Source organism: Pseudophryne corroboree, chromosome 2 (assembly GCF_028390025.1).
Source record: "Pseudophryne corroboree isolate aPseCor3 chromosome 2, aPseCor3.hap2, whole genome shotgun sequence".
Taxonomy (NCBI): domain Eukaryota; kingdom Metazoa; phylum Chordata; class Amphibia; order Anura; family Myobatrachidae; genus Pseudophryne; species Pseudophryne corroboree.
Window position 1 is genome coordinate 32,171,330 of NC_086445.1, and position 72,089 is coordinate 32,243,418.

The following is a 72,089-nucleotide window of genomic DNA, read 5'->3' on the forward strand; positions in this document are numbered from 1 at the left end:
CTCTGGATATCAAGGATTTGTACCTTCATATTCCAATCTGGCTGCTTCATCAGGCTTATCTAAGGCCATTTGGCCTCTCCATGGCACCGAGGGTGTTCACCAAGGTAATGGCAGAGATGATGTTTCTCCTCCGCAAACAAGGAGTGAACATAATACTGTACCTGGACGATATTCTGATAAAAGCACCATCAAGGGAGAGCAGTGGCGGATCCAGGGGGGGGGCACTCGGGCCCGTGCCCCCCCTGTCATTTGTGGCCTCCGTCCCCCGTTCTCCCCCGGCGCCAGCGCCGCACAGGGAGATGACGGGCACCCGCTGAGATTGTGTTACCAGCGGGCGCCCGTCTCCCTGCACAGCGGCAGCCGGAGGCAGGAGCTCAGTACTGAGCTCCGGCTTCCGGCGCTGTCACTGTGACGTCTCTCTCATAGTGCTGACTGAGGAGAGGACGCCAGGAGGAAGTCTGGAAGCGGGAATGGGGTTCGGTAAGTATGAAGTTTTTTATCTTCCTTAATGCAGCGGGGGCAAACGACAGGGGGACATTACTACTGGGGGGGGCATCATCAAGGGGCATTACTACTGGGGGGGCATTACTACTGGGGCATTATTAATGGGGGCATCTACAGGGGGCATTACTACTGGGTGGTCATCTATTGGGGGCATTACTACTGGGGGCAGCTACTGGGGGAATTATTACTGGGGGGCATCTACTGGGGGCAAACTACTGGGAGACATTATTACTGGGGGGCATCTACTGGGGGCAAACTACTGGGGGACATTATTACTGGGGGTCAACTACAAAGGGGCTAACTACTGGGGGAATACTACAGGAGGGCATTACTACTGGCGGCATAACTACAGGGACATTACTACTTGGGGGCTAAACTGCAGGGGGGGGCAAACTACTGGGGGCATAATTACAGGGGCCAAAGTACTGGGGGATAACTACAGGGACCAAACTACTGGTGGCATTACTATTGGGGGCTAAACTACAAGGGTGGCATAACTACAGGGGCTAAACTACAATGGGGCAAACTACAGGGGGCATTACCACTGGGAGGATAAATTAAAGGGGTGGGTGTAAACTACTGGGGTCATAACTGCAGGGGCATTACCACTGGGGTCATAACTACTAGGGCGCTAAATGACTGGGGGCATTACTACAGGCAACATTACTACTGGGGGCAATACGAGCATTGCATAAGGGGCACCACTACTATGGGGTCTATATAAGGGGCACTACCAGTACAGTGGACATTGCATAATGAGCGCTACAACTGTGGGCATTGTATAAGAAGCGCCACCTCACATGCACCGAAGCCGCACGCAAATGTACTTGCCCTTCTATGGTGCCCCCCCTATTATTTTCTTCTGGATCCGCCCCTGAGGGAGAGGTTGTTGGACAACATTGCCCTCTCAACCTGACTAATCTAGGATCACGGGTGGATTCTGAACCTACCAAAATCTCACCTGGAACCAACATGGAGGCTTCCGTTCCTGGGGATGATACTGGATATGGAGTCCCAGAAGGTATTCCTTCCATTAGAAAAGGCATTGGTAATCCTGTCAATGGTGCGGGATGTTCTAAAACCAACCCAGATATCGGTGCATCTATGCATTCGCCTTCTGGGGAAGATGGTAGCCTCTTATGAGGCACTGCAGTATGGAAGGTTTCACGCAAGGCCCTTCCAGCTGGATTTGTTGGACAAATGGTCCAGATCGCATCTTCACATGCACCAGAGGATACATCTGTCGCCAACAGCCAGGATTTCTCTTCTGTGGTGGCTTCAGACTTCTCACCAGACTGAGGACCGAAGGTTCAGTATTCAAAATTGGATTCTGCTAACCACAGATTCAAGCCTCAGAGTTTGGGGAGCAGTCACCCAAAGGGAACAGTTCCAAGGAAAATGGTCAAGTCAGGAAACCATTCTTCCAATCAACATTCTGGAACTAAGGGCCATATACAACGCCCTTCTACAGGCATCACATCTTCTTCAAGATCACGCCATTTAGATTCAGTCAGACAATGTGACGGCGGTAACGTACATAAACCGACAGGGCGGAACGAAGAGCAGAGCAGCAATGTCAGAGGTAACAAGGATTCTCCTCTGGGCAGAAAGAAACGCTGTGGCGTTGTCGGCAATCTTCATTCTGGGAGTAGACAACTGGGAAGCATACTTCCTCAGCAGACATGACCTCCACCCGGGAGAGTGGGGCCTTCACTCGGAGGTGTTCGGGTGCTTGACGCGTCGGTGGGGAATTCCACAAATCGACATGATGGCCTCTCGTCTCAAAAAGAAGCTCAAGCGGTATTGTACCAGGTCGAGAGACCCACAGGCAGTGGCGGTGGATGCTCTGGTGACTCCATGGGTCTACCAGATGGTGTACGTGTTTCCACCACTTCCATTGATCCCAAGAATTCTCAAAAGAATAAAAATGAAAAAGATTCAAGCAATTCTCATTGCTCTGGACTGGCCAAGAAGGGCCTGGTATGCGGAGCTACTGGAGATGCTCTTAGAGGATCCGTGTCCACTAGCTCTTCTTGAGGATCTTCTATAACAGGGGCCATTCGTCTATCAAGACTTACCACGGCTACGTTTGATGGCATGGAAGTTGAGCGTCAAATTCTAGCCAGGAAAGGGATCCCAGACAGGGTTATTTCAACCTTGATTAAAGCCAGAAAGGGGGTAACATCTAAACATTACCTTCGTATTTGGAAAAAATAAGTTTCTTGGTGTGAGTACAGGAAATTTCCTGTGGTGGAATTTCAACTGGGACGTTTTGTGCTTTTTCTGCAGTCAGGTGTGGATGTGGGCCTATGTTTGGGCTCCATAAAAGTACAGATTTCGGCCTTATCCATTTTCTTCCAGAAACAATTGGCTTCTCTCCCTGAGGTTCAGACATATTGAAGGGTGTTCTGCACATTCAACCGCCCTTTGTGCCTCCTACAGCACTTTGGGATCTCAATGTGGTGTTGCAGTTCCTACAATTGGAGTGTTTTGAGTCTTTACAGGAGGTTGACGTAAAGTTCTTATGTGAAAGACCGTCACACTGTTGGCCTTGGCTTCAGCAAGGTGTGTGTCGGAGCTGGGGGTGTTGTCTCAGAAAAGCCCCTATTTGATTTTTCATGAAGATAGAGCTGAACTAGGAACTCGTCAGCAATTTCTTCCTAAGGTGGTGTCTGCGTTTCATATCAACCAACCTTTTGTGGTTCCAGTGGTTACCGACAGCTCTGCTACTTCAAAGTCCTTGGATATTATGCAGGCTTTGAAGATCTATGTGAAGCGGACAGCTCGTCACAGAAAATCGGACTCGCTGTTTGTTCTCTGTGATCCCAATAAAATTGGGTGTCCTGATTCAAAGCAGTATATTGCTTGCTGGATCAGGCTTACTATCCAGTATGCTTATTCCACGGCAGGTTTGCCGGTTCCAAGACCTATACAGGCCCACTCTACTAGGTTGGTGGGTTCTTCCTGGGCGGCTGCCCGAGGTGTCTCAGCTTTACAGCTCTGTGGAGCAGCTACTTGGTCAGTTTTGAACACGTTTGCTAAGTTCTACAAGTTCGATACTTTGGCCTCTGAGGATGTTCAGTTTGGTCAATCAGTTCTGCAAGGCCCTCAGCACTCTCCCACCTGGTTTGGGAGCTTTGGTACATGCCCATGGTACTAAATGGACCCCAGTATCCTCTAGGACGTAAGAGAAAATAGGATTTTAATTACCTTCCAGTAAATCCTTCTCTCGTAGTCCATAGAGGATATTGGGCGCCCGCCCAGTGCTTCGTGTTTTCCTGCACAGTTACTTGGTTAAGTATTGTTGTTGGTTTAGCTGTTGCTGTTCCTGTTCAAGTTTGGTTAGCATGGCTTTCCTCTTGTTTTGTGTGTGCTGGTTCGAATCTCACCACTGTCCTTTTAAATCCTTCTCTCAAGGTATATCCGTCTCCTCGGGTAGAGTTTCTAGACTGAGTCTGGTAGGAGGGGCATAGAGGGAGGAGCCAGCATACACTACTGATTTCTTAAAGTGCCCAAGGCTCCTAGTGGACCGTCTATACCCCATGGTACTAAATTGTCCCCAGTATCCTCTACGGACTACGAGAAAACGATTTACCGGTAGGTAATTAAAATCCTAATTTTTCAGCAAACATCCCCGGTAGTTTACTAAGCTCCCGCGTTTCTCTCATTTGTGTTTTCCGATTTCAGTGTCATTCATAATCCAGAGCAGTGTTTTACTGGGGAGTTTTATAAAACATGGTCGAACATGATACAATGGAGCCTGGCCAGTTCAGTGAGATATGTGCAATGCTTCATTGTGTTAAGTAATAAATACTGTAGTTAAAAAAAAGAAAAAAAAACTGCGTTGGTGACCCCCTCCTGAGCATGACCAGCCACGGGCTCTTTGGGCTGGTACTGGTGCTTAAGACTTGTGTAGGGGTCCCTAGTATTTCAAGAACCAGCACCTGGCTCATGGACTGGTCCTACTTCCAAAAATATGTGGGGGAGGACATAGGTGTCCCCCATATTTTTGGAACAAGCACTGGGCTCCTCTAGCCAGAGAGGTTATGTGTATCTGGATGAAATGTTTATATTGGTCCCTACAGCCTCAGCATAACCCCCAACTAGTCAGCCTTGGCTGGGTTGTTACCAGTGGGAGTGGGGACCCCCCCCCCCCAGTAAAGGGGTCTCCCCTTACCTACATATACTAACCTACATCCCACATAACCATGCTGTCGAATACTGTGACAGAGACAACCTGCTGAAGGCCTAACAGTTATATATATGTACTACGGGATAGTACGTATATTATGCATACACCTAATAATCACAATATCAAAGGTGATCTACATTCACTAGTATAGTATAAAAGCATAAGAGAATCCATTTTGTTTCTAGCTAGATGATACAGCAGATTCATCTTGAACTTTGTACAGACTACGAAAGGCGAAAAACAACTTTGTTGGCTAAGTATTGATTCCACATACGCACATCCGAAAAGCTCATAGTGTCCAGCTTAATTCCTAATAAGGACACATAGTTGAAGATCACGAGTATCTTTTCGTTTTCTTTGCCAATTGTCCTAATATTGCATAACACTGTATTTCAGATGAATGAACTCATATGGGAGGGTTATAAGAATGGGGCGTAACTGGTATGTTATAAAAATCATTGTTTTTACGTGTATCTGTTGTTGAAGCATTTTGACCCAGGCTTGAGAGGATGTTCCCTCTCAACATGTATACGGGCGTGGCCTTTTTAATAAATAATTATTGATTTTGCTAAATCTATTTTCAATTCATTCTTTTACCTAACAACCCATACAGCAACAAGATGGTTAAACAGGTATCCAACAGGTGGGGGCTCGGAGTTGGACCTATATATCTCAATCTCTTCATCAAATTCTCAAAGGGGTGTGCCAGCCAGCCAGCAGCTGAGGATGGAAGGAATATGGCACTGGTAAGTATAGAATATCATGGTATGTGCTATATTCCAGTACATGCTGTTTCTATACCTGCCAGCTGTCTGTGTGATTTTATATGTAGAATATGAGAATTAGGAGTGGAGAGATTGACTAAGCTAGGAAAATAACCCAGGGATCTGTTTGTTGTTGTGTAAATATGGTAAAGTAATCACCCTATGAGTAATTCTGGGAGTGAATGCTTGGATTTTTTTTTATGGGGTTTGAATGAGTTCCAATCTGAATTTGCAGTATTACGTGCCCTCGTTAACGCTGTGAGTGTCAGATAAGATAGGGGCCAAATTAAGTAAAAGCACATAGACCACCTTCCCCTTTTTAGTCAGCTACACGTGTGCAAGAAGGGTAAATGAAATAAATAAGGTGATTACCCGAGGTTATAGTTGATTATATGTAATTGAGTTTAACTATATTGCAATACTGAGCTAGAAAGAGCTGCTGATTGTTTTAATTATATATGGATTCTGGTAAATAACGGAATCTACGGACTAAAGTCCCAAGTATATTCTGAGTCTGTTTATTAACATTGTAGTGCACGAAGACACAAGCAACTTGGCATGTTGCTTGGCATTAAATTGGCATTAAATTGGCATGGTGCTTTGTGATTGTAGTTTGTGATAAGAGGGACTACTGCAGTTTCCCAGTTGACAGATGTGTCGCGTGTGTGAAAGATTGCAGGGATTGCAAATTTTTCAGCGTATGGGAAGGGCAGGGAGGATTAACCCTAAGTGTTCATATCATGTTATGGAAGAAATATTCCATATATGCATAGAGTTTGTACAGTACTGTGACCTAAGGGTTCAGTCTACAGAAAATGTAAAGAAAAACAGACTAATGTTGTGCATTTCAAGTATGCTATATAATATTGGCCTGATCAACCAATACTAAGCGTATTTTGAAATCAGCAAAACTGTTGAAATCTGCAAGATATTAAAGTCTGCAAACGGTTAAAATTTGCAAACTGATTTATTATTTAAATTATGGGCGTCCAACTTATGAAACGATAAAAGACTATAAAAAACTATGGTACCAAAAAGAACATGCCTTTGCGCTGGCGAATCTGTGTGTTTTGTGTTTTATGGTGTCTTGTGTGCGGGACATAAAAGTTCAGCGTTTGTTCCGTTAAGTATATTCTCAGATCTGTGTCTAATAGAAACCTTCTGTATGTAACTGTTTGGCATAGTTACAAGTTTTGTAAATAAGGTTTATATATATATGTGGTGAACTGAGGGAACAAAAGAGTTGATGTCTGTGTTCAAATGGCTTTTGGCAGATCTGTAGTTAAAAATATGTGTTCATCTGATGTTTATCTGATGTTAGTATTTAACTATGAACATAGGCGTGCGCAGGGGGGGTGCCTGGTGCGCACAGGCACCCCCTAATGTACGACAATCCGATCTCACATGCCTGATGCAGCGATCGCCGAGCAGGCTGATTACTGTCCCCTCTGTGTTCCACCCTGTCAGGACTGCATTACTGACCGGACGCCTGGGTTAATCAAGGGTGCCACTGCCACCGGCTTTCAAACTCCCGGCTCCACCTCCATGTACAAAAACTGCGTGATGTGACGTGATGACATCATGCTGCTCACACGCCCACCCGTCACACGCCCACCTCTCTCCTTCTATTCTAGCCAACGCCAGCCACTGATGAGGAGCAGCATGCAGCCAGTATTCCTCTTAGGAAGACAAATTCAATACTGGCAGGTGGTCGGCAGCAGCATTGACATGTAACACGTTTTTCCAGCAGCAGCAGTAACTGACTAACTGTCAGTGTCAGTGAGTGACTGCAGCTTGCAGGAGAGAGAGAGGGGGGGCCAGACTAGGCTGAGGAGGAGCAGTGTAATTGCAGTGAGTGCCATCAGGAGTGTTTGTTTGGTGCACACCACAACATCTGACAATGCTTCTGCATTATTAGGATTGGTACAAGGGTGGAAATTTTATATTACGCTGACCGTCAATAGATGGTGCTAGACACGCCCAAAAGACGGTGCTAGACACACCCCTCCAACAGTGCACCCCCTAATAAAATGTGCTGCGCATGCCTATGACTATGAAGCAAAGTTTCCCATATGGGTTTAATACGTAAATATTCTTTAATGCAATATATTGTGAGAAGGTCTGCCAGCAAATTAATGGCTGGATGCCGTGTGTTGTATTGCAATATAAAGAAGAAAAAAAAAGTTTTTTTTCTTTCCTGTAAAATAAGTAAAAAAGCCTTCAGTTTCCAACGCTGTGTAGCACGGAGAGCTAGGGGGCTGTAACAGCCCAGAATCGTGCCCCCCTTCCTGCAGCATCCATCATGACGTAAAAAAAAAAAAGTGTTCAGTAAGTTTTGACTTTTTTTTTCATCTAATAAGATGGATCATAATAAGCAGCACTCTAAATATATTTTGTGCTACAAATGCTGTTGAAAAAAAAATAATAATAAATTTGCAATTTTAAATGTTTGTTATACAAACAATCTACTCTAGTTTTAATATAAGAACTAATATCTTAAACAGATAGTCTGTAGATAAAGCTGCCAATATCAGCGTTAAAGCTAACAGATCGGCATCTGGCAGACAGTCAAGAAGACAACGCCCTATTGCTGCACACGATACCGATTTCTCCCTCTCAGATGTGGGCTATACTGGGGGGAGAGTTTTTCAGAGCAGCAGCTAGAGTCATAGGGAAAGATAAAGATATCATTCTGTAAAGTATATGCTGTAAATCAAAGATTGCGACAAGCAATTAATCACTACGATTCCAGTATTAATATACTTTTAGGCAATTCTTCATAGTTATTTGGAAGAAACCTAATTTGTAAGTTACAGTGTAAAATATACTACATCACAGATGAGGTATTTCTATAGATTCCAGGAAGTTTAAAGTAGGGACAGATTCAGTTGGATACATAGCATATATATATCACTTACCCTGTGATTCTATGAATGGAGGTAAAGGATATGCTTGCTAAAATCCATAACAATGTATAGGCATTGATATTATAGATATAGATTGCAAAAGTTCTTAGTGGACTGCACGATATGCAGTGATGAACCAGGTTCCATAGCCAGAAAGTGTGGGGATATGATTGTATAGGATAGCTATACAGATAATGTGAGCGGTGGTGTTGTTAAGTAAGTGAGTTTTCAGGAAATCCGTGTATGTGGCAAGGCATTCCATAGAATGGATGCAGTCCAAGGAAAGTTTGTAGTTGTGCTTGGATGCAAGTAAGGAGTGTGGATGAGAGAAGTAGATCTTGTGAAAACTGGATTGAGTGGACTGGCCAGTCTGAGAGATATTTTGAGATAAGCAAAGAAATGTATAGTATGTTGGTGTAGTATGATTACTAACCTGGTGTGTAAGTAATGGTAGAATACTGTCACAACTGAGGGCCTGAGCTGACGGGAGGCAGCCTCAGTTGTAGGGGCTGAGGTGTAGTGGAACCTGGGAGGTTGTATCAGACCCCTGGACATGTAACTTACACGTAGAAGAATTGACCAAAGGCGTGACCACGACAACCAGGATAAAAGTCAATGATGTTTATTTTGACAAACTCCATGCATCACAGCAGTAATAAAAAAGAAACATAAAATCAGCAGAAAAATAACACAGTTCCTGGGTACTACAGGATGGCAAGGGCCACAGGGCTCTGGTAGTATGAGACAGTTCTAATTATCTTCTAGTTGGAAAGTCTTTACCAGGCCCGACTGTAGTAATGGAGATAGCCCAGGATCGTACCAGCTAGTGTTCCAGGAAAAGCTGGGCTGCTGTGGACAAAATGGCTGCTGTGGGTACTGGTTGGCACCAGACTGATGTAAGCACGGAGTGGATTGCTGGATGGAACCAGCCAAATAATAAATGAAGCTTGAGAGCGATGAAATATGATTGATATATGGAGCTTGAGAGCGGTGAAATAATAGTACCGGTGGTGAGTGGTAATCTGCAGAAATGGTTACCGGCACTTTAAGAAGAGCTGATCTCTGCTGGAAGCTAAGTGCTGGAAGCAGGTAAATCTGTAGCTGGAAACAGACGAGTCCCAGAGGACTGGAGAGGCAGGCTGCACCGCAGGTGGTAGACTGGAGCGGGTCTCTTTAGTGGAAGCTTGGAGACAGGAACTGGAACCTGGAAAACAACCACAGGAGAGAGACAAACTGGAACTAGGTTTGACAACCAAAGCACTGACGCCTTCCTTGCTCAGGCACAGAATACTTATACCTGCAGCAAGGAAGGGATTGGCTAGGCAATTATGCAGATTTCAAATGGAAACAACGGATTGGTGGAACTTGAGCAGGTGACAGAAACCAACATGGCTGCGCCCATGCAGACACTTGGAGGGAAGATTGGTTTAGTAATCCATGTGGGAACTTAGCAGTAATGGCGGCGCCGGCCACAGTAGACAGGAGACGCCAGACTGATGAGTGCACATTAGAACCACGCGGGCAACAGCGGAGGCCGCGGCTGACGTAAGCGCCACTCTGACATCCTGCATGCAGAAACTCAGGGACGGCGGCGGAGGCCGCGGGAGATGCCATTCAGAATGTAAACATGGCGCCGCTGTGGCAGCATCTCAGAGTGACAGGAGAGGAGGCAGGAATGTGGACATCAGTATAACAGATGAGATCCGGTCCTGGAGCGCTGAGCCAGCCTTAGGAGGCATCTGAAAGGTAAGTAATGGCGTCCAGATACCTGGATCGTGACAGCACCCCCCCCCCCCCCCCCTTTAGGAGTGGCCCCAGGACACTTCTTTGGCTTTTGAGGAAACTTGGAGTGGAAATTCCGGACCAAGGCAGGAGCATGGACATCAGAAGCATTGGTCCATGAGCGTTCCTCAGGACCGTAACCCTTCCAGTCAATAAGATACTGTAATTGACCGTAACGATGACGTGAGTCCAGAATCTTGGCCACTTCGTACTCAACTCCTCGTTGAGTTTGGACTTTCGGAGCTGGAGGAAGTGTAGAATGAAACCGATTCAGGATCAGCGGTTTCAACAGGGAAACATGGAATGTCCTGGGTATTTTCAAGAAGGGAGGTAACTGGAGTCGGTAAGCAACAGGATTGATGACTTGTTCAATTTTGAAAGGACCGATGTAACGAGGTGCAAACTTCATGCTGGGAACTCTTAACCTCAAATTCTTTGTAGACAACCACACACGATCACCCACCTTGAAAGCAGGAACCGCTCTACGCTTTTTATCAGCAAACTTTTTGTACCTGAACGATGCTTTGAGCAGAGCCGCTCGTACATTCTTCCAGTTGTTTGCAAACTGACGCAAGGTGATAGCCACTGCTGGAACAGAAGTTGCTGGATGCGGTTGGAATTCAGGGACTTTAGGGTGGAATCCATAGTTAGTGAAGAATGGTGTTGAAGAAGATGAGGAATGATATTGGTTGTTATGACAGAACTCGGCCCAGGGAAGTAGTTGAACCCAGTCATCTTGAGAGGAAGACACATAGATGCGGAGGAAGGCCTCCAAGTCCTGATTCACCCTCTCAGTTTGACCATTGGTCTGAGGATGGTAAGCTGTGAAAAACTTTAGTTTGACTTGGAGGACTTGACACAAACTTCGCCAGAATTTGGCTGCGAATTTGTACTCCTCGATCTGAGGTGATCTCTTCAGGAAGACCGTGGAGTACGAAGATCTCTTGTATGAACACGTGAGCCAACTTGGAAGCTGACGGAAGACCGGTGAGAGGAATGAAATGTGCCATCTTGGTGAACCGGTCAACTACCACCCAGATGGTATTGAACTTGTTGCACATAGGCAGGTCTGTAACAAAGTCCATCGACAAATGGGTCCATGGTCGATGGGGAACGGATAATGGAACCAGTTGCCCCGCAGGCGACTGGCGGGATACTTTGTGTTGGGCACACTTTGGGCAAGATGCAATAAACTCCATGACGTCCTTCTTCAGAGTTGGCCACCAATAGGACCTAGAGATAAACTCAAGGGTTTTTTGAATGCCTGTATGTCCGGCAAAACGAGAAGCATGGGCCCAATGCATGAGCTTCTTCCTTAACACCGGCTTCACAAAACTTTTCCCTGGTGGGGGCATAGAGTCCATCCCTACCGTGGAGAATGCCAACGGATTAATAATAGGATGCTTGTCTGAAGACTCTGACTCATTTTCTTGCTCCCATGAGCGGGAAAGGGCATCGGCCTTGCGATTCTGAGAGCCCGGACAGAACTGGAGTTTAAAGTCGAACCTGGAAAAGAAAGTGCCCATCTGGCCTGACGAAGGTTAAGATATTGTGCGCTTTTCAGATATAAAAGATTCTTGTGGTCGGTAAGTATAGTGATTGAATGAGAAGCTCCCTCCAACAGATATCTCCACTCCTCTAGAGCGAGCTTGATGGCTAGCAACTCCTGGTCGCCAATGGCATAGTTGCGCTCAGCTGGGGAGAACTTCCGGGAGAAGAAACTGCAAGTATGTAGATGGCCATCTTTAGCCCTCTGGGATAACATCGCTCCTACTCCAACGGAGGAGGCATCCACCTCTAAGATGAAAGGAGAGTCGATGTCGGGCTGTTTCAGAACTGGTGCAGAGATGAACCGTTGTTTTAATAGATGAAACGCTTGCGTAGCTTCTTCAGACCACTTGGACGGATTAGCACCCTTCTTAGTCAATGCAGTGATAGGCGCCACAATGGTGGAAAAGTCTCGTATAAACTTTCTGTAGTAATTGGCGAACCCTAAGAACCGCTGGACCCCTTTGAGGGTTAAGGGTATCGGCCAATTCTGGATTGCTTGTAGTTTCTCAGGATCCATTTCTAGTCCGGAACCGGACACAATGTAACCTAGAAACGGAATGGATTTGACTTCAAAGACACATTTCTCTAATTTGCAATAGAGATGATTGACACGGAGACGGGACAGAACCCCCTTTACCCAGAAACGATGTTCCTCTAGATTATTGGCAAAGATGAGGATATCATCTAGATAGACCACGACATGGCGGTATAAGATGTCTCTGAAGATCTCATTCACGAAATGCTGGAAGACAGCAAGAACGTTGCTCAATCCGAAGGGCATGACGAGGTACTCATATTGTCCGTCACGGGTGTTAAAGGCGGTCTTTCACTCGTCACCCTCGCGGATCCGGATGAGATTGTATGCACCTCTCAAATCCAACTTTGTAAAGATGGTGGCTCCGCTAACTCTATCAAAGAGCTCAGTAATCAGTGGTAAAGGATACCGGTTCTTGATGGTAATGTCGTTCAAACCTCAGTAGTCGATGCACGGCCGCAGACCACCATCTTTCTTCTTTACGAAAAAGAAGCCTGCGCCGGCTGGAGAGAGGAAGGTCGGATGAAACCCTTCGCTAGGTTCTCTTTAATGTATTCCTCCATGGAGTGCATCTCAGGCAGAGACAACGGATAAGTTCGGCCTCGGGGTGGAACCTTCCCTGTAACGAGATCAATCGGGCAGTCCCATTCTCTATGAGGAGGAAGGATATCAGCAGAAGCTTTACTGAACACATCCGTGAAATCTTGATATGGAGGAGGTGGAACATCAGACGACCTGGAGGAGGAAGAACAAACAGGCAGTACCTTAAACAAACATGTCTCAGCACAGGAGGGACCCCATGCCAGAATTTGCGTAGTCGTCCAGTCAATCGATGGATTGTGGAGACGGAGCCATGGAAGGCCCAGAACCACTGGATGTGTGGCTCTTGGAATCACTGGGAAAGAAATAAATTCTGAATGAAGAACTCCCACTCTCAGACGAACTGGTAGAGTCCTTAGAGAAATAACTGCATCAAAAATCTTGCTGCCATCCACGGCAGTTAAGGAGATGGACGAAGGAAGTCTCTCGGTGGGTAGGGACCACCGTTCAACATAGGCTTCAGTTATGAAATTCCCAGCTGCTCCGGAATCAAGGAGGGCAATGACGTTCCTGTAACGTTGAGCAATTTGGAGCGAGACTGGGAGATTACAATCATGAGGAGATGGAGAGGAGATCATTACTCCTAGCCGGCCCTCTCCTTGGCGAGCTAGGATTTGGAGTTTCCCGGACATTTGGGACAGGCATTGATGGTGTGAGACGGAGCTGCACAGTAAAGACAAAGAGACTCAGAGAGATGTCTTCGGCGCTCAGCAGGAGTTAGACGGGAACGACCAATTTGCATGGGCTCATCTTTGGATGGTGACAGTTGGCGAGGAGGAGGAGCAGAAGATTTTGGAGCAGATGATCTTCCATGCTCAGTTGCTCTTTCTCTGAAACGTAGATCAACTTTCGTGCATAGTGAGATTAGCTCATCTAACTTAGAAGGCAAGTCTCTGGTAGCTAACTCATCCTTAATGCGCTCTGATAAGCCATGCCAGAATGCAGCATACAGGGCCTCGTCGTTCCATGCCAGTTCGGATGCCATGATCTTGAACTGTATAAGATACTGTCATACAGTACGCGATCCCTGGCGTAAACTGAGAATCTCAGATGAAGCTGAAGTTACCCGGCCTGGCTCGTCGAAGATACGCCTCAATGTTGACACAAAATCAGTATAGGAGGACAGCAGGGTATCAGACTTCTCCCATAACGGTGATGCCCAGTCAAGGGCTGAGCCACTGAGAAGAGAAATAATGTAGGCAATTTTAGTACGATCACTGGGGAAATTGCCAGGTTGTAGCTCAAAATGGATTTCACACTGGTTGAGAAATCCCCTGCAGAATCTTGGAGATCCGTCAAATTTTGCTGGCGTTGGAAAATGAAGACGTGGAGCAGAAATGGGTAAGGTGGGTGGGGTTACAGCTGGAGTCACTGTGGGTGACGCACCGGACGCACCAGATCCATGGAGGGTTGTCTGAATCCCATCCAGCCGAGTAGAGAGATCCTGGAGACAGCGGATGATGTGGCCCTGTGCTGCCTCCTGATGTTCAAGTCTGGCTGCCAGTTCTTGCATCGGCCTAGCCGCTTGATCCTGGTCTCCGGCTGGATTCATTAGGTCAGTGCTTACTGTCACAACTGAGGGCCTGAGCTGACGGGAGGCAGCCTCAGTTGTAGGGGCTGAGGTGTAGTGGAACCTGGGAGGTTGTATCTGACCCCTGGACATGTAACTTACACGTAGAAGAATTGCCCGAAGGCGTGACCACGACAACCAGGATGAAAGTCAATGATGTTTATTTTGACAAACTCCATGCATCACAGCAGTAATAAAAAAGGAACATAAAATCAGCAGAAAAATAACACAGTTCCTGGGTACTACAGGATGGCAAGGGCCACAGGGCTCTGGTAGTATGAGACAGTTCTAATTATCTTCTAGTTGGAAAGTCCTTACCAGGCCCGACTGTAGTAATGGAGATAGCCCAGGATCGTACCAGCTGGTGTTCCAGGAAAAGCTGGGCTGCTGTGGATAAAATGGCTGCTGTGGGTACTGGTTGGAACCAGACTGATGTAAGCACGGAGTACATTGCTGGATGGAACCAGCCAAATAATAAATGAAGCTTGAGAGCGATGAAATATGATTGATATATGGAGCTTGAGAGCGGTGAAATAATAGTACCGGTGGTGAGTGGTAATCTGCATAAATGGTTACGGGCAATTTAAGAAGAGCTGATCTCTGCTGGAAGCTAAGTGCTGGAAGCAGGTAAATCTGTAGCTGGAAACAGATGAGTCCCAGAGGACTGGAGAAGCAGGCTGCACCGCAGGTGGTAGACTGGAGCGGGTCTCTTTAGTGGAAGCTTGGAGTCAGGAACTGGAACCTGGAAAACAACCACAGGAGAGAGACAAACTGGAACTAGGTTTGACAACCAAAGCACTGACGCCTTCCTTGCTCAGGCACAGAATACTTATACCTGCAGCAAGGAAGGGATTGGCTAGGCAATTATGCAGATTTCAAATGGAAACAACGGATTGGTGGAACTTGAGCAGGTGACAGAATCCAACATGGCTGCGCCCATGCAGACACTTGGAGGGAAGATTGGTTTAGTAATCCATGTGGGAACTTAGCAGTAATGGCGGTGCCGGCCACAGTAGACAGGAGACGCCAGACTGATGAGTGCACATTAGAACCACGCGGGCAACAGCGGAGGCCGCGGCTGACGTAAGCGCCACTCTGACATCCTGCATGCAGAAACTCAGGGACGGCGGCGGAGGCCGCGGGAGACACCATTCAGGATGTAAACATGGCGCCGCTGTGACAGCATCTCAGAGTGACAGGAGAGGAGGCAGGAATGTGGACATCAGTATAACAGATGAGATCCGGTCCTGGAGCGCTGAGCCAGCCTTAGGAGGCATCTGAAAGGTAAGTAATGGCGTCCAGATACCTTGATCGTGACAAATACAGACTACCCAATGAGAAAAATGTAATGTTGATGGAATAAATTACACTGTATTGGACTAGATTATGCAAAAAATTTATATACACTCTTTCTTTGTACTTGCAAAAATAACCTACATTCTTTTTACCTACAGATGGTGTAACCAGTATGTGGATGATATACCTTTGTGCTATAAATTATTTGAAGTATTGGTGTTAGATACTAAACAGTTGTGTTTTCTTGCAGAACAGGACACAAGGTGTCGCAAGACAAAATTCAACGGTGTGCTGACATAGTTAACTACCTAGGTCATTATTTGGCGCTAGGCCAAAGATAGTTAAAACCCTCAGAGGGTGGAGCCTTGGTATACATTTGTTGATAGATATATATGTATGACCAGATGATAAATCTCTAGATACAGTAACTTTTTTTTTTTTGTAAATGCTATGTGCATGCATTCAAGTTCATAACCAAAGAAATTATTGAAGGTAATACAATATTACACTTTATCATGAATAAGACATTATGGATACACAGTCAGAGCCAAACCATCAACTTATGTATAAGCAAGAACAAAAGAAAAAAAAATATGTTTAATACTGAGGTTAAGCAGTAGAGTTTGTATGATCTGTACATTTTACCTCTGACAGTATACAACTTAGATACAGCTGCATACTTGTCTTCCTCACCCCCAAAAGTGGGGAGTATAAGGAATATAATGTGGATGAGTAAGACAATTATAATGATTACATTGCAATTTACATTGCATTTAAAAAACTGACAGTAACAGGAGAATAATTTCTCGAGCATCCATTGGGAATAATGGGAAAGTGAATTAGTATTAGTAATAATAAAGTGTTGCTGCTAACTTTTATTAAGGGGAAATGTCATGAGTTATGCAAATCTAAGGGTAACTACCATGAAATAGATTCACAAGCTTTATATGGTAGTATGAAGTTTAATGGAGCAGTGTACATTGTGTTCTGGCATATGACCAAAATAACAAATTATGTGATAATGAGAGGGATAGTGATGGTGATAAAGAAAGCTATAGCATGTTTACTGCAGATGTTTGGGTTGATTAAAAACAACATTGTTTTAATACAACATAGTTTAATGTTAAAAAAAAAAAGGAACTATAGTATGTGTAACAGGTGTTAATGGGTAAAGTTAAAGTAAAGCAACGGAGTTTGCTTCGCTATTTGAGAAATGGATAATGGATAATAAGACCAGAGGTGTGATCTATTGTTTCACTGATAAAAAGAGTTTATAGGAGTTTCGAAAATATTTTGTGTTTAATATGTGTAATGTTGAGAAAAAAAAATTAATATGACAAGGAAGGTTTAAAGAATCGAGCATTATTAATCTACAAAAGAGACAGGAAAGGCAGAATTTGAATCATGGCATGGTCCTATCGTTGGTTCAATAGTGGTAGAATTACACCTAAGCCTCTGCTTAGTCTCTCTTCTATATATTTTTTTGTTATTCTTTTTGGAATCCAGCAAAGATATATTATCCAGAGACTGATTCAAAACTACAAAATGATTTGACGGTTCAAATGTGTCACACAAATTATTTAAACAGTTACAAGAATATCAAAAGCAGCAAGAACCTTAGAAAGATATTTAACCAACACGAAAACACACAGTCTGGCACAGGACAAATCACTGAGAGAGTGAAGACGGTGTTATGGTGAGAAGTTGCTTATGTTTCGGTTCCAATACAGATCGCATAGGATGGTCCTGGGCAAGTACCGCTGACTACTGATACAGCCGTTGCAAAGGCTGCAGAAGAAGGACACCTAGATCAATGAGCTTGCAATGAAATGAAAAGGTCAGAGACCAGAGCTTAAAGGAACCTAACACTAAAAACAATTGTATGGAGATACAAAGACTTTTACTACTGTTACTACCACAGAGTTGTATTTGAATGAACCCTTCAATCAAGATAGAGATGATTATGATCATTGATAATAGACTATGTGCTTATAAGCTAATATCCTACAGAACTTTTAACATTTCTGAAAGTATACGGGAGCGACGTTATTTATAACAGTATTAGGACTTGATTTCTTTTTCTTTGAAGAGAGAGCGAGCAAACATGTGGTGTAGGTATGAGTACTCATCCATTATTGTGGATGGGAATTATTTCAATAAGACCATTCCTTCCTCTTTTCTAAGCAGGAAATCCAGAGGGATTTATAACTGGTGTAACGAACACACTTTGAAAAACGTGGTTGTGAGTATTGTACTCCACTTGAAGAGAGATATATAGATTAATGTATGGATAATTTAATAATTTAGGATATTATTCTGAGGAGTATCCAGTCCAGCAATACCATTAATTGTTGGAAAGATTTTGGGTACTGCGGCTAAGTAAATATTATTGCTAATTATTATTGTTATAATTGTTAGATATGTATACATAAACACTAGCATTGTATAGTAACAGGCCAAAGTTCTCTATGTAAGTTACATTTGATGTGATTACCAAAACTTTATAGAGTTGTGATAATAGTGAAACAGGTACACATGTATAGATACAACAGTATCTCAAGAAAGAACCACTAGTGATAATATCAGCTACACATATCAGGTGTATTTCAGTTAGTGGAAATAAAATAGGTCAATAATACAGGAAAAATTAACTTATGAAGATAGGAAAGATTGATTTAAGGGAATGTGAAAGGATTGTTACACTATACTAACCTAATGTTTCTAGATGTGCTAGATATAATGAGTTAGGTATATAAATAGTAATGGATACATATGATGTTCATTAAAGTTTATGATTTAATAAATGCATTTTACCAGGAGTAGATTCAAAGCTTAAAAGAGATATCATACATAACGGGGAATGTTAGTTGTCACTATGTCCTTAGGATATGATATATAATTGGTTACCTATTAATTCTAAAGATGTTTGTTATTTAAGAAGATTGATTTAGCAATTTTATACAAAAACACATAATAACTTGAGAAAAGTTTTCTTGCAGGATGAACTATTCCTAAAAAGAGTAATTGACTCAGTAATCAGGAAATATGTTCCTGCCACCAGAGCATCAATAAAACCTCGAATTGGTAAAGGTGGCTAATAAGTTCTCCTATGGCTAATGAAGTCGTGTGATTAATCAACTGGGAGTTGATGTTTTATTTCATTTAAGTTATTGATAACATGATTGAACTTTATGATGATTCCAGGACATTGGACATGAACTATTACGATACCACATTGTTCTACGTTCTTTAATACCACAAATTGGAGGATATTGTTAATTTCCGGACACAGCACTTTGAGCTCACTGCTGTGCTTATTTGACCAAAGACATTACAGATCCTGATACGTGTATTGCCAAGTATATAAAGGAGGCCCATGACATAAAAGAAGAACTTTAACCAAGGCATTATGATATGGACTGGAAAAGATAAATGTTTAAATCCTAGTATTCAATTTTCAGGATTAGGAAAATGTTTTTTAAGTATATTGTATGTGATTGTATGTGATGATGTATTCTGTGATGAGGGTTATTCTTTGGTGACCCCGATGTGATTATAGCCATTCATTTGATGTTCACTGCCTACAGGTGCGGCCTATGTTATATTTAGAAGGCTACTGTCAGACGCAGAATAGCAATACTACATGAAATGATTATTAGCGAACTATACGTTCCCAGAAATTCTCCTGAGATGACAGGGCACATGGATAATGTCCCTGATCAAAGGGTGGAGCTGTCGAATACTGTGACAGAGACAACCTACTGAAGGCCTAACAGCTATATATATGTACTACGGGATAGTACGTATATTATGCATACACCTAATAATCACAATATCAAAGGTGATCTACATTCACTAGTATAGTATAAAAGCATAAGAGAATCCATTTTGTTTCTAGCTAGATGATACAGCAGATTCATCTTGAACTTTGTACAGACTACGAAAGGCAAAAAACAACTTTGTTGGCTAAGTATTGATTCCACATACGCACATCCGAAAAGCTCATAGTGTCCAGCTTAATTCCTAATATGGACACATAGTTGAAGATCACGAGTATCTTTTAGTTTTCTTTGCCAATTGTCCTAATATTCCATAACACTGTATTTCAGATGAATGAACTCATATGGGAGGGTTATAAGAATGGGGCGTAACTGGTATGTTATAAAAATCATTGTTTTTACGTGTATCTGTTGTTGAAGCATTTTGACCCAGGCTTGAGAGGATGTTCCCTCTCAACCTGTATACGGGCGTGGCCTTTTTAATAAATAATTATTGATTTTGCTAAATCTATTTTCAATTCATTCTTTTACCTAACAACCCATACAGCAACAAGATGGTTAAACAGGTATCCAACAATTCTCATCCACTTGTCCAGTATATTTCCACAGGGTACCTGTAATAAAAAATTATATATATATGTGCTCACCTATTTCCAGTGCAGATCGATCCCCTTCATTCCATGTAGGCATCCACAGGGTTAAAATAACAAAACATAAAAAATCTGATGCAGAACGGACTAGTAGAAGTGTATATTTACACATACACTTCTACTATGCGACTGCCAGGCCTCCACGTGACTAGTGTCACTAGAGGGACATGGCAACAAATCAGGAGCCGCTGCCATAGCAACAGCTTCCTGATTGTTTTTGATCTCCCAGGGCTCATCTTATCACTGTTTCCCCATAGGAATGAATGGAGATGTTTGGCTCCATTCATTCCTATGGTGGGAACTGCTTAATTGTTAAAACCACAAGGGTCATCCCCAATTGACCTTGTAATTAGAGGGAGAAACCACAAGGTCAGTTGAGGATGACCCTTGTGGTTTTAAAATTTAAGCAGTTCGTACCATAGGAATGAATGGAGACTAGCAGAATAGATTAAATTCAATTCAACTTTATAGTCAACGAGTAAGTAATAAGACATCTCCAGTCAGAATATAGACAAGAAGAACATTTTGTTGGAAGTATGTGTGTACAGGCTTGAGGATGTAGTGGAGATTCTGTACACACTAATGGATGCCCCTTACAGCTATGAACAACCTAATTGTTTAATCAGTGAAGTGGATTTATTGATGAAAAAGAAGGTACAGCCGTACTCACTGTTATGTACACTAGTAGATGGAGTGAAGTTTAAGTGGAGAAAGGTGTCATACAGCTCACTAGCTGGTGAGTGTATGTAGGTACCAGTTAGTGGTGCAGTGTATAAAACAGAAGGTAATCCATACTTGCCTACTTCTGATAACCAATTTCAGGGAGATTCTAGTTGGGAATAAAATGTTCCACGGAAAGTGCCCGGCTGGGAGGAGGATTCTTGCCCACTAGGACTGCTACCTGCACGGCGGGGGAAAGGTACGACCTTCTTGATTCACCTTTAAGCCCCATTGGTACCAGACCATGCGGACTGGTTTTTAGATGGTCTTGCAGGTTCCCCTGCCTGGCAGCTCCCCTTCCTTGTGGCCAACACTCCCTCTGTGTGTTAACTTTTTACTTGTTTTTATCCAATAAATCCCTTTTTTATATATGGGTAGCTTAATAAGAATGCTGTTTAGATAAAGATACCTTGATGTGCAGACGGAACGTGCTTCTTCTAGTGAGTACCGGTACACAGCTTAGCTCACAAAGATACCTTGATGTGTTTATACCTCTATCTTTCATTGTAAGTTAGGTACGCTGATAATTCCAGCACTTGCATATAAAAGAAACCTTTATATGCTTCAAACCTCGCTCACTTTTTGTAAGTGAGGTATGACCACCTTACCTGAAATTTATCTATATATTTATTATTACAAAATGCCCATTGTATTTATTTGAGGATTCCCAACTCAAAAAACCTTTACTTTGTGTTTTTCATACAATCACGTCGTACGATCCCATTGTTTCTGGAGGAAAAACATCACCCCTTTAGGAACCAGGAATTTACCAAAAATCACTCAGATAAGTATCCATTTTTCATCACTCAAAAACCATAATTTCCCAGCTGAATCATCAGCTTTACCCCCCACCCCAATTCCAGCGCCAACTCCCTACACCCGCACACCCCTTCTAGTAAGCGACCCAAGTGGCAGACACAAACACCTGGCCCATCTAGGAGTGGCACTGCAGTGTCAGACAGGATGGCAGAATTAAAAAACAGTCCCCAAACAGCACATGATGCAAAGAAAAAAAGAGGTGCAATGAGGTAGCTGTGTGACTAAGCTAAGCGACCCAAGTGGCCAACACAAACACCTGGCCCATCTAGGAGTGGCACTGCAGTGTCAGACAGGATGGCAGATTTAAAAAATAGTCCCCAAACAGCACATGATGCAAAAAAAAATAGGTGCAATGAGGTAGCTGTGTGACTAAGCTAAGCGAACCCAAGTGGCCAACACAGACACCTGGCCCATCTAGGAGTGGCACTGCAGTGTCAGATATGATGGCAGATTTAAAAAATAGTCCCCAAACAGCACATGATGCAAAGAAAAAAATAGGTGCACCAAGGTCGCTGGATGGCTAAGCTAAGCGAACCAAGTGGCCGACACAAACACCTGGCCCACCTGGGAGTGGCACTGCAGTGTCAGACAGGATGGCAGATTTAAAAAATAGCCCCCAAACAGCATATGATGCAAAGAAAAAAACAGGTGCAATGAGGTAGCTGTGTGACTAAGCTAAGCGACCCAAGTGGCCAACACAAACACCTGTCCCATCTAGGAGTGGCACTGCAGTGTCAGACAGGATGGCAGATTTAAAAAATAGTCCCCAAACAGCACATGATGCAAAGAAAAAAAGAGGTGCAATGAGGTAGCTGTGTAACTAAGCTAAGCAACCCAAGTGGCCGACACAAACACCTGGCCCATCTAGGAGTGGCACTGCAGTGTCAGATAGGATGGCAGATTTTAAAATAGTCCCCAAAATGCACATGATGCAAAGAAAAAAAGAGGTGCACCAAGGTCGCTGGATGGCTGTCAGGAATCGACTTACCACAGCTGCATCTGTCCATCGGTGCGGCCTCCGTCCGGGTCCCTACGTCTTGCTGTCACTGGTCTCCCTATCACTGGATGCCATCCTGGGCCTGGGAACGCTCCTGTTGTCAGCAGGCGTGCATGCACGCCGCTTTCCCGCTGGGCCACAGCATGGGCGCCGCCATGACAGTTCTCCTCTGACTAGTGTAACAGCCAATCCGGAGCTTGGCCACACCTCCTCGTTTCCACTCCATCCAATGTCTGCAGACCGAGGGGTATATCAGGAGCAGCAGGGTGAGTCAGTCCTTATCCTGGACTTCGTGTCACTCCTGCTACTCGTGTGTCTGGATCCGCTCTCCAGTTCCCCTGTGTTCCTGTTTGCCTTCCAGCCTGTTCCGATACCACCGTGGAACCACAAGCACCAGCATTCCTGCATCTGTTATCAGGCTCCACACCTTTCACAGCTACAGTGTGCTCCAGCCCTCTGCAGTAGAGACTCTCTCTCCAGGTGCATCTCATCATCTCACCTGTGCATCAGCCTGCAAGCTGCCAGTGTAATTTCCAACAGCACTGTGAACTTTACACCTGTCTCCTGCATTTGTAACCAGGCTTGCTACCATTGTTACCATCTCTGCTGGCTCCACTTCAACTATCTCTGGTTCCCATACCAGCATAACGATCCCCTGATCGATTATACAGCTACTGTTATTGCCATAGACTCTCAGCTTCCACGCTGCACCATACCCATTGCATTTATTGTTTGTTATTGCAAGTATTCCTGCTGCCATATTGTTTGACCTTTTTGTTTAATAAAACAACAACGTGAACATGCACAGGAATCCCGTCCAGCCTCCTCACTTCTTCCATCCTACCTCCACTGACCCACTAGAGCCCCCTCCGGGGACACAAACCATACCGAACCTGACAGTAAGTCCCGGATAGATGGACTCGGATGGTGGTCAGAATGTGGGGTCAGGGGCCTTACAAAATCTGGTCTCCCGTTTGGATGGTCAAGAGTCTGCGCAGCAGCAGATGTTACAGTTCCTGCAAGGAATGTCATCCCGTCTTGATACACTACAACAATCTCTGCCTAGTGTACTTTCTTCTTCAGTTCCAGTTACCCCTGCACCTGCAAGTACTGTGGGTTCTTCCTCATCGGCTGCATCGACTCCAGTGTCACGCTTGCACCTGCCCGTGCCTAGCAAATATGATGGCAGTCCGAAGCTATGTCGCGGGTTTCTTAATCAGTGTGAAATCCAGTTTGAGTTGTTACCACACAATTTCCCCAAGCCAAGATCCAAGGTTGCCTACATAATTTCTCTGCTCTCTGGATCAGCCTTGAGTTGGGTGTCCCCTCTGTGGGAACGTGCTGACCTCCTGATGAATAACTACACCGAGTTTGTGTCAACCTTCAGACGCATCTTTGATGAACCGGGTCGTGCAACATCAGCCTCTGCAGATCTTATACAACTTCGTCAAGGTACCCGTAGTATGGGTCAATACTTCATCCAGTTCCAGACCTTAGCCGCAGAGATTCAGTGGAATAACCAAGCCCTGGTAGCAGCCTTCTGGCATGGACTCTCGGATCGGATCAAAGACGAACTGGCTACCCATGACATTCCTGAGCAATTACCAGAGTTAATTTCCTTGTGCATCAAGTTGGACTCTCGCATTCGCGAACGCAATAGTGAGCATGCTCGTGGTGAGCCTCGCAAGCAAAGAATGGTACCTTCAGCACAATTTCAGCCTCCACCTTCTGATGAGCCTATGCAAATTAATAGGTCCAGCTTAACCCCTGAGGAGCGATCAAGAAGACTTCGAGAGAGACTGTGTCTTTATTGTGCGGCTACAGGTCATCAAATTAATTCTTGTACAGCGCGTTCGGGAAAAGCCAGATCCTGACTTGTAAAGGAGGAGTCAAGTTGGGATCTTCTAGACAAGCTCCTTCAAACCAAGACCTTATTCTTCCTGTGACTTTAGAGACTACGGCTGGACTCCAGTTTGTAACCGCGTTAGTGGACTGTGGAGCTGCTGGAAACTTCATTACTCAAGCTGCAGTTGATACGTTCCGTCTACCTGTTTGTGAACTCACCTATCCAGTCTATATCACTGCAGTGGATGGTAGCCGAATTTCCAAGGGTTACATCTCTCATCAAACCAGGCCAGTGGTGCTGGGAGTCGGGTTCATGCATTCAGAGTTAATAAAGTTCCTAGTCATCCCTCAGGCAACCCAGGAGATCTTGTTGGGTATGCCCTGGCTCCAGCTACATAATCCGCAGATTGACTGGTCCACGTTACAACTGACTTCCTGGGGTTCACATTGCTGCCAGTCCTGTCTAGCCCAAGTTTGTCCTGTAAGGTCTTCTGAAGTTAAAACCCAGTCAAGTCTTCCTGTGGCCTACCAAGATTTCTCTGACGTCTTCAGTGAAAAGGACGCTGATGTTCTGCCGCCCCATAGAGAGTGGGATTGCCCCATTGACCTCATTCCCGTCAAGAAGCCACCTGAAGATGAAGGGCGGATGAACCCTTTCTGTAAATTCTCTCTGATGTATTCACTCATTGCCTCAGTTTCAGGTACGGATAACGGATAAGTACAGGGCGTACTTATCCGTTATCCGTACCTGAAACTGAGGCAATGAGTGAATACATCAGAGAGAATTTACAGAAAGGGTTCATCCGCCCTTCGTCTTCACCCGCTGGTGCAGGCTTTTTCTTTGTTAAATTAAAAAGAAAGATGGAGGATTAGGTCCATGCATCGATTACCAGGGTCTCAACGATATTACCGTCAAAAACAGCTATCCATTATCTCTCATCCCTGAATTATTTGATAGAGTCAAGGGAGCCCACATCTTCACCAAGTTAGATCTCCGCGGTGCCTAAAATCTCATCAGAATCCGAAGTGGTGATGAATGGAAGACAGCCTTTAATACTCGGGATGGTCATTACGAGTACCTAGTAATGCCATTCGGGTTGAGCAATGCCCCAGCAGTGTTCCAGCACTTTGTTAACGAAAATCTTCCATGATGTTCTGTATAAATATCTCGTAGTTTACCTGGATGATATCCTCATCTTCTCCCAAGATCTCTCTTCACATCGCCTACAAGTTTGTGAGGTCCTCCGACATCTTCGTGAGAACCGTCTCTACGGCAAGTTGTCTAAATGTGCCTTCAAAGTTCCTTCCATACCCTTCCTGGGGTATATAATTTCTGGATCGGATCTCCAGATGGATCCGACAAAGTTAGAAGCTATTGCTAATTGGTCTATTCCGAGTACTCTCAAGTCCATTCAGCGATTTCTGGGATTTGCTAATTATTATAATAAATTCATCAGAGTATTCTCAACTCTCATTGCTCCTATTACCAGCTTAACTCGAAAGGGGGCAGATCATTCCTACTGGTCAGAAGATGCCTTAGCTGCGTTTCAAAAAATCAAGCAGGCTTTCATGTCCGCTCCAGTTCTGTCGCAACCAGATGTTAACAAGCCATTCGAGTTGGAGGTAGATGCTTCTACAGTGGGAGTTGGAGCTGTTCTCTCCCAAATTGGAGCTGATGGAAAGATTCAGCCCTGTGGGTTCTTCTCTCGCAAATTCCTTCCTGCGGAAGCTAATTATTCCATCGGTGATCAAGAATTACTAGCGATCAAGCTGGCTCTCGAGGAGTGGAGGTATCTCCTGGAAGGTGCAAAGTTTCCATTCAACATCTACACGGATCACAAGAACTTGCTCTATTTAAAGGCAGCCCAGTGTCTTAATCCTCGCCAGTCCCGGTGGGCTATGTTGTTCTCCCGTTTAAACTTCAAGCTTCATTTCCACCAAGGTTCTCAGAATACCAAAGCAGATGCTCTGTCCCGATCTATGGAATCCGAAGAAGAGACGTCCGATCCAGTTCCGCATTCCATTCTAAATCCAGTTGTATTTGCCTCGTCTCAAGTTACTCCTGTTCCGCCTCCTGGCAAGATTTTTGTTTCTCCTGAGCTTCGTCCCAAGTTGCTGTCTTGGGCTCATCACTCCAAATTCACTGGGCATCCTGGTGTCCTAAAGACTTTCAAGTTCCTCTCCGAAACTTACTGGTGGCCGAAAATGAAGGTCGACATCAAGGACTTCGTGGCGTCCTGCCCCAAGTGTGCTCAGCACAAGACTCCCCGTCAGTCTCCGGCAGGTTAGTTACAGCCGTTATCAGTTCCCAGCCGTCCCTCGTCACACTTGTCCATGGATTTCATCTCTGACCTTCCATCTTCTCAAGGATTTAATACCATCTCGGTAGTGGTCGACAGGTTTACCAAAATGGCCCATTTTTTTCCACTCCAGGGTCTTCCTTCTGCTCCAAAACTTGCTCAAATCTTCCTATGGGAGATTTTCCGTCTACATGGACTACCCACTGAAATTATATCTGACCGTGGAGTACAGTTCGTGGCAAGATTTTGGAGAGCCCTCTTTTCTGCCATGCAAGTCAACCTAAAGTTTTCGTCAGCCTACCACGCTCAGACGAATGGGCAGACGGAGAGGGTAAATCAGGAGTTGGAGACCTTCTTAAGACTCTATGTTTCATCTTCCCAAGATGACTGGGTAGACCTGCTTCCGTGGGCTGAATTCGCTCACAACTTCCGCTACCATACTGCCACGGAAACCACTCCGTTTTTTGCTGTATATGGACAACATCCTCGTGTTCCAGATTTCCAAGACCTTCCTAACATCGATGTTCCTGCAGCCATCTCTGTTTTAAGTCAGTTCTCATCAATTTGGAGAAAGATTCATGCTTCTCTCAAAAAGGCTTCCAGTCGATATAAGTTCTTTGCCGACCGCAAAAGACGTGCAGTTCCTAGCCTAAAAACCAATGACAAGGTTTGGCTCTCCACTCGGAACCTTCGTCTTAGAGTGCCGTCGATGAAGTTTGCACCACGCTTCATTGGTCCTTTCTCCATTGAAAAAGTTATCAGTCCTGTGTCCTACAAACTCAAATTACCTCCCTCTTTACGAATACCTAACGCCTTTCATGTCTCTCTCCTCAGACCGTTAGTCCTGAATCGTTTCCAAAGAGCTCTTCCAGTTGGTATTTTTTGGGGGTGGGGATTCTTAGTGTGAGCCACTAGTGGGCCTTCCACTAAAAAAGATGCTTATTGTGTGGCGCACTCTTTTATGAAATGATTATTGTATACTAGGTGCTTCATCGCGCCCTACGGGCGCTCTTCACACCGTCGCAAGGGGCTACGCCCCCTTAACCCTTGCATGCCTTTCTGGGGTTTAATATTTGTATTATATGGAGTATTACCTGCATTCCTTTGTTAGTGGTTAAATATTGCACAATGAAAGGGCGTGCGATGGTGAAGGAGGCGCAGCCCCTTGCGACTGCTTGAACAGCACCTGCAGGGCACGATGTACAGAATGTAGCGGGTGCGGGGGGGACTGCGGATGGTGTCTGTAGATGCTGCGGGTGGAGGGGAGGCAGAAGTGGGGGTGGGGCCCGGATGGGGAAGGTTCGGGAGGTGCTGCGCGTGGGGGAGGGGCAGAGGAGTGGGGGATGCAGATGGGGGAGGGGTCCGGAGGCACTGTAGGTGGGGGAGGGGCAGGGGTGCCACGGGTGGGAGAGGGGCAGGTGTGGGGATGTTGTGGATGGGTGAAGGGTTCCGGAGGTGCTGTGGGATGGGTGTGCCGGGGGTTGGGTAGGGGACCGCAGGCACCATGGGTAGGGTAGGGGCAGGTACGGGTGTTGCGGCAGATGGGAAAGGAGGTCCGGAGGTGCTGCAGGTGGTGGAGGGGCAGGTGCGGGGGTGCCATTGGTGGGGGAGGGGGGGACCGCTGATGGAGGAGGGTGTCTGCAGATGCTGCGGGTGGAGGGGGGCAGGTGTGGGGGGAGACGTATAAGGGGGGTGAATGGTGGAAGGGGCCTGGAGGTGCTGTGGGTGGTGAAGGGGTGGAGGAGTGGGAGCCACGGGTGGTGTAGGGGGTCTGGAGGCACAGCATGTGGGGGAGGGGTGGAGTGCCGCATGTGGTGGAGGGGAAGGTGCGGAGGTGTAGTGCATTGGGGAGAGGTCTGGAGGCGCTGCGGGTACTGTACATGCCATAAAAGGTAGTTGGAGGGTATGCAGTAACAGGGCCAGGACAGGGGTGACAGGGTCAGTACAGGGTTGACGGGGCCAGGACAGGGGTGACGGTGCCAGGACAGGGGTGACGGGGCCAGGACAGGGGTGACAGGGCCAGGACAGAAATGTTAGGGACAGGATAGGGGTGACAGGGCCAGGGTAGGGGCGGCAGGACCAGGACAGGGGTGACGGGGCCAGTATAGGGTTGACAAGGCAAGCACAGGGGTGACAGGGCCAGGATAGGGGTAACAGGGCCAGCATAAGGGTGACAGGGCCAGGATAAGGGTGAAAGGGCCAGGATAAGGGTGAAAGGGCCAGAATAAGGGTGGCAGGGCAAGGCCAGGGGTGACAGGGACATGACAGAACACAGGGCACGGGAGAGATTGGTATTAGGGACAAAACAGTGGTGACAGACAGATGTGTCTTACCGGAGTCACTGCTGCTGGCTGCTGCTGTTCCATTCCAACCTGTTGGGATCTGCTGCTGCTGGAGACTTGGCATGGCTGACTCTCTCAGGCTGGAGTCCTGCTTTCTCTGCCAGTCCGCATCCCTCCCCCCCTCCTCAGTCACACAACGCAGACCTCGCACAGCTGCCGGGCACTGTGGTAAGGTGAGACTGGAAATGACTGGTTAGCCCCCAGGAGATGCTGCGGCTGGAGGGAGGAGGGGGTCATAGCATGCACGTGGCGCGGACCTCACGGCTTCCGGGCACTGTGGTAAGGGGAGACTGGGAGTGACTGGTTAGCTCCCAGGAGACGCTGCGGCTGGAGGGAGGAGTGGGTCAGAGCCTGCAAGCAGCTCGGATTTCTGCAGCGCTACCCGCCAGCTAAAGTGTGTGAATGAGCTGGGCGCACTCCACTGCGGGTGGCAGCGCTGCAGCTAGCGGTGGGATTGCCGGGGCTGGAGATAACAGAGGCAGTATGGAACCTGCACAGCGGCAGGTGCCCCACTAAACTGCAGCTAAGAAGCGTGGAGTGTGTCAGAAAGTGACGCTCCTCCGCACCAGAGAGACCCTGCTGAGTATGCCGATGTGGGGGGTCAAGCACACAGTGAGCCGGTGCCCGTCTGTCTGTATGACATACCCCTCACACACCCCCATACCTCCCAAATGTCCCGATTTTCGCGGGACAGTCCCATTTTTTGGGGTCTGTCCCGCTGTCCCACCCGCGGGTCGCAGTGTCCGGCGGTGGGGGGGGGGGAGGGGCAGTTGGAAAGCTCCTGTACTCGCTGTTCTGCTTAGCAGAGCAGCGGTGAATAGTGGAGACAGAGGGAGAGGGGGCATCAGGGGGTACGGATTACGGGGGGGGGGTTCCAGCAGCAGAGGCGGATTAAGGGGGGTGGGGTGGCCAGGGGATACGTACCGTTGGCCCCACAGTTTTAGGGGGCCCCCCGGCTGGAGTAGCTCTGTCCCAGCTCAGAAGCTCCCCCCGTCCTGCCAGCAACAGCGGCAGCATTGTGCTACAGTCAGCACACGCTGCTGCATATTGGCAGGTCTGTGGTGTTGCAGGGAGGCAGCAGTCTCCCTGCTTTCTTCTCCCTGTGCGGGTGTGTAGGGGGAGCGACCACCTCCTCTGGATTTAGCCCTAGCTGAGGGGTCAAAATCCCATAAAAAAACTAAAAATAAAAATCGGAATTTGCATAAGGGGGCGTGGCCGCGCGGCCGCGATTAGGCCACGCCCCCAACCCACAGCAGGCACAGCAATGAGATAGGGCTCCCCTGCTCAAGTGCCCTGTGCCCCCCGGACTCATAATCAGCCCCTGGGGGCATGCCAGCAGCTCACAGAGCGCTGGGCAAGCCCCCTCACTGACGAAAACGGGGGCCCTCCCGTGAAGCCATGCCCCCTTTTCGCCGAGTGTGTTTCCCTCCTTCTGCCTGGAGAAAGCTCCTGCAGAAAGCTGGGAGGTATGCACCCCTGCCTGTGACATGCCCAATGCCCATGCTATCTGCTTCTGCTCCTAGTCTCCTGTAGATTTGGCCAGATCTCTGTAACTCATTTGAATAACTCCGCCCACTGTTGTGACTCCGCCCAGCGTTAGCAAATGAATCACAAGGTCACAGAATAGGGCTATTATTTAGGAGATTAAAAATTAATAAATCTTTATTTCTATATTAAAAAATATCACAAAAAACAGGCATATTATCCAATCTGATTGCCTGAGAGTACAAAAAGGGAAATATGTGCTAAGTAAAGGTATAAATACACAGTGCACAATAATGTATGATGCAGTAAACTTATATCTATGCAGATATAGGAGAAAAGATTATTATTAAATTTAATCAAGCAACCGTGAGATATTAGTGAGCTTAATCAGTGCCCATTTGGCTACTGTTTGGCTCATATGAAACACATTGTTAATACAGTAATCCCTGTATGGTAGTTATTTCTATACTCTTAAGTAGAGGGAAATCTTTACACACCTGTATATCTACTTAATTGGTCCGCAAATAATTCCCAGAGGTGTTGCTACCAGGAAAATAGGGGAAGGGAGGAGAGATAAGAGAGACACCGAAACTGATATGTTGGTTTTTGTAACATATATGCACTCTTTGCATCAATCCACTTGTTCAGGACTGTAGCAACAGTGTTAATGTAATTTAATACAAATTCCACATCCACAATTTGGCAGTAGCTATTCTGACAACCAGTGCCAGAGAACAGATAATTGTTACACTGTCTCAGGTACTGTTTATGTGTCAGGAATGAAAAGGACCTTAATTGTGACTGGTCTAACCAGTCCAGGGCTACTTTTTCTGTTACTTCGGTGCAAATGCTATCATAACATAGATCACACAAGTATCAAATATAGTATGCTGGTAACAATTGAATTATTGTAGTGGGGAAAATTTACCCATTGATTTGCTATGATGAAAAGATGCAACTAAGTATGAAGAGGTAAATTTGATCTAGCTAACAGATTAAAGTTATATGCATCCGTATTGTAATACTTTATAATCAAGGTACAGGTAGGAGTAGAAAAGAGCCCCAGGTGTGTGGAAACAGATTCCCTTTCTGCTTTTGTCCCATGTGTCCAATTGGGCAGTGAATGGGAACAATGAGAGCAGGGAAGAGCCGTCCACCTGGGACTGAATGGATAGAGTAGTGCGGGCTGCTTCTACTGTCTACGTTTGGTATCCCCCTCCCCTGTTGGATAGAAACATTGCAGGGGGGCCGATAGATACCAAACAGTGGATGAGAGGGCAGCCCTGAGTACCTGGTAATTATCCTGTAGGGAATCCGTTGGAGGGCATGTGATCCGTCAATGAATCCGGCTGAGAGGGAAGTTTTCCGGGTACAATCCCCATACCTCTATCTCATATTTTTCTTTCCAAATACAGGGAAGAAAGGAATTATAATGTCCCAATGCCGTTATGGGAATTATCCCCATGCCCATGCATTATTGCTGGAGCGAAATGACAGATCAGGTGTCTCCAGTGTCTGGCATCCGAGTGATATCTCGGTACTGATACAGACAAAGTCTCTATATTTCTCAGGCCGCTGCGGGAGGTGGGCGCCGGGTCAGATGATTTCTCTATCTCCGTGTTGGTGATTCGTCCGTGTCCCGCTGTTGAGAGTCTCCCTGTTTCTAGAGCCGCTGCGGGTGGTGGGCGCCGGGTCTGGTAGTGTCTGTACCTCCGTATTGATAGTTCGTCCGTGTCCCGCTATTGGCGGTCTCTATGTTTCTTGAGCCGCAGCGGGAGGTGAGCGCCGGGTCAGATAATTTCCGTACCTCCATATGATTGACGCGTCCACGTCCCGCTGATTACGTTTAGGATGACGTACGTTTCACTGTGTGCTTGTTCACAGGATGTGAACAAGCACACAGTGAAACGTACGTCAAACGTACTCTCATTGTTCCCATTCACTGCCCAATTGGACACATGGGACAAAAGCAGAAAGGGAATCTGTTTCCACACACCTGGGGCTCTTTTCTTTTCTACTTTTCTACTCCTACCTGTACCTTGATTATAAAGTATTACAATACGGATGCATATAACTTTAATCTGTTAGCTAGATCAAATTTACCTTTTCATACTTAGTTGCATCTTTTCATCATAGTAAATCAATGGGTAAATTTTCCCCACTACAATAATTCAATTGTTACCAGCATACTATATTTGATACTTGTGTGATCTATGTTATGATAGCATTAAGTAACAGAAAAAGTAGCCCTGGACTGGTTAGACCAGTCACAATTAAGGTCCTTTTCATTCCTGACACATAAACAGTACCTGAGACAGTGTAACAATTATCTGTTCTCTGGCACTGGTTGTCAGAATAGCTACTGCCAAATTGTGGATGTGGAATTTGTATTAAATTACATTAACACTGTTGCTACAGTCCTGAACAAGTGGATTGATGCAAAGAGTGCATATATGTTACAAAAACCAACATATCAGTTTCGGTGTCTCTCTTATCTCTCCTCCCTTCCCCTATTTTCCTGGTAGCAACACCTCTGGGAATTATTTGCGGACCAATTAAGTAGATATACAGGTGCGTAAAGATTTCCCTCTACTTAAGAGTATAGAAATAACTACCATACAGGGATTACTGTATTAACAATGTGTTTCATATGAGCCAAACAGTAGCCAAATGGGCACTGATTAAGCTCACTAATATCTCACGGTTGCTTGATTAAATTTAATAATAATCTTTTCTCCTATATCTGCATAGATATAAGTTTACTGCATCATACATTATTGTGCACTGTGTATTTATACCTTTACTTAGCACATATTTCCCTTTCTGTACTCTCAGGCAATCAGATTGGATAATATGCCTGTTTTTTGTGATATTTTTTAATATAGAAATAAAGATTTATTAATTTTGAATATACAATAATCATTTCATAAAAGAGTGCGCCACACAATAAGCATCTTTTTTAGTGGAAGGCCCACTAGTGGCTCACACTAAGAATCCCCACCCCCAAAAAATACTATAAATTAGCTTAGTGGCGCACCTCCAACCCCGTTTGATTCTAGTAATGGCCTTTTGGCCTTTTTTGTGAATTTTTTCCTTAATTGGTTGATTACAAAATCAGTATCTCCTAAAACTTCATCTATTCACCTGTGCAGCGTCTGTTTGGACCTTGTGTCCCTTTTCCAAAAAATGCAACTCTTCCAGTTGGTCCCAGAATACGAACCCAGCGGGGCATCGAGTTCGAAATAGAGAAGATTCTGGATTCTCGTTGCCGGTACGGTCGTCTTCAATATCTCATCGACTGGTCCGGTTATGGACCTGAGGAGAGGAGTTGGGTGAATGCTACAGATGTCCATGTTCCAAGGTTGGTCCGTGTCTTCCACAGAACTCCTCCTTCCAAGCCACGTGGGTGTTCGGTGCCCACCCATGTCAGGAATCGACTTATCACAGCTGTATCTGTCCGTCGGTGCGTCCTCCATCCGGGGTCCCTACGTCTTGCTGTCGCTGGTCTCCCTGTCGCTGGATGCCATCCTGGGCCTGAGAACGCTCCTGTTGTCAGCAGGTGTGCATGCACGCCGCGTTCCCGCCGGGCCGCGGCATGGGCGCCGCCATGACAGTTCTCCTCTGACTAGTGTGACAGCCAATCCGGAGCTTGACCGCACCTCTTCGTTTCCACTCCAGCCAATGTCTGCAGACCAAGGGGTATATCAGGAGCAGCAGGGTGAGTCAGTCCTTATCCTGGACTTGGTGTCACTCCTGCTACTCATGTGTCTAGATCCGCTCTCCAGTTCCCCTGTGTTCCTGTTTGCCTTCCAGCCTTTTCCGATACCACCGTGGAACCACAAGCACCAGCATTCCTGCATCTGTTATCAGGCTCCACACCTTTCACAGCTACAGTGTGCTCCAGCCCTCTGCAGTAGAGACTCTCTCTCCAGGTGCATCTCATCATCTCACCTGTGCATCAGCCTGCAAGCTGCCAGTGTAATTTACAACAGCACTGTGAACTTTACATCTGTCTCCTTCATTTGCTACCAGGCTTGCTACCATTGTTACCATCTCTGCTGGCTCCACGGTCAACTATCTCTGGTTCCCATACCAGCATAACGATCCCTTGATCATTTATACAGCTATTGTTATTGCCATAGACTCTCAGCTTCCACGCTGCACCATACCCATTGCATTTATTGTTTGTTATTGCAAGTATTCCTGCTGCCATATTGTTTGACCTTTTTGTTTAATAACACAACAACGCGCACATGCGCAGGAATCCAATCCAGCCTCCTCACTTCTTCCATCCTACCTCCACTGACCCACTAGCGCCCCCTCCGGGGACACAAACCAAACCGAACCTGACAGATGGCTAAGCTAAGCGACTCAAGTGGCCGACACAAACACCTGGCCCATCTAGGAGTGGCACTGCAGTGTCAGATAGGATGGCAGATTTAAAAAATAGACCCCAAACAGCACATGATGCAAAGAAAAAAAGAGGTGCACCAAGGTCGCTGGATAGATAAGCTAAGCAACCCAAGTGGCCGTCACAAACACCTGGCCCACCTGGGAGTGGCACTGCAGTGTCAGATGGGATTGCAGATTTAAAAATATAGTCCCCAAACAGCACAAGATTCAAAGAAAAAAAGAGGTACAATGAGGTAGCTGTGTGATTAAGCTAAGCGACCCAAGTGTCCGACACAAACACATGGCCCATCTAGGAGTGGCACTGCAGTGTCAGACAGGATAGCAGTTTTAAAAAATAGTCCCCAAACTGCACATGATGCAAATAAAAAGAGGTGCACCAAGGTCGCTGGATTGCTAAGCTAAGCGACCCAAGTGTCCGACACAAACACCTTTGCCATTCTAGGAGTGGCACTGCAGTATCAGACAGGATGGCAGATTTAAAAAAAATAGTCCCTTAAAAGCACATGATGCAAAGAAATAAAGAGGTGCAATGAGGTAGCTGTGTGACTAAGCTAAGCGATCCAAGTGGCCAACACAAACACCTGGCCCATCTAGGAGTGGCACTGCAGTGTCAGACAGGATGGCAGATTTAAAAAATAGTCCCCAAACAGCACATGATGCAAAGGAAAAATGAGGTGCACCAAGGTCGCTGGATGGCTAAGCTAAGCGACCCAAGTGGCAGACACAAACACCTGGCCCATCTAGGAGTGGCACTGCAGTATCAGATAGGATGGCAGATTTTAAAAATGGACCCCAAACAGCACACAATGCAAAGAAAAAAAGAGGTGCACCAAGGTCGCTGGATGGCTAAGCTAAGCGACCCAAGTGGCCCATACACACACCTGGCCCACCTGGGAGTGGCACTGCAGTGTCAGACAGGATGGCAGATTTAAAAAATAGTCCCCAAATAGCATATGAAGCAAAGAAAAAAACAGGTGCAGTGAGGTAGCTGTGTGACTAAGCTAAGCGACCAAACTGGCCGACACAAACACATGGCCCATCTAGGAGTGGTACTGCAGTGTCGGATAGGATGGCAGACTTAAAAAATAGTCCCCAAACAGCTCATGATGCAAAGAAAAAAGAGGTGCACCAAGGTCGCTGGATGGCTAAGCTAAGCAACCCAAGTGGCAGACACAAACACATTTCCCATCTAGGAGTGGCACTGCAGTATCAGATAGGATGGCAGATTTAAAAAATAATCCCCAAACAGCACATGATGCAAAGAAAAAAAGAGGTGCAATGAGGTAGCTATGTGACTAAGCTAAGCGACCCAAGTGGCCGACACAAACACCTGGCCCATCTAGGAGTGGAACTGCAGTGTCAGACAGGATGGCAGATTTAAAAAATAGTACCCAAAAAGCACATGATGCAAAGCAAAAAAGAGGTGCACCAAGGTCGCCGGATGGCTAAACTAAGTGACCCAAGTGACCGACACAAATACCTTTGCCCATCTAGGAGTGGCCCTGCAGTGTCAGACAGGATGGCAGATTTAAAAAAAATAGTCCCCAAACAGCACTTGATCCAAAGAAAAAAAGAGGTGCACCAAGGTCGCTGGATGGCTAAGCTAAGCAACCCAAGTGGCCGACACAAACACCTGGCCCATCTAGGAGTGGCTCTGCAGTGTCAGACAGGATGGCAGATTTAAAAAATACTCCCCCAACAGCATATGATGCAAAGAATAAAAGAGGGGCACCAAGGTCGCTGGATGGCTAAGCTAAGCGACCCAAGTGGCCGACACAAACACCTGGCACATCTAGGAGTGGCACTGCAGTTTTCTAGCGAGAGGATGAGTGCTTCCATCCTTATGTAAATCTGAACCACTAGGCATGAACATAGGCCAGGGCCTCAGCCGTTCCTTGCCACTCCGTGTCGTATATGGTATATTTGCATGTTTGCGATTCTCATCAGATGCTTTTAATTCAGATTTTTGGGTCATTTTACTGAACTTTTGTAGTATATTTGATGACACAGAGGTAGAGCAGTGGACTACTGTACCGTACTGCTATATATATACTGGAGGTCAGCAAAATTCTGCACTGTCCTCCTACTATATACTGCGCACAACTAAAATGCAGCACAGGTATGGATGCATAGTATACTTGAAGACACAGAGGTAGAGCAGTGGGCTACTGTACCGTACTGCTATGTATATACTGGTGGTCAGCAAAATTCTGCACTGTCCTCCTACTATATACTGCGCACAACTAAAATGCAGCACAGGTATGGATGCATAGTATACTTGACGACACAGAGGCAGAGCAGTGGACTACTGTACCGTACTGCTATATATATACTGGAGGTCAGCAAAATTCTGCACTGTCCTCCTACTATATACTGCGCACAACTAAAATGCAGCACAGGTATGGATGCATAGTATACTTGAAGACACAGAGGTAGAGCAGTGGACTACTGTACCGTACTGCTATGTATATACTGGTGGTCAGCAAAATTCTGCACTGTCCTTCTACTATATACTGCGCACAACTAAAATGCAGCACAGGTATGGATGCATAGTATACTTGCTGACACAGAGGTAGAGCAGTGGACTACTGTATCGCACTGCTATATATAAACTGGTGGTCAGCAACATTCTGCACTGTCCTCCTACTATATACTGCGCACAACTAAACTGCAGCACAGGTATGGATGCATAGTATACTTGATGACACAGAGGTAAAGCAGTGGACTACTGTGCCGTACTGCTATATATATACTGGTGGTCAGCAAAATTCTGCACTGTCCTCCTACTATATACTGTGCACAACTAAAATGCAGCACAGGTATGGATGGATAGTATACTTGACGACACAGAGGTAGAGCAGTGGACTACTGCACCATACTGCTATGTACAGTATATACTGGTGGTCAGCAAAATTCTGCACTGTCCTCCTACTATATACTTGCGCACAAATAAAATGCAGCACAGGTATGGATGCATAGTATACTTGACGACACAGAGGTAGAGCAATGGACTACTGTACCGTACTGCTATATATATACTGGTGGTCACAGCAAAATTCTGCACTGTCCTCCTACTATATACTACAATGCAGCACAGATATGAAGCGTTTTTCAGGCATAGAACGTAGATATTTTCAGCACACTGAGCACAGATATTTGCAAGCACACTGAGCACAGATATTTGCAGCACACTGAGCACAGATTTTTGCAGCACACTGAACACAGAAACTGAGAGAACGCAGCCACGTCCTCTCGCTATCATCTCCAAAGCACGAGTGAAAATGGCGGTGACATGCGGCTCCTTATATAAAATACGAATCTCGCGAGAATCTGACAGCAGGATGATGACGTTCTGGCGCGCTCAGGTTAACCGAGCAAGGCGGGAAGATCCGAGTCTGCCTCAAAACCGTGTAAAATGGGTGAAGTTCGGGGGGGTTCGGATCCCGAGGAATCGAACCTGCTCATCACTAGATTTTGCCTTTACAGGGCTGATTGTGACAAGGTTCTCTCTGGAAAAACTAAAAGCGGAGGTATTTGCTTCTACATTACATTGCACCAATGTCATGGGAATTTGTCTGAATAGTCCTGGTGGGGGTGTATGTTTTACAGTACCTCAAGCAAGTGCGAAGGAAGCTTCACAACAACTGACCGCCAGGATTACAGATGTGGAACTTAAATATCTGGATTCGACGCTTATTGTGCTGCATGATTTCAACAGCGCAAATTTGAGCCAGGAGCTACCGAAGTTTAACAGCAAGTTAAATGCCCAACAAGGGAAGGGCGTATTCTGGATCACTGCTATACTACCATCAAGGCTGCCTACCGGCAGTGCCGTTTCTTGCGGCGGGCGAGCCGTGCAACCGCACTGGGCGCCCGCCGCGGCACTTCTTCAGCACTTTAAAACCCCCTTCTCCCTCCTCCCGAGTGCCCAGCTCGGGGGGCGGGGTTTCACGGAATGACGTGTTTGCGTCGTGACGTCACAACGCAATCGCATCATTCCGCAAAACCCCGCCCCCAGAGCTGGGCACTCGGGAGGAGGGAGAAGGGGGAGCCGCCCAGACGAGGGAGAGGCGGCTGAAAATCGGCGAGAACCGCTTCAAATGTAAGTCAGCCCCTCTCTCTCCCTCCCTCCCTCCCCCTCCCCACCACCTGCCGTACTGTGTAAATGGGGACACCTGTCTGCCGTAATATGTAAAATGGGGACTCTTGCCTGCCATAATGTGTAAAATGGGAACCTGTCTGCCGGAATGTGTAAAATGGGGACACTTGCCTGCTGTAATATGTAAAATGGGGACACCTGTCTGCCGTACTGTGTAAAATGGGGGCACGTGCCTGCCGCAATGTGTAAAATGGGGGCACTTGCCTGCCGCAATGTGTAAAATGGGGACACCTGTCTGCCGCAATGTGTAAAATGGGGACACTTGCCTGACGCAATGTGTAAAATGGGGACTCTTGCCTGCCGCAATGTGTAAAATGGGGACACCTGTCTGCCGCAATGTGTAAAATGGGGGCACGTGCCTGCCGTACTGTGTACAATGGGGACACTTGCCTGCCGTACTGTGTAAAATGGGGTAGCGTGCCTGCTGTAATGTGTAAAATGAGGACTTTTTTTTTTTTTTAATATCCTATGGTGGCCGTGATGATGAGATCAGATGAGGCCATGCCCATCTTAACAAAGCCATGCCCATTTTAACGAGGCCACCCCCCCTTGCCTTGAAACTTCTGCTTCTGACATCAGTTTTTGCGATGACTTGTGTGTGCCAACTAAAACATCTCACACCTTTAACAACAAGCTGTGGTTCAGTGCTCAGCTGAGGAAGATCCGCCAGGTCAAGGAGCAGGCCTACAGCAGTGGGGATAGGGACCGGTGTAAACTAGTGATGTGCACCAGAATTTTTTTGTGTTTTGTGTTTTGGTTTTGGATTCGGTTCCACGGCCGTGTTTTGGATTCGGCCGCATTTTGGCAAAACCTCCCTGAAAAATTTTTGTCGGATTCGGGTGTGTTTTGGATTCGGGTGTTTTTTTACAAAAAACCCTCAAAAACAGCTTAAATCATAGAATTTGGGGGTCATTTTGATCACATAGTATTATTAACCTGGAGCCCTTAATTCGCTTAACCAGGATTCACGGGTGGTCAATCTGTTGAAATCAGAGCACTACATTTTGGCCAGTGTGCTCGATTCTAGATTTAAAACCTATGTTGTATCTCTCTTTCCGGCAGACACAAGTCTGCAGGGGTTCAAAGACCTGCTGGTGAGAAAATTGTCAAGTCAAGCGGAACGTGACCCGTCAACAGCTCCTCCTTCACATTCTCCCGCTACTGGGGGTGCGAGGAAAAGGCTAAGAATTCCGAGCCCACCCGCTGGCGGTGATGCAGGGCAGTCTGGAGCAAGTGCTGACATCTGGTCCGGACTGAAGGACCTGCCAACGATTGCTGACATGTCGTCTACTGTCACTGCATATGATTCTCTCACCATTGAAAGAATGGTGGAGGATTATATGAGTGACCGCATCCAAGTAGGCACGTCAGACAGTCCGTACGTATACTGGCAGGAAAAAGAGGCAATTTGGAGGCCCTTGCACAAACTGGCTTTATTCTACCTAAGTTGCCCTCCCTCCAGTGTGTACTCCGAAAGAGTGTTTAGTGCAGCCGCTCACCTTGTTAGCAATCGGCGTACGAAGTTACTTCCAGAAAATGTGGAGAAGATGATCATCGAAATTAATAATAATCAATTCCTCCGTGGAGACATTCACCAGCAGTAATTGCCTCCAGAAAGTACAAAGGGACCTGAGATGGTGGATTCCAGTGGGGACGAATTAATAATCTGTGAGGAGGGGGATGTACACAGTGAAAGGGGTGAGGAATCGGAGGATGATGATGAGGTGGACATCTTGCCTCTGTAGAGCCAGTTTGTGCAAGGAGAGATTGATTGCTTCTTTTTTTGGTGGGGGCCCAAACCAACCAATCATTTCAGTCACAGTCGTGTGGCAGACCCTGTCGCTGAAATGATGGGTTCGCTAAAGTGTGCATGTCCAGTTTATACAACATAAGGGTGGGTGGAAGGGCCCAAGGACAATTCCATCTTGCACCTCTTTTTTCTTTCATTTTTCTTTGCATCATATGCTGTTTGGGGACTATTTTTTTGAAGTGCCATCCTGTCTGACACTGCAGTGCCACTCCTAGATGGGCCAGGTGTTTGTGTTGGCCACTTGGGTCGCTTAGCTTAGTCACACAGCTACCTCACTGCGCCTCTTTTTTTCTTTGCATCATGTGCTGTTTGGGGACAATTTTTTTAATCTGCCATCCTGTCTGACACTGCAGTGCCACTCCTAGATGGGCCAGGTGTTTGTGTCGGCCACTTATGTCGCTTAGCTTAGCCATCCAGCGACCTCGGTGCAAATTGTAGGACTAAAAATAATATTGTGAGGTGTGAGGTGTTCAGAATAGACTGAAAATGAGTGGAAATTATGGTTATTGAGGTTAATAATACTATGGGATCAAAATGACCCCCAAATTCTATGATTTAAGCTGTTTTTGAAGTTTTTTTGTAAAAAAAAAACGAATCCAAAACACACCCGAATTTTCAGGGAGATTTTGCCAAAACGCGTCCGAATCCAAAATACGGCCGTGGAACCGAATCCAAAACCAAAACACAAAACCCGAAAAATGTCCGGTGCACACTAGTAAGGATCCCTTTAAATGCTCAATAATTTTTCCGGTTCTCAAGAGCTTAACCATAAAAGTTCTGAATGATTACAGGCCAAATGCATTAACATCGATGGCCATGAAAGTGTTTGAGCGGCTGGTGCTGAACCACCTGAGAGAGGCGACTAACACTCACTTGGATCCTTTGCAGTTCACATACCGTGCAAACAGGAGTGTTGAGGATGCAGTCAATCTGGGGTTGCATTATATCTTACAGCACTTGGATCGACCAGGCACCTATACAGGGGTTTTATTTGTTGACTTTAGCTCAGCATTTAATACAATCGTCCCCAGTGTCCTGCAGTCCAAACTTCTCTCCTTAGAGGTTCCTGTATCAACATGCTCCTTGATTGCAGATTTTGTGACAGCAAGGACAGAGGTGGTAAAAGTAGGGAAGTTTTCATCCAGTGTGCGTGCGATCAACACAGGGGCCCCCAAGGATGTGCTCTCTCTCCCCTGCTTTTCTCTTTATACACCAATGACTGGATTTTGGCTGAGCAATCGGTAAAAATTATCAAATTTGCAGACGATACTACCATCATTGGATCAATCAAAGACGGAGATGAGGCTGCTTACAGAAGTGAGGTGGATCGGCTGTCACAGTGGTGCGGCAGGAACAACCTTAACCTAAATCCCCTTAAAACGGTTGAGATGATGGTAGATTTTAGAAGGAAACCTGCTGCCATGTGCCCACTTGTGATAGCCGATAGCATGGTGTCGTGGTTTGACTCTTTTAAATTTCTGGGGTCCACAATTTCCCATGACCTTAAATGGGGGCCAAATATAGGCTCCATTGTCAACAAGGCGCAACAGTAGCCATTGTGGAGTCTGTTCTATGCTCTTCAATCACAGTCTGGTATGGAGCTGCCAATGAGTGTGACAGACGGAGGCTACAGCGGGTGGTGAGGACCGCAGAAAAGATCGTTGGAGCCATTCTCCCCTCTGTTCAGGACCTCTACCTGTCCAGAGTCAAGAAGAGGAAAATTGTGGCAGACAAGCTGCACCCTGGTCACGTCCTGTTTGAAACACTTCCATCAGGCAGGCGTTATAGGTCCATTCTCGCCAAGTTGACCAAAACCAAAAAAACTTCTTATCACTATCTGTCCACTTACTAAATTATAGCTAACAAGTCTGGTGCAATGAACGGCCATGTAATTGTAAGCAGTGTTTTATACTACTGTATGTTATGTGTATATGTATAGTTATTATGTTATGTCTTTTCCTTTTATGTTGATATTTGGTGACGCATTGTAAACCACAAACAATTCCTAGTATACGTGAGTATACATGGCCAATAAAGTCAATTCTGATTAAAGCTAATCCATCTGCTGTGCAACATCTTATTTACCAATGGAGAACATTTCCTCTTTCTGTTTGCTTCTCAGTCTGCATATGCCCTGTATGCAGTAGCAGATCTTGCCACGGGCAAGCAGGATTTTTGCCCGGGGCGCCGCCTTCCGGAGGGCGCCGGTGCCATCCGGAGGGCGCCGCACCATTACAAGATCCGCTGCTGCTGTGGTGCCCCCCGCTGCCGCGGCCCGCTGCCCGTTGTGAAGCGAAACTAGACGCTACGCGTCTAATTTCCGTTCCTGGAGAGGACCTTCACTGTAATGATGTGCAGTGCGTGTTGACGTCATCGCGCACCGCACAGCAAAGGTCCTCTCCATGAAGGGAACTAGAAGCTTAGCGTCTAGTTTACCTTCGTGGAGAGGACCTTTGCTGTGCGGTGCGCGATGACGTCATCGCGCACCGCACATCCTACAACAGTACAGGGGGCGTAACTGACCACACCCCCTGTATGAAGCCACGCCCCCTAATGCCGCCCGGGGGGGGCAGAAGCCCCGGTACCGGCCCTGCCTGTATGTAGGATATCTACAGTCACTGGGTAATGCTGATATGTTCTTCTGTAAGAGCCTTGTGTTGTGGAATAAGGGTTTTGTCAGGAATCGACTTACCACAGCTGCATCTGTCCGTCGGTGCGGCCTCCGTCCGGGGTTCCTACGTCTTGCTGTCGCTGGTCTCCCTGTCGCTGGATGCCATCCTGGGCCTGGGAACACTCCTGTTGTCAGCAGGCGTGCATGCACGCCACGTTCCCGCCGGGCCGCGGCATGGGCGCCGCCATGACAGTTCTCCTCAGACTGGTGTGACAGCCAATCTGGAGCTTGGCCGCACCTCCTCGTTTCCACTCCAGCCAATGTCTGCAGACCGAGGGGTATATCAGGAGCAGCAGGGTGAGTCAGTCCTTGTCCTGGACTTCGTGTCGCTCCTGCTACTCGTGTGTCTGGATCCGCTCTCCAGTTCCCCTGTGTTCCTGTTTGCCTTCCAGCCTGTTCCGATACCACCGTGGAACCACAAGCACCAGCATTCCTGCATCTGTTATCAGGCTCCACACCTTTCACAGCTACAGTGTGCTCCAGCCCTCTGCAGTAGAGACTCTCTCTCCAGGTGCATCTCATCATCGCACCTGTGCATCAGCCTGCAAGCTGCCAGTGTAATTTCCAACAGCACTGTGAACTTTACACCTGTCTCCTGCATTTGCTACCAGGCTTGCTACCATTGTTACCATCTCTGCTGGCTCCACTTAAACTATCTCTGGTACCCATACCAGCATAACGATCCCCTGATCGTTTATACAGCTACTGTTATTGCCATAGACTCTCAGCTTCCACGCTGCACCATACCCATTGCATTTATTGTTTGTTATTGCAAGTATTCCTGCTGCCATATTGCATACCTCCCAACATGACCCACTCCAGGAGGGACAAAATGCTCTGCTACTGGACTTTTCTCTTAATTATGATTGCCAGCACCTGTGCTGAACAGGTTAATGAACATGAAAGGTGTTTCAGTACAGGTGCTGGCAATCATAGAGTAAGAGAGAAGTCCAGGAGCAGAGCATTCTGTCCCTCCTGGAGAGGGTTATGTTGGGAGGTATGATATTGTTTGACCTTTTTGTTTAATAAAACAACAACGCGCACATGCGCAGGAATCCAATCTAGCTGCATCGACTCCAGTGTCACGCTTGCACCTGCCCGTGCCTAGCAAATGTGATGGCAGTCCACAGCTATGTCGCGGGTTTCTTAATCAGTGTGAAATCCAGTTTGAGTTGTTACCACACAATTTCCCCACGCCAAGATCCAAGGTTGCCTACATCATTTCTCTGCTCTCTGGATCAGCCTTGAGTTGGGTGTCCCCTCTGTGGGAACGTGCTGACCCCCTGATGAATAACTACACCGAATTTGTGTCAACCTTCAGACGCATCTTTGATGAACCGGGTCGAGCAACATCAGCCTCTGAAGATCTTATCCAACTTCGTCAAGGTACCCGTAGTATGGGTCAATACGACATCCAGTTCCAGATGTTAGCCGCAGAGATTCAGTGGAATAACCAAGCCCTGGTAGCAGCCTTCTGGCATGGACTCTCGGATCGGATCAAAGACAAACTGGCAAGCCGTGACATTCCTGAGCAATTACCAGAGTTAATTTCCTTGTGCATCAAGTTGGACTCTCGCATTCGCGAACGCAATAGTGAGCGTGCTCGTGGTGAGCCTCGCAAGCCAAGAATGGTACCTTCAGCACAATTTCAGCCTCCACCTTCTGATGAGCCTATGCAAATTAATAGGTCCCGCTTAACCCCTGAGGAGCGGTCAAGAAGACTTCGAGAGAGACTGTGTCTTTATTGTGCGGCTACAGGTCACCAAATTAATTCTTGTACAGTGCGTTCGGGAAACGCCAGATCCTGACTTGTAAAGGAGGAGTCAAGTTGGGATCTTCTAGACAAGCTCCTTCAAACCAAGACCTTATTCTTCCTGTGACCTTAGAGACTACGGCTGGACTCCAGTCTGTAACCGCGTTAGTGGACTGTGGAGCTGCGGGAAACTTCATTGCTCAAGCTGCAGTTGATAAGTTCCGTCTACCTGTCTGTGAACTCTCCTATCCAGTCTATATCACTGCAGTGGATGGTAGCCGAAATTCCAAGGGTTACATCTCTCATCAAACCAGGCCAGTGGTGCTGGGAGTCGGGTTCATGCATTCAGAGTTAATTAAGTTCCTAGTCATCCCGCAGGCAACCCAAGAGATCGTGTTGGGTATGCCCTGGCTCCAGCTACATAATCCACAGATTGACTGGTCCACGTTACAACTGACTTCCTGGGGTTCACATTGCCGCCAGTCCTGTCTAGCCCAAGTTCGTCCTGTAAGGTCTTCTGAAGTTAAAACCCAGTCAAGTCTTCCTGTGGCCTACCAAGATTTCTCTGACGTCTTCAGTGAAAAGGCCGCTGATGTTCTGCCGCCCCATAGAGAGTGGTATTGCCCCATTGACCTCATTCCCGGCAAGAAGCCACCTAGAGGGCGTACTTATCCGTTATCCATACCTGAAACCGAGGCAATGAGTGAATACATCAGAGAGAACTTACAGAAAGGGTTCACCCGCCCTTCGTCTTCACCCGCTGGTGCGGGCTTTTTCTCTGTTAAAAAGAAAGATGGAGGATTACGTCCATGCATCAATTACCGGGGTCTCAACGATATTACCGGCAAAAACAGCTATCCATAACCTCTCATCACTGAATTATTCGATAGAGTCAAGGGAGCCCGCATCTTCACCAAGTTAGATCTCCGCGGTGCCTACAATCTCATCAGAATCCGAAGTGGTGATGAATGGAAGACAGCCTTTAATACTCGGGATGGTCATTACGAGTACCTAGTAATGCCATTCGGGTTGAGCAATGCCCCAGCAGTGTACCAGCACTTTGTTAATGAAATCTTCCGTGATGTTCTGTGTAAATATCTCGTAGTTTACCTGGATGATATCCTCATCTTCGCCCAAGATCTCTCTTCACATCGCCTACAAGTTCGTGAGGTCCTCCGAAGTCTTCGTGAGAACCGTCTCTACGGCAAGCTGTCTAAATGTACCTTCGAAGTTCCTACCATACCCTTCCTGGGGTATATGATTTCTGGATCGGATCTCCAGATGGACCCGACAAAGTTAGAGGCTATTGCTAATTGGTCTATTCCAAGTACTCTCAAGTCCATTCAGCGATTTCTGGGATTTGCTAATTATTATAGGAAATTCATCAGAGGATTCTCAACTCTCATTGCTCCTATTACCAGCTTAACTCGAAAGGGGGCAGATCATTCCAACTGATCAGAAGATGCCTTAGCTGCGTTTCAAAAAATCAAGCAGGCTTTCATGTCCGCTCCAGTTCTGTCGCAACCAGATGTTAACAAGCCATTCGAGTTGGAGGTAGATGCTTCTACAGTGGGAGTTGGAGCTGTTCTCTCCCAAATTGGAGCTGATGGAAAGATTCATCCCTGTGCGTTCTTCTCTCGCAAATTCCTTCCTGCGGAAGCTAATTATTCCATCGATGATCAAGAATTACTTGCGATCAAGCTGGCTCTCGAGGAGTGGAGGTATCTCCTGGAAGGGGCAAAGTTTCCATTCAACATCTACACGGATCACAAGAACTTGCTCTATTTAAAGGCAGCCCAGTATCTTAATCCTCGCCAGTCCCGGTGGGCTATGTTGTTCTCCCGTTTAAACTTCAAGCTTCATTTCCACCCAGGTTCTCAGAATACCAAAGCAGATGCTCTGTCCCGATCTATGGAATCCGAAGAAGAGACGTCCGATCCAGTTCCGCATTCCATTCTAAATCCAGTTGTATTTGCCTCATCTCAAGTTACTCCTGTTCCGCCTCCTGGCAAGATTTTTGTTTCTCCTGAGCTTCGTCCCAAGTTGCTGTCTTGGGCTCATCACTCCAAATTCACTGGGCATCCTGGTGTCCTAAAGACTTTCAAGTTCCTCTCCGAAACTTACTGGTGGCCGAAAATGAAGGTCGACATCAAGGACTTTGTGGCGTCCTGCCCCAAGTGTGTTCAGCAGTCTACGGCAGGTCAGTTACAACCGTTATCAGTTCCCAGGCGTCCCTGGTCACACTTGTCCATGGATTTCATCTCTGACCTTCCCTCTTCTCAAGGATTTAATACCATCTGGGTAGTGGTCGACAGGTTTACCAAAATGGCCCATTTTGTTCCACTCCAAGGTCATCCTTCTGCTCCGAAACTTGCTCAAATCCTCCTATGGGAGATTTTCCGTTTACATGGACTACCCACTGAAATTATATCTGACTGTGGAGTTCAGTTCGTGGCAAGTCAACCTCAAGTTTTCATCAGCCTACCACCCTCAGACGAATGGGCAGACGGAGAGGGTAAATCAGGAGTTGGAGACCTTCTTAAGACTCTATGTTTCATCTTCCCAAGATGACTGGGTAGACCTGCTTCCGTGGGCTGAATTCGCTCACAACTTCTGCTACCATACTGCCACGGAAACCACTCCGTTTTTTGCTGTATATGGACAACATCCTCGTGTTCCAGATTTCCAAGACCTTCCTAACATCGATGTTCCTGCAGCCACCTCTGTTTTAAGTCAGTTCTCATCAATCTGGAGGAAGATTCATGCTTCTCTCAAAAAGGCTTCCAGTCGATATAAGTTTTTTGCCGACCGCAAAAGACGTGCAGTTCCTAGCCTAAAACCAAATGACAAGGTTTGGCTTTCCACTCGGAACCTTCGTCTTAGAGTGCCGTCGATGAAGTTTGCACCACGCTTCATTGGTCCTTTCTCCATTGAAAAAGTTATCAGTCCTGTGGCCTACAAACTTAAATTACCTCCCTCTTTACGAATACCTAACGCCTTTCATGTCTCTCTCCTCAGACCTTTAGTCCTGAATCGTTTCCAAAGAGCTCTTCCAGTTGGTCCCAGAATACGAACCCAGCGGGGCATCGAGTTCGAAATAGAGAAGATTCTGGATTCTCGTTGCCGGTACGGTCGTCTTCAATATCTCATCGACTGGTCCGGTTATGGTCCTGAGGAGAGGAGTTGGGTAAATGCTATAGATGTCCATGCTCCAAGGTTGGTCCGTGTCTTCCACAGAACTCATCCTTCCAAGCCACGTGGGTGTTCGGTGCCCACCCATAAAGGAGGGGGTACTGTGAGGAATCGACTTACCACAGCTGCATCTGTCCGTCGGTGCGGCCCCCGTCCGGGGTTCCTACGTCTTGCTGTCGCTGGTCTCCCTGTCGCTGGATGCCATCCTGGGCCTGGTAACACTCCTGTTGTCAGCGGGCGTGCATGCATGCCACGTTCCCGCCGGGCCGCAGCATGGGTGCCGCCATGACAGTTCTCCTCAGACTGGTGTGACAGCCAATCTGGAGCTTGGCCGCACCGCCTCGTTTCCACTCCAGCCAATGCCTGCAGACCGAGGGGTATATCAGGAGCAGCAGGGTGAGTCAGTCCTTGTCCTGGACTTCGTGTCGCTCCTGCTACTCGTGTGTCTGGATCCGCTCTCCAGTTCCCCTGTGTTCCTGTTTGCCTTCCAGCCTGTTCCGATACCACCGTGGAACCACAAGCACCAGCATTCCTGCATCTGTTATCAGGCTCCACACCTTTCACAGCTACAGTGTGCTCCAGCCCTCTGCAGTAGAGACTCTCTATCCAGATGCATCTCATCATCTCACCTGTGCATCAGCCTGCAAGCTGCCAGTGTAATTTCCAACAGCACTGTGAACTTTACACCTGTCTCCTGCATTTGCTACCAGGCTTGCTACCATTGTCACCATCTCTGCTGGCTCCACGGTCAACTATCTCTGGTTCCCATACCAGCTTAACGATCCCCTGATCGTTTATACAGCTACTGTTATTGCCATAGACTCTCAGCTTCCACGCTGCACCATACTCATTGCATTTATTGTTTGTTATTGCAAGTATTCCTGCTGCCATATTGTTTGACCTTTTTGTTTAATAAAACAACAATGCGCACATGCGCAGGAATCCAATCCAGCCTCCTCACTTCTTCCATCCTACCTCCACTGACCCACTAGTGCCCCCTCCGGGGACACAAACCAAACCGAACCTGACAGGTTTTAGAACAGTAAAGAAAAAATACTGGCAGAATATATTCAGATTTAAGCAACTTTACAGTCAATGAGTCAGTAATAAGACATCTCCAGTCACAGTATAAACAAGACGAACTTTTGTTGGAAGTATGTATGTACAGGCCGGAGGATGTAGTGGAGATTCTGTACACACTAGTCGATGCTCCTTACAGCTATGAACCCCCAATCACTTAAGCAGTGAAGTAGTTTTATTGATGATAGAGCAGGTACAGACGTACTCACTGTTCTATGCACTGGTAGATGGAGTGAAGCTTGAGTGGAGCAGGGTGTCAGTGTTATGACTGCCAGCATCCCAAATGCTGGTATCCGGTATTACACTCCCTGTCACAGATGTATAGTATTCCCCCTTCCCTCTCATTGTCACCAGGTGACTATACAATTCCATAGAGCCCAGTATTATCCATCATGAATATACACAATACAGCATACTTTATGGTGATACTCACTGGAAGTAGACTTACAAATGCTTTCTTACCCTTCTGGATGAGTGATGGTAATAAAGCTCCTACAGAAGACCCCTCTCCTCATCATGGTGGCTCCATCAGGCAGCAAGCACATTCCCTGCCCCGGTGCAAGCACATTCCCTTCCCGGTGCAAGCACATTCCCTGCCCCGGTGCAAGCACATTCCCTGCCCCGGTGCAAGCACATTCCCTTCCCGGTGCAAGCACATTCCCTGCCCCGGTACCAGATTAGCCAGTGAGAGGGAGACACAGGCTGCGGGCTAACAAGTGTTCTTCATGGGCATCACACCAAAGGATAGGGATTCTTCATGGGCATCACACCAGAGGATAGGGATTCTTCATGGGCATCACACCAGAGGTTAGGGATTCTTCATGAGCATCACACCAGAGGATAGGGATTCTTCATGGGCATCACACCAGAGGATAGGGATTCCTTATGGGCATCATGATGGATATGGCTGCCCTGTGTTGCTTGCAGACAGATACAGCTGTGGCCTCGCAGTCCATTCCCAGTAGGCCTCTCCCCTCAACTCCCGGCTTCCTGTGCTTGCACACTCTTCCCAGCAGTGCATTGCAGAAGGTGGGCAGTGTGGTGGTGGTGAATGTCGGGACCTGAATTACAGCTTGGTGGGATTCCATAGTCGGCTCTGCTGAGTGGCTGATGGATGATTATGCTGCAGTCTCCACTACCACTATCTCAGCCTTGGACAGCGGCCTAATAAGTATACTGAGGCCACAGTTGTGATGTCCTAATGATGAGGCAGGGAAAATATCTTAAGATTTTATTTAAATGAAGATTCCAGGGCAGTGGCAGACTCTTCCATGAATCAGGAGTCTCTCATAGGGCGTTGGTTTGTAGGGAAGTATGAAGTAGTTGCTCACTGGAGCTAAGTGTAAGACTACTATCCCCCATTGTGGCACTCTCGCACAGTCTCCAGATGTCTGCGCACATGCTCAATAGTGGCCTCAGCGGCCATCTTGCTATAGGGAATGAAGCTTCCCTGGAGGAACAGCAATATGGAGTCTGTGCAGTAGTGTACTCCACTTTAATCACTCTTCCTCACTACAAACTTCTCCTTGTTGCACAAATTCAATGAAATCTTTTTCATAGTAACGTGACAGAAACAGGGTTACACACATAACATAATAGTACATTGGGTAAGTTGGCAATGCTGCTATTTGTGCATTGCTGGAAGAAGGCATGAGACTTTCCACACTTCACATATCTACAAATATTGTTTTAAATAGGACCCAGAGATAATGACCGCCATTTTCAAAATGGTGTCTGTTTTACTAAAAATAGTGTAACAATAAGGATGGTATGACAAATAAAAACGAAATTGATTTAAAAACACTTTTATTTTGTAAAAAAAAATCTCCTTTTTAAACACCTAAATATAACAAGTTGAATACAGATTGCTGCTAAGTTTACCTTTTATAAGAGCAGTCACAATGCAACAAAACAGTTAATATTAGAGATGAGCGCCTGAAATTTTTCGGGTTTTGTGTTTTGGTTTTGGGTTCGGTTCCGCGGCCGTGTTTTGGGTTCGAACGCGTTTTGGCAAAACCTCACCGAATTTTTTTTGTCGGATTCGGGTGTGTTTTGGATTCGGGTGTTTTTTTCAAAAAACACTAAAAAACAGCTTAAATCATAGAATTTGGGGGTCATTTTGATCCCAAAGTATTATTAACCTCAAAAACCATAATTTACACTCATTTTCAGTCTATTCTGAATACCTCACACCTCACAATATTATTTTTAGTCCTAAAATTTGCACCGAGGTCGCTGTGTGAGTAAGATAAGCGACCCTAGTGGCCGACACAAACACCGGGCCCATCTAGGAGTGGCACTGCAGTGTCACGCAGGATGTCCCTTCCAAAAAACCCTCCCCAAACAGCACATGACGCAAAGAAAAAAAGAGGCGCAATGAGGTAGCTGTGTGAGTAAGATTAGCGACCCTAGTGGCCGACACAAACACCGGGCCCATCTAGGAGTGGCACTGCAGTGTCACGCAGGATGGCCCTTCCAAAAAACCCTCCCCAAACAGCACATGACGCAAAGAAAAAAAGAGGCGCAATGAGGTAGCTGTGTGAGTAAGATTAGCGACCCTAGTGGCCGACACAAACACCGGGCCCATCTAGGAGTGGCACTGCAGTGTCACGCAGGATGTCCCTTCCAAAAAACCCTCCCCAAACAGCACATGACGCAAAGAAAAAAAGAGGCGCAATGAGGTAGCTGACTGTGTGAGTAAAATTAGCGACCCTAGTGGCCGACACAAACACCGGGCCCATCTAGGAGTGGCACTGCAGTGTCACGCAGGATGTCCCTTCCAAAAAACCCTCCCCAATCAGCACATGATGCAAAGAAAAAGAAAAGAAAAAAGAGGTGCAAGATGGAATTGTCCTTGGGCCCTCCCACCCACCCTTATGTTGTATAAACAAAACAGGACATGCACACTTTAACCAACCCATCATTTCAGTGACAGGGTCTGCCACACGACTGTGACTGATATGACGGGTTGGTTTGGACCCCCCCAAAAAAGAAGCAATTAATCTCTCCTTGCACAAACTGGCTCTACAGAGGCAAGATGTCCACCTCATCTTCACCCTCCGATATATCACCGTGTACATCCCCCTCCTCACAGATTATCAATTCGTCCCCACTGGAATCCACCATCTCAGCTCCCTGTGTACTTTGTGGAGGCAATTGCTGCTGGTCAATGTCTCCGCGGAGGAATTGATTATAATTCATTTTAATGAACATCATCTTCTCCACATTTTCTGGATGTAACCTCGTACGCCGATTGCTGACAAGGTGAGCGGCGGCACTAAACACTCTTTCGGAGTACACACTTGTGGGAGGGCAACTTAGGTAGAATAAAGCCAGTTTGTGCAAGGGCCTCCAAATTGCCTCTTTTTCCTGCCAGTATAAGTACGGACTGTGTGACGTGCCTACTTGGATGCGGTCACTCATATAATCCTCCACCATTCTATCAATGTTGAGAGAATCATATGCAGTGACAGTAGACGACATGTCCGTAATCGTTGTCAGGTCCTTCAGTCCGGACCAGATGTCAGCATCAGCAGTCGCTCCAGACTGCCCTGCATCACCGCCAGCGGGTGGGCTCGGAATTCTGAGCCTTTTCCTCGCACCCCCAGTTGCGGGAGAATGTGAAGGAGGAGATGTTGACTGGTCGCGTTCCGCTTGACTTGACAATTTTGTCACCAGCAGGTCTTTCAACCCCAGCAGACTTGTGTCTGCCGGAAAGAGAGATCCAAGGTAGGCTTTAAATCTAGGATCGAGCACGGTGGCCAAAATGTAGTGCTCTGATTTCAACAGATTGACCACCCGTGAATCCTTGTTAAGCGAATTAAGGGCTGCATCCACAAGTCCCACATGCCTAGCGGAATCGCTCCCTTTTAGCTCCTTCTTCAATGCCTCCAGCTTCTTCTGCAAAAGCCTGATGAGGGGAATGACCTGACTCAGGCTGGCAGTGTCTGAACTGACTTCACGTGTGGCAAGTTCAAAGGGCATCAGAACCTTGCACAACGTTGAAATCATTCTCCACTGCACTTGAGACAGGTGCATTCCACCTCCTATATCGTGCTCAATTGTATAGGCTTGAATGGCCTTTTGCTGCTCCTCCAACCTCTGAAGCATATAGAGGGTTGAATTCCACCTCGTTACCACTTCTTGCTTCAGATGATGGCAGGGCAGGTTCAGTAGTTTTTGGTGGTGCTCCAGTCTTCTGTACGTGGTGCCTGTACGCCGAAAGTGTCCCGCAATTTTTCTGGCCACCGACAGCATCTCTTGCACGCCCCTGTCGTTTTTTAAAAAATTCTGCACCACCAAATTCAAGGTATGTGCAAAACATGGGACGTGCTGGAATTTGCCCATATTTAATGCACACACAATATTGCTGGCGTTGTCCGATGCCACAAATCCACAGGAGAGTCCAATTGGGGTAAGCCATTCCGCGATGATCTTCCTCAGTTGCCGTAAGAGGTTTTCAGCTGTGTGCGTATTCTGGAAACCGGTGATACAAAGCGTAGCCTGCCTAGGAAAGAGTTGGCGTTTGCGAGATGCTGCTACTGGTGCCGCCGCTGCTGTTCTTGCGGCGGGAGTCCATACATCTACCCAGTGGGCTGTCACAGTCATATAGTCCTGACCCTGCCCTGCTCCACTTGTCCACATGTCCGTGGTTAAGTGGACATTGGGTACAGCTGCATTTTTTAGGACACTGGTGACTCTTTTTCTGAGGTCTGTGTACATTTTCGGTATCGCCTGCCTAGAGAAATGGAACCTAGATGGTATTTGGTACCGGGGACACAGTACCTCCAACAAGTCTCTAGTTGGCTCTGCAGTAATGATGGATACCGGAACCACGTTTCTCACCACCCAGGATGCCAAGGCCTCAGTTATCCGCTTTGCAGTAGGATGACTGCTGTGATATTTCATCTTCCTCGCAAAGGACTGTTGAACAGTCAATTGCTTACTGGAAGTAGTACAAGTGGGCTTACGACTTCCCCTCTGGGATGACCATCGACTCCCAGCGGCAACAACAGCAGCGCCAGCAGCAGTAGGCGTTACACGCAAGGATGCATCGGAGGAATCCCAGGCAGGAGAGAACTCGTCAGAATTGCCAGTGACATGGCCTGCAGGACTATTGGCATTCCTGGGGAAGGAGGAAATTGACACTGAGGGAGTTGGTGGGGTGGTTTGCGTGAGCTTGGTTACAAGAGGAAGGGATTTACTGGTCAGTGGACTGCTTCCGCTGTCACCCAAAGTTTTTGAACTTGTCACTGACTTATTATGAATGCGCTGCAGGTGACGTATAAGGGAGGATGTTCCGAGGTGGTTAACGTCCTTACCCCTACTTATTACAGCTTGACAAAGGGAACACACGGCTTGACACCTGTTGTCCGCATTTCTGGTGAAATACCTCCACACCGAAGAGCTGATTTTTTTGGTATTTTCACCTGGCATGTCAACGGCCATATTCCTCCCACGGACAACAGGTGTCTCCCCGGGTGCCTGACTTAAACAAACCACCTCACCATCAGAATCCTCCTGGTCAATTTCCTCCCCAGCGCCAGCAACACCCATATCCTCCTCATCCTGGTGTACTTCAACACTGACATCTTCAATCTGACTATCAGGAACTGGACTGCGGGTGCTCCTTCCAGCACTTGCAGGGGGCGTGCAAATGGTGGAAGGCGCATGCTCTTCACGTCCAGTGTTGGGAAGGTCAGGCATCGCAACCGACACAATTGGACTCTCCTTGTGGATTTGGGATTTCGAAGAATGCACAGTTCTTTGCTGTGCTGCTTTTGCCAGCTTGAGTCTTTTCATTTTTCTAGCGAGAGGCTGAGTGCTTCCATCCTCATGTGAAGCTGAACCACTAGCCATGAACATAGGCCAGGGCCTCAGCCGTTCCTTGCCACTCCGTGTGGTAAGTGGCATATTGGCAAGTTTACGCTTCTCCTCCGACAATTTTATTTTAGGTTTTGGAGTCCTTTTTTTTCTGATATTTGGTGTTTTGGATTTGACATGCTCTGTACTATGACATTGGGCATCGGCCTTGGCAGACGACGTTGCTGGCATTTCATCGTCTCGGCCATGACTAGTGGCAGCAGCTTCAGCACGAGGTGGAAGTGGATCTTGATCTTTCCCTAATTTTGGAACCTCAACATTTTTGTTCTCCATATTTTAATAGGCACAACTAAAAGGCACCTCAGGTAAACAATGGAGATGGATACTAGTATACAATTATGGACTGCCTGCCGACTGCAGACACAGAGGTAGCCACAGCCGTGAACTACCGTACTGTACTGTGTCTGCAGCTAATATAGACTGGTTGATAAAGAGAAGATGTCTATGTAACTATGTATGTATAAAGAAGAATGAAAAAAAACCACGGTTAGGTGGTATACAATTATGGACGGACTGCCTGCCGAGTGCAGACACAGAGGTAGCCACAGCCGTGAACTACCGTACTGTACTGTGTCTGCAGCTAATATAGACTGGTTGATAAAGAGAAGATGTCTATGTAACTATGTATGTATAAAGAAGAATGAAAAAAATCCACGGTTAGGTGGTATTACAATTATGGACGGACTGCCTGCCGAGTGCAGAGACACAGAGGTAGCCACAGCCGTGAACTACCGTACTGTGTCTGCTGCGACTGGATGATAAATGATATAAAAAATATATATATATCACTACTGCAGCCGGACAGGTATATATTATATAATGACGGACCTGCTGGACACTGTCTGTCAGCAGAATGAGTTTTATTTTTATAGAATAAAAAAAAAAAAAAACACACAAGTGAAGTCACACGACGAGTGTTTAACTTTTTCAGGCAATCACAATATAAGTATACTACTAACTATACTGGTGGTCAGTGTGGTCAGGTCACTGGTCAGTCACACTGGCAGTGGCACTCCTGCAGCAAAAGTGTGCACTGTTTAATTTTAATATAATATGTACTCCTGGCTCCTGCTATAACCTATAACTGGCACTGCAGTAGTGCTCCCCAGTCTCCCCCACAATTATAAGCTGTGTGAGCTGAGCAGTCAGACAGATATATAATATATATAGATGATGCAGCACACTGGCCTGAGCCTGAGCAGTGCACACAGATATGGTATGTGACTGACTGAGTCACTGTGTGTATCGCTTTTTTCAGGCAGAGAACGGATATATTAAATAAACTGCACTGTGTGTCTGGTGGTCACTCACTATATAATATATTATGTACTCCTGGCTCCTGCTATAACCTATAACTGGCACTGCAGTAGTGCTCCCCAGTCTCCCCCACAATTATAAGCTGTGTGAGCTGAGCAGTCAGACAGATATATATAATATTATATATAGATAATAGATGATGCAGCACACTGGCCTGAGCCTGAGCAGTGCACACAGATATGGTATGTGACTGACTGAGTCACTGTGTGTATCGCTTTTTTCAGGCAGAGAACGGATATATTAAATAAACTGCACTGTGTGTCTGGTGGTCACTCACTATATAATATATTATGTACTCCTGGCTCCTGCTATAACCTATAACTGGCACTGCAGTAGTGCTCCCCAGTCTCCCCCACAATTATAAGCTGTGTGAGCTGAGCAGTCAGACAGATATATATAATATTATATATAGATAATAGATGATGCAGCACACTGGCCTGAGCCTGAGCAGTGCACACAGATATGGTATGTGACTGACTGAGTCACTGTGTGTATCGCTTTTTTCAGGCAGAGAACGGATATATTAAATAAACTGCACTGTGTGTCTGGTGGTCACTCACTATATAATATATTATGTACTCCTGGCTCCTGCTATAACCTATAACTGGCACTGCAGTAGTGCTCCCCAGTCTCCCCCACAATTATAAGCTGTGTGAGCTGAGCAGTCAGACAGATATATATAATATTATATATAGATAATAGATGATGCAGCACACTGGCCTGAGCCTGAGCAGTGCACACAGATATGGTATGTGACTGAGTCACTGTGTGCTGTGTATCGCTTTTTTCAGGCAGAGAACGGATTATAAAGTAAACTGCACTGTCCTCACTAGTAAACTCTCTCCACTCAGTCTCTACACTTCTACAGTAACAGTACTCCTCCTAGTCAGCTCCAGTAAATCTCTCTCAGTCTCTTATAATCTAAATGGAGAGGACGCCAGCCACGTCCTCTCCCTATCAATCTCAATGCACGTGTGAAAATGGCGGCGACGCGCGGCTCCTTATATAGAATCCGAGTCTCGCGATAGAATCCGAGCCTCGCGAGAATCCGACAGCGTCATGATGACGTTCGGGCGCGCTCGGGTTAACCGAGCAAGGCGGGAAGATCCGAGTCGCTCGGACCCGTGAAAAAAAACATGAAGTTCTGGCGGGTTCGGATTCAGAGAAACCGAACCCGCTCATCTCTAGTTAATATTCAGTGTCATCAGGACTGTCATCACCATGGTCAGCGCAGGTGTTTGCTTCACATCTCTCAGCTTCCTTCTCACAGTCAGTGTATTTACAAAGCATTGAACAATTGAGCAACGCTGCTTTATACTTACAGTGGCTGGTGGTGCACGTTTTACAGGAGTAATTCCCTGCACGCCCGCTATGCCTGAGGCAGAATGGTCTGCATGGGATGCCAGGTTGAGTTTTACATTTTTACCAACCCCCAGTCCCCCCGGACCAGGTAAGGAAGGCTGTTATATTAAGCACTGTCCCCAGCAGTGTCCAGCTAGATAGATGCTCTTCAGGGCATGCGGAAATGAAGCTGATTTGGTTGGTGCACCTTGTTGATGGAATGTCCGTTCTTAGCGGAGTTCCTTCCTCCAGTACTCCCATTATCTGTGCAGTGAGATGACGACTTATCATCATACAACAAAACAACAACGTTTTCTAGATCTTCCATAGAATCTTCAACATCAGAGATAAAGCTGGAATGTGTGCGGCATTTCTGAGAGACTTTTGAATGTTTCACAAGATGATTACTTGCCGTATCCAGCAAATGAGGTAGTTGTGTCACTTCCAGTGGATGCATGGGAAAATGGAAGTGACTTAGATTTTATATTCTATGCTTACTAAGCAGGAGATGGATTGGAAAGTATTTAGAATTTTTTCCAGCTCAAAATGCAATCCACATAAAAAATGTACTTGTACAGTGTGTCCTTGAATGATGAGAGTTACAACACTACAACATGGACCTACTGCCCTAATAGTGATAGATTTGTGCTCAGCTTGAGTCACCCTTTGTTTGTGCAGCATAATTCTTGTATATTCTCACTCCTGGCTGCATGAGTGGAGACCTTCATGCGTAGACACAATGGGGAGATTCAAATGTTTGAAAAGTCAGTTGGGAGTCTGTTTTTTTCCTATCTAACAGACACCCAACCGACTTTTCAAACATTTGAATTCCACACATAGACTTTTTTCATCAGATCGTTTCTCCTTTTGTGGTTACTACAGTATGTCTTTGCCTGTTCAAGTTACAAGTTTCTCTGTAAGTAGATCAAACAATTCCCATTTGTTTATCATTGCATAAAATGTTCTTCCAGTTTCTTTGAACTATTGTGTTACTAGAATTTTTTGCCTTATGCCAGCACCTCTGAACATTCTCATCTCTGATTTTAATCTGTCAGATCTACTGTCATCCCAGACAATGGCCCTCATTCCGAGTTGTTCGCTCGCAAGCTGCTTTTAGCAGCTTTGCACACGCTAAGCCGCCGCCTACTGGGAGTGAATCTTAGCTTCTTAAAATTGCGAGCGAAAGATTCGCAATATTGCGAAAAGACATCTCTGTGCAGTTTCTGAGTAGCTCGAGACTTACTCTGCCAGTGCGATCAGTTCAGTGCTTGTCGTTCCTGGTTTGACGTCACAAACACACCCAGCGTTCGCCCAGACACTCCCCCGTTTCTCCAGCCACTCCCGCGTTTTTCCCAGAAACGGTAGCGTTTTTTCCCACACGCCCATAAAACGGCCTGTTTCCGCCCAGAAACGCGAGACAATTGGTGAGTGCGCTGTCAACGGCAGCCTGTATAGGGATGGTTAGTCCCAAAAAATTAAAGACAAAACAGAAAAGGATACTGGCGCCGGCTGGATCTCAAAATAAAGAACGGATACAATTGTATCAATTAAAAAATTGATCATACATTTATTAAAATAAATCTAAAAGTAGGATTTTGGTACTTACCAGGTAAATCCTTTTCTTTGAATCCATAGGGGGCACTGGAGTACTCTTGGGATATGGACGGCTTCCACCGGAAGAAGGCACTGAATAAATTAATTTTTGAGACTACTCCTCCCCTCCATATCCTCGAGCACTTCAGTGTTTTTTACTGAGCCGAACAGGATCGATAGAGAGATTGACAAAAGGAGAATTACCTATAATCTCACGGACAACAATAAAGTTGACACAAAACGTAACAGACAACTAAACAGTTGACACCCTAACTGATTAACCTTTGTTAAATTTAAACCAGTCGTGAAAGTGTGTTACCATAAGAACCACTGAACTTCCTAAAACAGATAAACTGCTCTGGGTGGGCGTCCAGTGCCCCCTATGGATTCAAAGAAAAGGATTTACCTGGTAAGTACCAAAATCCTACTTTCTTTTTCATCCACTAGGGGTCACTGGAGTACTCTTGGGATGTACCAAAGTTTCCTCCGTGGCGGGAGAGCTGTTTGGCACTTGTAACACTAAACGGCCAAAGCTAGATGCTGATGCCGCGAACGTATCAAACTTGTAAAAGCGCACAAACGTGTGCACTGAAGACCAAGTAGCCGCACGGCAAAGCTGTGTCGTAGAAGCCCCACGACTCGCTGCCCATGACGTTCCCACAGAACGTGTGGAATGAGCTGTTACTGATGTAGGTGGCTGTAACCTAGCATGAAGGTAAGCCTGACGTATGGTCAGTTTGATCCATCTGGATAAGGTCTGCTTAGAGGCTGGCCAACCCCTCTTAGCCGCATCATAGAGAACAAACAACGTATCCGTCTTACGAACCGTAGACGTTCGGGATACATAGACGCGTAATGCGCGAACCACATCCAACGTTTCAGCATTCTCTGTTAATACCGGAACTACTATTGGTTGATTGATGTGAAAAGACGACACTACCTTTGGTAGAAAAGCGGGATTCGTCCGAAGTTCCGCTCTGTCATCATGAAAAACTAAATACGGTGACTTGCACGACAAGGCACCCAGATCTGAAACTCGCCTAGCCGAAGCTAAGGCTAAAAGAAAAATCGTTTTCCAAGTGAGAAATTTAATATCCACTTGTTGTAAGGGTTCAAAGTAATCGGACTGTAAGAAATCTAAAACCAGATTCAAGTCCCATGGTGCTGTAGGTGGAATGAAAGGAGGCTGTATCCTCATTACACCCTGTAGAAACGTATGTATTGACGGCAACGAGGCCAATTTCCTTTGAAAGTAAATTGACAACGCAGATACCTGCCCCTTTAGTGTGGAAAGACGTAGTCCTCCATCTAACCCCATCTGTAAAAATAACAAAAGACGGGATAAATTAAAAGATGATGTCGGAAACTTCCGAGCTTCACACCAACCTATATAAGTACGCCAGATTCTGTAATAATGAGCTGCCGTAACCAGCTTCCTAGCTCGTACCATGGTTGGTATAACAGACTCCGGAATGCCCTCTCTTCTCAAGATGGCCTTTTCAACAGCCACCCCGTCAAACGCAGCCGCGCTAAATCGGGGTAAAGGAACGGACCCTGTTGTAACAGGTCCGGACGTAGTGGGAGTGGCCACGGATCGTCTGCGAGTAAACCGAGGAGATCCGAGAACCAAGTTCTCCGAGGCCAATGAGGCGCTATTAGTATGACTGTGACGGACCCTCTCTTGATCCGTTTTAGCAACAGCGGGAGCAGCGGAAACGGTGGAAACAGATACACGAGGCTGTACGGCCACGCGGCTGTGAGAGCATCCACCGCCACTGCCCTTGGATCTCTTGTTCTGGACACATATCGTGACACCTGATGATTGTGGCGGGATGCCATCAGATCCACCTGAGGGTAACCCCACCTCTGGATCAACATCTGAAACACTTCTGGATTTAATGCCCACTCTCCTGGATGAAAATCCCGACGACTGAGAAAATCTGCCTCCCAGTTGTCCACTCCCGGAATGAACACTGCCGACAATATCACCTGGTGATATTCGGCCCATCTGAGGATCCGAGCTACTTCCCGCATTGCCATGCGGCTTCTCGTTCCTCCTTGTTTGTTTATGTATGCGACTGCCGTCGCATTGTCTGACTGCACCTGAACAGTCTGAAAACGAAACATGTACACTGCTTGTCTTAGAGCATTGTAAATCGCCCTGAGTTCCAGAACATTTATGGATAGCGATCTTTCGTGATCTGCCCAGAGGCCCTGGAGCCGATAACTCTGAACTACAGCTCCCCAACCTCTGAGACTTGCGTCTGTTGACAGAATTATCCAATTCACGACGCCGAATCGTCTCCCTGCAGATAGATTGTGTATTTTTAACCACCAGAGAAGAGACACCCTGACTTGTGGCGACAATCTCACCCTGTGGTGCATCTGCAGATGTGATCCCGACCATTGCGCTAACACCTCCAGTTGAAACGGACGTGAGTGAAATCTTCCGAACTGAAGTGCTTCGAAAGCCGCCACCATTGTGCCTAAAAGGCGAATGCACAAATGTACTGAGACTGTGCGTGGCTTGAGCACTAATTGCACCAGATGACGAATGACCTGTACTTTCTGTTGTGGCAGGTAAACCTTTTGATTTACTGTATCGAGAATCATCCCTAGGAATTGAAGTCGCTGACACGGAATTAGATGTGATTTCTTTAAACTGACTATCCAACCGTGCTGAACTAGTACATTGTACGTTAGCAAAGCATGCTGGAGAAGCAATTGTTGAGACGGAGCCTTTATGAGTAGATCGTCCAAATACGGAACAATTATTACTCCTAGGGACCTGAGATGAGCTATCATCACGGACATTACCTTGGTGAATACCCGAGGCGCTGATGAGAGGCCAAACGGCAGAGCCTGAAACTGGTAATGGTCTCGCCTTATCGCAAACCTTAAGAAACTCTGGTGAGGTGGCCAAATCGGAATGTGTAAGTACGCATCTTTGAGATCCAGTGCAATCATGAATTCCTGTGGCTCTAACCCTGCAATAACTGACCTGAGAGATTCCATCTTGAATCTGTGGTAAGTGACGTAATGATTGAGACCTTTTAGGTTCAATATTGGCCTGACTGAGCCATCTGGTTTTGGTACCAGAAACAGACTGGAATAATAACCCTGCCCCTGTTCCTGCACGGGGACCGGAATTACAACTGCAGCATTCAGCAGAGACTGAATGGCAACCTGCAGAACTGCTTTCTTGTCGTCCGACACAGGCAGTCCTGTCGTGAAAAATCTTCCTGTCGGAAGATAATCGAACTCTATTTTGTAACCCTCTAATACTAAATTGCGGATCCACCCATCTGTGGACGTCTGCAGCCACGCCCCCTGAAAGCTCTGAAGGCGTGCTCCCACAATTGGAGATCCGAGATGGGCTGGGAGCCCGTCATGCCACTGGTTTGTTAGTGGTCTTAGTGTCTTGACGACGTGCATTGGATTGTCGGGCACTACGTCCCCGACCTCTTCTACCAGGCGTGACTGCTCCTGTGCCCTGCCCACGAAAGGGCTGAGTTCTAAAGGATTTGAACGCCGGACCAGAATATTTCCGTTTAGGTATAGTTGTAGGCGATGGAAGAAACACAGACTTTCCTCCTGTAGCCTCAGAAATCCATTTGTCCAATTCAGGACCGAAAAGCTTCTCGCCATCATAAGGCAATGCCTCTATACCTTTTTTAACCTCCGTCTCCGCCTGCCAAGAACGCAGCCAAAGTGCTCGTCGTACTATGACTAGCGATGAGGACAGGCGAGAAGTAAGCTGACAGACGTCAGTAGAAGCTGTACATAGATATTCAGCAGCTTCCCAGATTTGATCCGCGAGAAGTATAAGATGGTCATCTTGCAGAGCCGACTTGAGCTCTTTTATCCATACCATTAATGCTTTAGTAACCCAAATGCCAACCAACCCAGGTCTCAGCAGCACTCCAGCTGCTGTATACATGGACCTTAGCATAGCCTCTATTTTACGATCTGCAGGGTCTTTAAGCGTAGTAGCAGTTGGTACTGGTATGGTTAACTTCCTTGTAAGTTTAGATACGGATGAATCCACCGATGGTGGGTTCTCCCATGTAGCTGTCATGGACTCTGGAAACGGGTAACTCGATTTAAATCTACGAGGTATAGAAAACCGTTTATCCGGATTCTTCCGTGTTTCCAGTAACATTTTATTAAGAGATTCCGAAATAGGGAAACACATCGGAGATCTCTGTCGTTTAGTAAAGACTACCTCATCATTCGTCAGGGGCTCCTCAGTTTCCGTAAACTCCAGCGACTGACGTACTGCTCTGATGAGATTATCAATACCTGGGCTGTCAAAATCGTCACTATCTGACTGTTGGTCTATTTCGCCCTCCTCATACTCATGTTCAGTGAGGTCTAGTATCCCAGAGACTGGAAAATTATTAGGAAAAGGAAACTTATCTTTTCCACTCAAGGTGGACCTCTGACCAGATTGAGACTCCCCTGGTAACTCAAATGGTCTCATTTTAAACTCAGATCTTGCCGCCTCTCTTTCTTCACGAGAGGCGGCCAGCTCTGATTGTAAACCAACTAATACATCTGCAAGTAAAGCCCATGGAGGGTCCAGAGATGCTGGCTTTACTTCTGTGGAAATCGTATTTGTGGCTGTATTAACAACACATGCTGTACATGTGGTGGATCCATCAGGCAACACACTCTTACAGACATGACGTGAAAAATGTTTCTTAGATTTTGCTGGTGTCTTACTCATTATAAAGACAGACAATACAAACTACACACAGACAGTCTGCACGACTCAGTAATAACACCAAAGTTCCTTGTATATATCAGGCAAGTGCAGTGCCTGCCAGCAATAAGAAAACTGACCCCCAAATTCCCCTAGTACCACTCTTAAGCCGAGATGTAATATAGGAATCCTGGAACAGACAGGAGAACATTAAACATGTTAAGTACCAAGTTTTTCTACAAAGCTTAACACTGCCAATACTGCTAATGTCTCCCCCCACCCCCACGACCTCCGTGTACAGCACCGGGTCGGGGCCTGTGGAACTTTGCATAGGGCCGTGTGAGCGGCCTGTACCTGTATGCCAAGGCAGCGGGGAACTCCTCGGCTGATGCGGGCGGTCAGCGGGAGCAGAGAGCGTACTGCATAGAGCCGTGGAGCGGCCTATGCACACGCGCTCCCGGCCCGCCACACACAGCATAGAGTGGAGTGGCCTCCTGTGTAGCCAGGCAGCGGGGAACATATCGGCTGCTGCGGCGCAGGGAGCAGCGGTCTGCTAGGTAACTTAAGATGCTGGGAGCGGCGGAGAGTGAGAGCGCGCTGCATAGAGCCGTGAAGCGGCCTATGCACACGCGCTCCGGGCAGCGGTCGTTAGTGAGTAAAACATGCCCAATACAATCCCCAATAGTGGGGCGGCAGCATAAGCTGACCGCCCCTACCCAACACACCTGGACCGTAACAAAAGTCTATGACGGGGCTTCTCATCCAAGCTCCGTCCAGCTTTTTGCAGGCAGCCTGCAGGTGGAGTGAGGGAGCTCTTTACAGAGAGGTCCGACACTCACGGCTGTTCTCAGCCGCTTCCACTGTCCCTGACCCACGCCTGTTAGAAGGGGGGAAAGGACGTGGAAATCCTTGAAAGGAAAAAAAAAAAACTTAGAAAAAATTCCAATACTTTGTGGACGAGCTCCACTATGCCTTCTAACTGTGTCGAGCACAGAAAAAACACTGGAGTGCTCGAGGATATGGAGGGGAGGAGTAGTCTCAAAAATTAATTTATTCAGTGCCTTCTTCCGGTGGAAGCCGTCCATATCCCAAGAGTACTCCAGTGACCCCTAGTGGATGAAAAAGAAAATTATATATATAACATATGTGTTATCAAGGGGGTATTCAATGGAAAAAGTTGAGAGTCTCTCAAATTATCTAAAGACCTGGCAACAAGCATAACACCTACCACATGAAACCCCTGGCAACGAGCATGACACCCTGAGCATGAAAACCCCTGGCACCGTGCATTTCCCACCCCAGGCTTATACTCGAGTCAGTAATTTTTCCCAGTTTTTTTTGGTAAAATTAGGTGCCTCGGCTTATATTCGGGTTGACTAATACTCGAGTATATACGGTAATTTAGTCCTAAAATCTATGATGAATTAAATTCTTAAACCTTACTTCCTGTATGTACTGTACAGTAATTAATCCCTTTAATCCCTGTAAAAGAAACAATGATATTATCATGTAGACTATGGAGATCTTGACTCTTGTCTTGAAAGCGATCTCCTAAATATTGTAATATGTTTCTTAAAGCCTTTCTCTGTCTTAATAATGAAGTTTTAGTGCTGGCTGAGCATCCATGGTGATGACTTAAATGCATGTTACATTTTTAAAATCCTTCTTCAAACTTCTGTTTAAACTTGTTACTTTGGGCCCATCGTCTCAATCCATTAGGGTTTTCCATCAGTCCAACTGCTGCTCCATCTCCCATTACTCTTGCATTGTACTTCTCATGTGCCTGGTTTAATGCCATTGCAGAAAACATTTTTCCAACAATATTAGCTGTAAATTTTCCTGCTGTAAATTCTTGAAGAATATCAGGATGCAGTTATAGTATATGTGTCATATCTCATAGATGCGCAGGAAGCCAGGTTATTTATGGTGGTTCTATGACAAAAACCAAGGAGCAAATCTTGTCAGAGACCACATACTGTACATTCCAAAGCTGGAACTTCTGATTGATGTCAAGAATTTAACAAGAGACTCTTCCTCTACGATCACAGTACTCCTATAAGCAAACTGTGGGATTATGTAGTGCTTTTTACCCAACCATTCCTCAAATGAAAGAAGTTTGTCATCAGTGTCATCTTTTCCATTATACTCAATAATATAATGGTAAGAAGCTTGTTCTCTCAAGTACTGGTGAACAACCCACACAGTGTCACCTGGTATGCATATCTGGTTCTTGTTATATGATGGACTTAAATATATGACTGAGCACTACCAGAAGATGTTATCCCAGCTTCAGCCAGACTTTCCACCCACCTGTTTCTATCTAAAAGATCTCCAAGGACACTCATGATGGCCTTCTGCAGTTGTAGGCCACCCATCATGAAGATGTACTGTACCTGTCTTCCTCAAATGTTTTAGGAATTGTCCACTGTGTGCACCTTGCAATTGCATAAAGGGGAGCGTCACATCATTACTCACATTTATCTTACATTCAGATGATTTACAGAGTTTGCTATTAAAGTCAGTTTGTGTCTTATAATACGGTGAACAAGTGACTAGATATTTTAAAATATAAAGAAATTCCCATTATTGTTAAAGATGGTGTCTATTTTCCAATATGGTTGCCAAATGTTTGGATAACAATAATGTGCTAAATAACAAAAATAAATCATAAAAATTAGCACAAAGCTGAACAAATGAGTAAACTTTTTATAATGTAAAGAAATCACCATTGTTTTTAAAGATGGTGGACATTTTCCAACATGGAAGCCAAAATGTTTGGGCCTTACCTCAAAATTTAAACAACATTCACATTATCTAAAAATACGCAGTTACAGCTCCATAATCATCCACCTCTGAATCAGGCATATTTATCCATAAACCTTTAAAAGATCTCACAATCTACACTTCTAAGTTATTTAAAACTACTGACTAAGGAGGCAGCCCTTTTATATACTTTGCCTAGCCAGAAGATGGCCTGTGACTTTACTGCTCCTCTTCTGGTGCCTTGTTACAGATGGAGCCATGCTCATTGAGCGTGACTGCATCACAGGTGGGGCTGAGCGGCATGCCTAGGCGTGCCTGCACCTCAGCCCACCACCAAACGTACACAGATGTGCCCATTTAAAGTGAATGTGATGTGTGCGCGACTATGATGCATGTGCCCCCTTTGTTCCTGGCACACCTAGTCACAGATGGAGCCAAGATTAACATGGCTCCACATCTACCTGCTTCTGCTAACAGTTCTGGTTTGAGAGGTGCTTTGGGCTTACTGATTTTGTGGTGGACCTGGTCTCCAATGCCCTGCTAACTGACAAATCCTTATAAGAAGTACTGGTAGCCTCCAAAGTGAATCTTACTCAAGACTTCATTGCTGCCATTTGTGAGGTTAAATCTGAACTTTCAACTAGAGGGAGCAACATTTATCACCTAGAATGTAAGATGGGAGAATTAATTGCTTCATACAATATAACAACCTAATTTCTGCTCATAACCAACAACAGTATGAGCTGGAGGCAATAAGGAAAATATGTGGATATTGAAGACTGCTCCTGGAGAAATAATATAAAATTTAAAGGCATTCCTGAATATATCTTCAGTACAGGGATGTTGGACTAAGCAATGACTCTCTTTTGCAATTTTTCCCCAACATCATTGATAAAGACCTCATTGGTCGTATTCACCATCTCTCTATGTCTAGATCAGGTTTCTGAGTCCCTACCTCAAGATAATCTCCTGTGATTCCATGATTTCCCAATTATGGAATGCATTTTTCAAGTTGTAAAATCAGCTGAGGAGTCAGATATCCTAGGGGATCTTCAACTCTTCCTGGATTTAACCACCCCAACTGTCTCTAAGCATTGGGTCCTGGCTCCTATTACTGTGGCCCTTTCTTCTCAGAATATCCAGTAACCACTAATAGGGATCATCCAACATGAAGGATATATTTTTGTACATTTATATTCTCACTGATTTCATGTTATGAGTTTTGATATGTTTCTGCTATATACTATGCTTCATTTGTTGGTTATGTCTGTTACATACAGTGTGGTTCTCTATGAACATGGGTGTTGGTGTTATTGCCATTTCCACCACTCTCACTGCAAACTTTTCTCCCTGCAGTAATTATGCTGACCTAATGTACCAGGTCATTCTGTTTTTCTTTCCCTTGTTTTTCCCTCTCTCTCCCAGTCCACCTCCCTCAATGCCCTTTGGTATACTTCTTTGATAAACACAAAGCGGTTCTCATTTCATGTCTTTGCTGTTTGTTCCATTTTGCTCTCTATAGCACCGGTATTGTTATGGGGTAAACGATGCGTGTTTTTTCTTTAGATGTTAAAGATCTCAATTATCCCAATAAACATTAAAATTCTCCACTTTCCATATACAAATGGTGGGTTTAGTTGCTTTGCAGGAGACCCACTCTTTAGGTCCACCAGTTGTTTTGGGATCAGAGGTACCTTTGGGCTGTTTTGCAAAGGGCTCCTTTAAATTTAATGATGTCATTGTACTTTTTCAAAATTGTGTACCCTTTGTTTTACATTACCAATTAGCGGATAGAAAGGTGGGTGTTTCCTCATTTTCACTGTTCTCTTGGAGGATAAGTGGGTTACTCTTGTCTCCATCTATACCTCTAATACTAACCAGGTTCCATTTCTCAGGAAAGTCTGTTTCGCTATGTAAAAAATAGTGCAGTTGTCTGCTGCTATACTTTCAGATGGAGCCATGCTTATCTGATGCGGATCCATTGCAAATGTGCACTCCCAGCATGACTAGGTGATCCGGCACCTAGCCACGCTACAGAAGTGCACAGAGATGCTCCCATTGCTGTGATTGGGGCATGTGAACGTCTCATACGATGCGTGCCCCAGATGCTGTGATAGGCGCGCCTTAGCTGGTGCACAGCGGCACAGACAGTGCCAAGATTAGCGTTTCTCCATCTGTAGGTCTCACACTGGGCCTTCTCTTGCATTCCATAACTTCTCGGTGGACAGGAGGACATATCTGTATGTCTAAGTCTTGCAGCCACCACACCCATGGATACAGTCTCCTCACCTTTTGCATGCTCCTGTGGCAAAGCAATCTTTAGTAGATAGTCTCTTGGCGTACATATGGCTACTAATTCTCCATCTGATACATCTATCTTAACTTTTTGTGTACCCTTAAGTCGGTGGTTAATGGTTCAGCCTGAATCACTGTCTGACCCACTTTGATTTGTATGTCAGATTGTTAGATTATATCTTACTCCTAATAGACTGCAAATCTTTTTGGCCTTCTTGCTTTAAGTTCTGTTAGGGAAATTGTGGAGAATTTATTCAAATGTTTTATGTTTTTTGGGCATGTCTTCTTTGCAATTTTTGGGATGAAGGCTGGGATGTAATGAAGTCCACGTTCGGAAGTAGTGCAGGATGCCGGCAGAACTGGGATTTTTTTTTAAAGGGGCAATCATGTTCAAGTCATGACTTGTGCATGATTGCCCATTTAAAAAAAAGAGTCTGAGTTCGGCCTTAAGTGGATGGCCTGGCACAGACATGTGACTATACATTGTATTCTGGACTTGCTCTGGTGTGTTCTAAAGCAGCTGTATATGTGTTATCTGCAGCAATAACATGATAGCTTGTGTCACTATGCAATAAAACAATAAAAATAGTATTAAAAACAAATAAAAGCAATAATATTAGTTGATAAGTGACAATGTTACAGTTCTATTCTGACATTTTAGTCACCTATAAGAAGCCGGATGAGTGCAGAAATAGGATGTTTATGATAGGAAAGTCTCCTTACCGTAAACACGCCCTGTAACTTTCCCCCGTTTCTTCTCTAGCACCGGCGGTCTCTTCTCCCTGCTGAGGTCTCCTGTCTCTGTGCTGTACACTTGGCTGGAGCCGGGGGAGGAGAGGGATCACTCCATATTACAGAATATCCCCTGTGTTCAGTGAGGTTCTGTAGGATTCCGGCTGCACTTGTAGATTGTCCTAGAAGAGTGTGAAAGATCTCAGACTCACTGGGTGGTCAAATACTAAATGAGGGTAAAGACACACAAGCCATTATTGCACAGAGAGTGAATGAAGTCCATGGTGGCACCCTAAGTATTCAGAAAGAGATTTGGGGTAAAAAGAACCATTGTCATAGTACTGTAAGCTGGACTCTCACTGGGAGATGAGCCCTGTATCAAATTGTCACCATCCCCAATCATACCGTAGTGTGGCAGATTACACAGTGCGGCTGCAGGGGTCTTCCACAGTTGTTGTGACCGCAATTACATTGTAGTTGCAGCTGCTGGGCAGGCCATTCTGCATGCTGGGCGGCTTTGCCCTGTGACGGCGGCCCCGGCATGTGAAGAAAGGATTGCAGTTTCTGCTTTTTAGTAGAATCTGCAATCCATATTGAACATCCCCCATTGTACTGAAGAGCTTACAATTTAAAGCCTCCAATACTGAAAGGGTCAAATCAACCAAAACCTTTAATGATTATTTCTTTGTTTTTGACTAACAGCTGTGTGTCATCATATATATTTGTAGTGTAGTATATTGTATATGTAATAGTAGTAGAAGATGTGTTTGGTGTGTGGTCTATGTATTTCAGTGATGTTATGGGGATTCTACTGTGACCTCTTTATACTTACTGAGGTCAGTCATAAGGAAGGGAAAGGAGAGATACCGGGGACATGTATGATGGGTAGGAAAGAACTGTGCAGACAGACTACATGGGGTCAGACAGGAGAGGTGCAGACAGACTACATGGGGTCAGACAAGAGAGGTGCAGAGAGACTACATGGGGTCAGACAGGAGAGGTGCAGACAGACTACATGGGGTCAGACAAGAGGTGCAGACAGATTACATGGGGTCAGACAAGAGAGGTGCAGACAGATTACATGGGGTCAGACAAGAGAGGTGCAGACAGACTACATGGGGTCAGACAAGAGAGGTGCAGACAGACTACATGGGGTCAGACAAGAGAGGTGCAGACACACTACATGGGGTCAGACAAGAGAGGTGCAGACACACTACATGGGGTCAGACAAGAGAGGTGCAGACAGATTACATGGGGTCAGACAAGAAAGGTGCAGACAGACTACATGGGGTCAGACAAGAGAGGTGCGGACAGACTACATGGGGCCAGACAAGAGAGGTGCGGACAGATTACATGGGGTCAGACAAGAGAGGTGCAGACAGATTACATGGGGTCAGACAAGAGAGGTGCAGACAGACTACATGGGGCCAGACAAGAGAGGTGCAGACAGATTACATGGGGTCAGACAAGAGAGGTGCAGACAGACTACATGGGGTCAGACAAGAGAGGTGCAGACAGACTACATGGGGTCAGACAAGAGAGGTGCAGACAGATTACATGGGGTCAGACAAGAGAGGGGCAGACAGACTACATGGGGTCAGACAAGAGAGGTGCAGACAGACTACATGGGGTCAGACAAGAGAGGTGCAGACAGACCACATGGGGTCAGACAAGAGAGGTGCAGACAGATTACATGGGGTCAGACAAGAGATGTGCAGACAGATTACATGGGGTCAGACAAGAAA